The sequence below is a fragment of the Python bivittatus genome, unplaced genomic scaffold (assembly GCF_059951505.1).
Source record: "Python bivittatus isolate LINGU-HERP-01145 unplaced genomic scaffold, Pbiv_v1 ctg000810_np1212, whole genome shotgun sequence".
Taxonomy (NCBI): Eukaryota; Metazoa; Chordata; class Lepidosauria; order Squamata; family Pythonidae; genus Python; species Python bivittatus.
Window position 1 is genome coordinate 2,815,873 of NW_028277111.1, and position 69,531 is coordinate 2,885,403.

General features: G+C 50.0%; 2 protein-coding genes across 9 annotated transcripts; one reads left to right on the forward strand and one right to left on the reverse strand.

Annotated features, from left to right (window-relative positions):
* Positions 1 to 290: 290 nt before the first annotated feature.
* Positions 291 to 26,367, forward strand: LOC103048126 (major histocompatibility complex class I-related protein 1-like). 3 transcript variants are annotated; one of them, XM_088129719.1, is made up of 8 exons: positions 291 to 490; positions 8,287 to 8,562; positions 12,309 to 12,584; positions 13,518 to 13,799; positions 20,394 to 20,489; positions 21,029 to 21,061; positions 24,519 to 24,552; positions 25,525 to 26,367. In XM_088129719.1, the coding sequence occupies exons 1-6, from the start codon at positions 421 to 423 to the stop codon at positions 21,046 to 21,048; spliced, it is 1,020 nt and encodes a 339-aa protein (XP_087985845.1). In that variant the 5' UTR covers positions 291 to 420; the 3' UTR covers positions 21,049 to 21,061; positions 24,519 to 24,552; positions 25,525 to 26,367. The 3 variants fall into 3 exon arrangements, with proteins under 3 accessions (XP_087985845.1, XP_087985844.1, XP_087985846.1); XM_088129718.1 differs by lacking the exon at positions 21,029 to 21,061; XM_088129720.1 differs by lacking the exon at positions 21,029 to 21,061 and having other exon boundaries at positions 293 to 490; positions 8,405 to 8,562.
* A 2,512-nt stretch (positions 26,368 to 28,879) lies between these two features.
* On the reverse strand, positions 28,880 to 51,255 carry LOC103059798 (class I histocompatibility antigen, F10 alpha chain-like). Of its 6 annotated transcripts, none has more exons than XM_088129668.1 (7): positions 50,877 to 51,255; positions 41,636 to 41,902; positions 36,823 to 37,098; positions 35,382 to 35,663; positions 34,014 to 34,115; positions 33,412 to 33,444; positions 28,880 to 32,102 (listed from the first exon to the last, which is right to left on the reverse strand). In XM_088129668.1, the coding sequence occupies exons 1-7, from the start codon at positions 50,944 to 50,946 to the stop codon at positions 32,005 to 32,007; spliced, it is 1,128 nt and encodes a 375-aa protein (XP_087985794.1). In that variant the 5' UTR covers positions 50,947 to 51,255; the 3' UTR covers positions 28,880 to 32,004. The 6 variants fall into 6 exon arrangements, with proteins under 6 accessions (XP_087985794.1, XP_087985796.1, XP_087985795.1 ...); XM_088129670.1 differs by having other exon boundaries at positions 28,880 to 31,969; positions 50,877 to 51,254; XM_088129669.1 differs by having other exon boundaries at positions 28,880 to 31,972; positions 50,877 to 51,254.
* Between the last annotated feature and the right edge of the window lie 18,276 nt (positions 51,256 to 69,531).

Consider the following 69,531-nt stretch of genomic DNA (forward strand, 5'->3'; position numbering starts at 1 on the left):
AACACCCACCCTGCGGTTTCTCGTTAAGCGGGCGCAGGTGGCTCGTCAATCAGCCGCGGCTTTCAGTTCTTTTCCCCGGCGCGCGAGCGGGCGGTAGAACTGACTCAGCGCGGCTGGGCTGCAATAAAGCCCCGTGTGCAGAATTGCTGCGCTGTGGTGTGTCCAGTTCTTGCAAAGTAAACAACACTCACAAGCCCCCCCCAAGATGCGCAATCCCTGCAAGGGGGGTTTCCGACCGAACTTTCGCTTCCCTTTTCCAGCCTCTCTGGCAGGCGGTGCCTGGACAACCACAGACGACACCGGAGTGCTTTTTTTCTACTGGCCAATCGCTCTGAATTGCTGTGCTGTTGACCACCCGCCGCGCCTCAGGCTTTGCCTGCGACTGAAGGGGGGGAGCGCAGGTGGAGGTTTGCGGACAGGATGGCTCTGCGCTCTGTGTCCCTGTTGCTTCTGGGGTTGGTGGCGGTCGCCCTTCTGGAGAGCTGCTTCAGTGAGTTCCTTTCGGGGGCGTCGGGGTTTCCAGCCCTTTTTCTGCTCGTGGGAATTCATCCAGGGAATCTCTCTCTCTCTCTCTCTCCTCCCCCCAAAATTTGATCCCCAGAAAGAGAACCCTGAATCGGACCTCCCTCTAGTCCGCTCCCCCTCCAGCTCTTGCTACTTTCAGAGTGGGCCCCAAATCGTGGGTGGGGCTCTGCTGCCGTTCTTCCCCCCCCAGGAGAGCCACTCCGGGAATAGGTCAGGGCCCCCCCTCCAGCTGCCAGCCGAGTCTCCCTGGGCGCCCCCGAGCGCCTCCTTCCCGGCCCTCCAAGCGGAGGGGGTCGGGGGGCAGCGCTCGCCCACCCGTGGGCAGGTCCGTCCCGCAGAGCGCACGGCTGCCCCCGCACGGCCCCTCCGCTCGGGCGCCTCGCCTGCCTCTGGCAGCGGCTGGGCTGCTCCTTCGGGCTTCGGGCGCTGGGAGGACCAGCCCGTTTCTCGGATCGCTTCCGCGGATTGGGAAACGCGGAGGCTGTGCGAGGGAGCGATCGGGTTCGATGGGGTTACGGTGGCCGTGAGAATGCAGCGGGGTTAGAGTCTGCAGAGAAACGCTCCTTGAATAATCTCCCTAAAGAACCGTCCAGCTTTAATTGCACTTTGGCCTCGATCTCTCCCCCCCCCCGCCCGCGGTCCTAAACCCCAATTTCCCCCAAGCTTTTTTCTGGGATAGGCACAGATTTGCCTCTTGAGATGCTCTTTCTTCCATCCCAGAACTGTCCAATGTGGGACAGCTTACAGAATTAAAAAGATTAAAAATTTACTATTATTCCATATTATTATTTAATTCAGATTGCAGAATTAAAAATATTAAAAAGTCATTTAAATCCTGAGAAACTCAGAACAGGACTTTTTTGTCTTAATCTGCCTGAATTTCACTGGGCCAAATGGCAAAGTTGTGCTTTGCTTAAATTCTTTCCTGCAATGAAAGAGGAGAGACGTGCTAGTCCATGTGTGGTTGCAAGAAATCTGAGGGCATCTGAGGAAGGGAGCTCCGGATTTAATAAAGTTTGTTCCTGGGAAAAGGCACTGCAACTCTTCTCCTAATTTCTTGTAATGCCTTTTTAGGCTCCAGCTTTCCCGCAGAAGGACAAAAGGTGTCTCTCCTTTATGGTGGGCTTTGCATCAGGGCCAGGATGCCAGAATTGGGAGGGCGGGGGGAATTACAGAGTCAATACTGTAGGTCACCCCCCATTCCATACAAAAAGGCAAGTTCTCCCAGATTGAACTCAACTCCCATGACTTCAAGAACTTACCCATGCTGTTTTTCAATAACAGTAGAGAAGTGATTTTCCGTTGCCATCTTGTGGGATGTTTTTGTGAGTTTCTAGCCTCGCCTTCAGCCCCTGAGACTTCCTGGTGGTCTCCCAGCGAAGGACTAAACAGTTTCTTTCCATGCTGCTTTTTTTTTCAAAATCTGCCGCGATAGGACATCACCGTGGGATTCTTTGAGAATAGGACGAAAGAGAGAAAATACATTCTGTGCTCTCCTGCTTTTCAAATCATATTGTATAGTACCCTAACCCTAAACAGTCCCTTTCCTGCTTTTCCCCCCCAAAATCTGCCAAGGTTGGCTCAGTGTTGCTGTGAACATCTTGTGACTTTTTGGACACCACCATGGGATATTCTTTGAGAATAGGATGAAAGAGAGAAAATACATTTTTTACTCTCCTGGTTTTCAGACTGTATTGTATAGTGTTCTTTCAGGCTTTTTAAAATTTTCTGACTGAATTTGATATTTTTCTAACAAACAATCCTAGTCGATTGCAGGAGTTTTCAAACTTTTTCAGGCTGCAGAAGCTTTTAGTTAAAAAAAAATTAAAACCCTTGAATTTTACCATTCTTTGAGAGGTTAAAATTTAACAAAGAAGTCAGTGTTGAAGGACTGGAATGTGATTGATTTTCCTTGGATAAAAGTTGTAAGTGGAATCATCTTCTCTATTTTGCCCAATTTTATACTTCTTGTTAGTTGCTGAGTGTCAAGAGCAGGTTCTCTCAAAGGTATTTAATTGGCAATTCCAGGATTATCTTTTAAAAGTTCTGTCCACTCTCCTTGATGGACATTCTCTGCAAATATTAATAAAAGTGGGCTGAATATTTTAATGTAACCCTCATCTTCGGAGGATGGGGACCAATGTTTTCTTGGTAGCTTGGCCTGTGTCGGTGGTCTTATTTTGGGGGGGGTCGGGGGTGGGGAATACTACCTCTTTTAAATCTTGTTGCTCTCAAATTGCTTGTCCTAATGTGTCACCATTTTCCAAATCCCTGGGGCTACCCTGTGGAGGGCACCAAGTTGGGGAAGGGTGCTCTAGAGCAGCATTTCCCAACCTCAGCTGCTTTAAGACATGTGGACTTCAACTCCCAGAATTCCCCAGCCAGCATGTTAGTTGAAGTCCACACGTCTCAAAGTGGCTGGGGTCGAGAAATGCTGCTCTAGAACAGCGGATCTTGCAGTTCGTTGGAGAACAGGATGCCATTGTTACCAGAATATTTTTTTCTATCTATTTGATGATCTTTCTTGTCTTTCTGTTCATAATAATCAGTATGACCCCTGGACAAGTATCATAAAGCTATATGGGAAACGCATCCTGTCCCTTCACTTTGCACCCTGTTTCTTAATGGATTCTTTCCCCAAAGTTCCTTTTGTCATCCTGTTTTTCTCTTTCTTTCTCTGATCTCCCGTCTTCCTTTCTGCCTAAAAGGCAAGCCCATTGTGTCCACTTGCCCCACAGCCATGATGACCGTGGTGTCCGTGGGGCAGGGGGGACACGTGCCTTGTGACCCAGATGATGGGAATGAAGCCCTGTTAATCTCTTTAATGGGGGGCTAGAAATTCTGCAAAACCCTTAAAAAACAACAGGTTCAGTGGGGTCCAGTTCTCTGGAACAGCCCATGGGTGGTCAGATACGTAACAAGGCATCTTGGTTGGTGGGGCTGAATATCACTGAAGAAACTAACCCCTTCCTTTCCATCTATGTGTGACTATATGAGATAGTGGTTTTAGTTGCATTTTGTACTGTCCAGTTGGGGTCTGGAAAAATGAGGCTTTTTCAGTGAATTATGTCTCCATAGACTGTATACCAAGATTAAAAAGGGATGTGTTGAAGACTGCATGAATTTGAGGAATATTGGACCTACTCAATGGGCTTTTTTTCAAGAGTAATGTCAATGACCGTTCACATTTGCAAGTGATTTTCTTTACATAAAAACGAACTTTAGATACAAACTCCTGACTCCTTATGGTGCGTCATTTGAGATCCTGCTCTGCAGCACACCTCCAACACCTTAACAGGAGGGATGAACCGGAAAGGTCCTGCTAAGCTGTGCCATGCTTAACCATGCTCTGTAGCACAAATGTGGTCACACCATCCCATGCCTAAACAGGGTTGATAAACCAGCATGGCTGGGTCTGTGCAACACTAAACCACAAGCCAACGCTGCAATGGCTCGGTTGCATCTGAGAGCTGTGTGAGGTGGGTGACTGGAGCACGCAGCTCAGTGGGGCATAGAAGGCGATGGGGTGAATCTCTAGGAAGTAGTGCCCATTGTGTGACTTATTGCAGGATCAGTGGGGCCTATAGCACAATATAAGGGACTGTCTTGAACATGCTGCCCCTGGGGGCTCACTGGAGTGCCTGCAATGCCCAAGTGAGCAACCAAGAAGTGGGATGTCCTTTGTGATAAATGCATTGCTCCGTTTTCCCTACTGAGCCTGCACTACCCCTGGCAGCCACCAGGGGGCGATACGTCCTATACCATCAATGCATCACCCTAATTGAGCTTTGGAGCCTGCACTACCCATACTGCCCCTGTAAGGCTCATTGGGATATTCTGGGCTCAGTGGGAAAAATAGGGCAATGTATTGACGGTAGCCGATGACCTTCCCCCTGGTGGCTCCGTTCACAGACATTGCAGGCTCCAGAGAGAAAATAGGGTCATATATTTATCATGGAATAAGGGGATGCATTTCACTTATGGCACATGCTGCCCCTGGTGGCTCATGGGTGGGCTGCAGGGTCAATGGGGAATATGGGGCAAAGTTAGGGTAGCCCTAGGACACATGCTGCCCCTGGTGGCTCACTGGGTATTGCCTGATCCATAGGAGAAATACACATCGATCTTCGAGGACCAACTGCCCCCTATGAACCAGGACCTTTTTCCCCCGGGATCTCCTGGTAGTCTCCCGACCCTTCTGGGGGCGTGGCCAGGAGGAGGGAAGGGGAGGAGCTGCGCGCCCGAACTCCCAGATTCGCCGCCGCGACACCGACAGTAGCCACTATGACACTATGACACTATGAGCTCTGCCGGAGGGGCTCGGAGCGGCCGCCAAGAGGACGCGCGGGGCCGGCGCCGGGTGGGTTGGCGGGAGCTCTACGAGGAGACGCGCCTCCCCTCGTCCGCACCCTCCCTGGACCCGTCACCCCTTGCCCGGTCCTTAGCCGGAGCCCCCGGGCCCATATGCCTGCCCCTGCCCTGGGCGCTGGCAGGGTGTGCGAGGATGACAGTCCCCACCGTCCCCAGCCCCTCCTGCCCACGGTGCTCGCAGGCAGGACCCTCCCCATAGCTCTCGGCCCCCGCTCTTCCCTGCTCTCCATCGGCCAGAGCCTCTGCGCCCCCGGTTAGGTCTGCTGGGACGGCGGGGCGAGCGGGAAGAAGGACGCGAGGACTTTGCCTCGGACCGCGAAGGGAGGGAATGAGCAGCAGGACTCCGCTTTTCTTTCTCCGCGCTGCGCAGCTCCGGCCTTTCTCCGTGCAGACCCAGGTTGTGCGCAGGTCAATCCTGAAAATGGAAGAATTTCCCATCCTTTCCGAAGGGATCGCGTTTCCGACCGCGGCAGAGCAGCGCCCCCTGGTGGCCGTGCGGACTTTGCAGTTCAACCGAGTTCTCGGGAGCTCCGTATCTTCCTTTGATCCTTTCAACCGACTTACGAGCTGTTGTTTTCCTGTTAATTGGGCAGCCCTGGAGTCTGTCTCTTCCATGCTTGTCTTTTGACCTTTAAAAGTGATTTTATGTGTTCTTTTTTTATAGTTCTTCGTAAAAGTTGGTGTTGTTTCTGCCTGTGAATTTGGTGCTGGAAACTTTTTTCTCCTCCAGGGTCAGAAATTTGCATGACAGAAATTGACACAATTTTCCCTGTTTATCTTTGACTCACCAGAAGGGCAATACAGGTTACGGGACCCTCCACACACAGCCTGAGTTTAGGGAGAGGACGCCAGGTGAGCCCCCCCACAATGAGTGGTGGCAGCAGGAACTCCCAAGCAGCCTCAGCTGGGCAGGGGGTGGGGCCAGGGTGGGGACATCCCATGGGTTTCTGGGAGTGAGGGGGAATTCTGGGAGTTGAAGTGCACACTGAAGTCCAAGTGGATGAGTTTGAGAAACATCGATCTAAGCATTGACATTGACAGTCATTGATCATTTGGAGAGTTGCATAGCCCAGATCCCCATCCTCCCAAGCTGGCTGAGGGGCTTTTCTACCTTTCTTTGGGGTGACAATGCTGCGATCCTCTCTGGGATCCCCACTGGCCCTAGGAGGACATCGCAAACCCAGGGTCCATGTTGTCAAGACCCTCAGCTACTCAAACCACAAAATGATGGTGTTTGCCAGAAGGCCTAAAACTTATTACTGGCACATTGTACAATTTTCCTGGTTTAAATACCGGGGGGGGGGGGGGGAATTTCATGGCTTGGGTAGATGAAGGGCACACCCAGCTACATTGCCTTGACTGCACAAAGAGCAGCCATCTTGTGATTCCAGGGAATGGGGGTTGGGGTTGCTTATCAGGCAGTGCCTTATGGACGTGGAGCACCAAACCCATCTAGGCCAAGCCTCTAAAAGGCCAGTGGATCAGCGCATAAGCGCCTCCAGAGATCTGCCTCTCGCCTTACCCCGTTGGTTTATTCGGGGCACAGGAGAGCTCTCCCCCTGGCCAAGTGGGGGGCTCTTCCTTCGGGGGCTCAAGGGGAGGGACAGAGAAGAGCCCTCCCCGGAAGGACTGCGCCCCTGTGGGAGGGGGAGGGGGAAACAACTGAATATTACAGCCCCGTGCAAAGCCCCTTTACCTCAGCGTGGCTAGCAGACTTCCCAAGAGTTTTTATGCATCTCTCCTGGTGTCTGAAGGGAGCTCTGCTGTCACGCAGAACGTTGCCCGGTTTTTCTCCTCAGCTGGTTTAGTATATTTCAGAAAGGATAATTTTATAGTAGTTTTACCTTATTTATTTCTGGTGAGGTGTGGGTTGCCTATTATATATCTTTATAGACTTGATTCTCCTGTAATATCGGTTGTCATAGTTATTGTGCTAGACGTGATTCTATGATGTTGGTTTTGTATGTTGCCCTCTTCATCACATTACTTCCTTTTTTTGGTGGTATTATTATTATTCTGTGCTGATCTTGGCCATAACAAGGTTTCCTTTGAATTGGATTAGAAAAACCCAATCCAATAATTCATAACATGATGCATTTAAGAGAGAGGGATGCAGGTTCTGGTTGAATGTTTCAGTAAGAGCAGTTTGACTGGGGAACCCATCGTCCAGAGAGTTGGGGGCTCCCCTTCCCTGGAGAGGCTGAAGCAGAGGCTGCAGCCATCTTGGGGGGAGGAAAGAGGCTTTCATTGCGGTCCCTGCACTGGGCAGGGGTGGACTAGATGACCTCCGTGGCTCTTTTCCACTCGCGGATGCTGTGATTCTGGTGGAGGGTGATTTCCAAAGTGCTGCTGGAGAAAAGCGCAGGATCAGCCCAAAAGGAGGAGAACTTCCTGAAGATGTTCCCTGGAAAGTGAACAAAGTGTTTTAAATCTACACTAAATCTGGTGGATTGCAAGCCCCTGGGAAGAACAGTTTCAGTGCCCTAATTTGTGTTGCTGCACTTAAGAAATCTTGGGATAATCAGCAGTGAGATTTTTCTGTGGAATAACAGTGAGCCCCTTTTGGTCCTGGGTTCAAAGCCAATTCCTGCTCAGATGCCTCAACTCTGGGACCGGAGGGGGAATCTCCCAGCCGGGGCCAAGCAGGAAGATCCATGGGGGCTGCGTGGCTTCATTCCTGCCCCCTTCGCTCCCTCTTTTGACTGCCCACATCTCCCTGGCAAGCAGTTTGGCTTTGCCCCCAAGGGCCCCATGGCCTCTGGTCTCACCTGGATCCCTCCTTCCCCCCTTTCCCTCCCCCATTTTACAAAATATCCCCTAAAACCTGCACCTATTAGCAATCCATTTTGGCCCTCATGAGGTGAGAATGGGTTTTTTTCCATGAATGTAAAGTTGGGGTGACCAGGTGGGGTTTCCTGCTGCCTTTGAGCTTCTGGGATTGGAACCCCCATTCTCCTTGTGGGGCGACTGCAGCCTCCTTGGGGCAGAGTCTCCGCAATCCAGAAGAGGGTTTCAGGGAGGCCTTGCTGGAAGGGGGGAGGGAAGAATTTGGGGGGGGGAAATAGGGTTTGGAGGTACTGCTCTCCCTTTGGCCCTGCTTTCCCTTCCCTTGCTCTCTCACCCCCCAACTTCTCTCCCCTCCAACCCTTCAGGCCCTCCAGAAGCTGCTTCTTTGCCTCTCAGTCGCTCCCTCTTTGCACCCTCTGCCTCCTGTCACTCTTCCATCTTCTCCCCCTTCCTTTCCCCTTCTTCCTTGGCCCCACCAAGCCCCCTGGTTTCTTTTTCCTCCTTCTTCTTTCCCAGGCCCTCAACTCGGGGCCTGCTATGCCCCATAGCATCAGGGTCCCTCAGCTGAAGCCCCCTAACTCTGCTCCTCTGGGTCCCTTCCAGGCTCCTCCTCGCACTCCCTCAAGTATTTCCTCACCTCCATGTCAGACCCCAGTCAGGGGCTGCTCCACTTTGCCTCTCTGGGGTACGTGGACGATCAGGTCTTCGTTTACTATGACAGCAACAGCAGGATGCTGCAGCCTCGAGTCTCCTGGATGGAGGAGGTGGGGAAGAAGGACCCCCAGTTTTGGGACGCTCAGACCCAGATAGCGCATGGCAATGAGGAGTGGTTCAAAGCAGACCTGGAGGCTGTGAGGACTCGCTACAATCAGAGTGAAAGTGAGTGATGGGTCGGGTGGCTCCTCCTGCCCCATATTCCACCCCAGGAGCAGGAGGGGGGAGAAAGGGGGTCCCTCCCAGCGGAAAGGCCGCTCCCACACTTTTTAAAAAGGTTATTTTAAAGGTATTTTTATTGCTTTAAAAAAATGAATATAATTTTATCCTTGCCCCATAACTAAAGTTCTCTGCACAGATGAGAGTTACTAAAAACATTTTTAAAGTAAAAAAAAAATTATAGAGCACAGGAGTGATATACTGTAAAGGTAAAAACAGACCAAAATCTCCTCCCACCCGATTCTCCCCCAGCAAAGAAGGAGACCCTGGCTTGGTGGACATCCTGCTGTGGGGGAGGAAGGGAATAACAGGTCTACCTCCCCAGAAGGCAGGTGGATCCTAAGAAGATCCTGCTGGAAGCTGATCCTTGTTCTTCTCTCTGTTTCCACCACAGAGAAATGAAGGATCAAGTGCAGATCCAGCTGGGGAGACCAGATCCTCCCCCAGGTTTAATCCCCTCCCAAGGAGAAGCATTTCTGGCACCCCCGTTTTGGAGGGGTGAGTGGGGCCCAAAGCCAGGAGCCTCTTCTCATCCTCCAGTTGGAAGAAGCGCCCAGGGATGCCAAGTGGGGTTGGGGCTTTTGGAGGGGGCACAGGACCACTTCCAGCATTTTTCCCATCTTGGGGGGGAAGAAGAGAAAAGGAAGAGACCCCCCCCAAGCCAGTTGGAGCTGTTGTGTCTTCTTAGCCGTGGTGCACCAGGGCTGTACTCCTGCACTGCCATCTTGGTGGGGCTGCCCTTAAGGAGGGAAGCCCTCCTCGGCAGCCCCCCCTTGTGACATCTTTGAGGGCACAAGATTCAGTTTAAAGGAGTCTTATTGAGGGGAAGGCTGTATGTGTAATTGTAGACTGCTTTTTACTGATACATCTTTTCCACAAGTATAAGCCATTTTCTCTTCTTTCATCACAAGGACCTGCCGCCCCAATTCTTCTGCCCTTCTCTTGCCCCCCCCCCCCCCCCGGCAGACACTAGAGCTTTGCTAGTTCTGCCCCTGCTCCCGGGAGGGTCTCCTCAGATCCCTTCCAGGTCCCCTCTGGCTCGGAGACATGGCATCCGACCGGCTCAGGAAGGGACCCAAATGGGGGGTCTCTGCCTGTTCCCTCCTTCCCCCCCAGATGGGAAAGATGCTGGAAGTGGTCCTGTGCCCCCTCCAAGAGACCCAGAGAGCAGCCAGAGCTCCCCCTGGTGGAGGAAGGAGGAAGGAGACCAACCAGGGCGGTGGGAAGCCTGGAAGACTCGTGGCGCAGTCCTGAGTCTGTCAAAGTGGAGGACAGAAGAACCCAAGCAGTGCCCTGCTGGATCGGACCCCTGGCTCCTCTAGTCCAGCAGTCTGTTCCCCCAGTGGTCCACCAGCCGCACCAGGAAGCCCACTGGTCTCCCAGCAGATGGCCTTCAGAGCCAGACCCTCTGCCATGAACGGTAAGAGCCATGGATCCCCAGGACTTGCATGAATTGGTCCAACCTTCTTTTGGAGCAGCCCAGCTGGTATACAGTGCCAGTTCTCATGGTAGCAAATGCCAAAACTGAATAGTGCATTGTGTAAAACAATATTTCCTTTTTTCTGTCCTGGTTCTTCCAGGATTCAATTTAATTTGGTGACCTCTGGTTCTAGTCTCTGGGGAAGGGGGAAACAGCTTCTCCTTTTCTACTTGATCCACACCATGCGTGGTTTTGTACACCTCACTCAGGTCCCCTCGTTTGCCTCCTTTCGAGGCTAAAGAGCCCCAAATGCCACAACCTTTCCTCACAGGGAAGCTGCTTCAGCCCTTTCATCCTCTGAGTCACTCTCCTCCGACCCTTCTCTGGCTCCCTTGGATCCTCTCTGAGGTGTGGCGACAATATTCCAGATGTGGTCTCACCCTTGATTTCTGTAAGGGCATTATGATATTAGCCTCTCTGTTTTCAATGCCTTTTTTATTATCCCTGGCACACTGTTGGCCTTTTTTACTGTGGATGCACACTGTGTTGACATCTTCATTGAACTGTTTCCCTTTACTCCAAGTTCTCTTTCCTCGTTTGTCACAGCTAGCTCTGATCCCATTAGCTTCTATCAGGAGTTAGGATTTTTGGCCCCAGTGTGCGTCACATGGGCTGACCTCTACCGTTTTGATGCCCACCCCCCTAATGGGCAGAGAACCTTTGGAGCTCTTCGAGGTCCCTTAGGGTTTTTACCACTCTGAACGGTTTAGTGCCATTAGTGTATTCCTCTACTTACGCCCAATTCAGGATTATTTAGAAATCTGTTAAAAAGAAGCAGTCCTAGGAGAAAACCCTGGGAAACCCACAAGAGGACCTGCCCTTTTATTCCACAGGTGCTAAGCTTACTGAGAAGTCTTTGATAACGGACTTTATCAGACGTTTTGAAAATCAGAGTAGGTGATGTCTACTGGATCAGCCTTATCCACATGTTTGTTACCACCCTCAAAAACTCTAGCAGATTAGTTAGACAGGACCTTCCTTTAGGGGAGCCATGTTGGGTATCGTTGAGCAAGGCCTGGGTCTCCAGATGTCTGGTCATTCTATCTTTAATAGCAGTTTCCACTCTCTTCCCCAGAACAGATGTTAAGCACACAGGTCTGTAAAGTCCTGGATCTCCCCGTGAGCCCTTCTTAAAAACTGGAGTTTCCTCGGCCACCTTCCAGTCCTCAACTCTAGAGGCTGAGCATAGAGACAGGTTGCCTATTTTGATGAGAAGGTCCACAATTTCAGCTCTAAGCTCCTTCCTAACCCTCCAAACCTGCTAGAGGGCAGGGCTCCATCCAGGGGGAGATGCAGGGACCCAGGCTGACATCGAGGGAGGGGAGAAAGGGGGCAATTGGGGGGACTTTCTTTCCCTTGAACACTAGTGAGGAAATGGGGGTGTTGGTTCTCCCTCTTGGAGGATTTGGGGGCAACCATGCAGACATGCATGACTCCTGAGAGAGCAACAGGGGCCATCTTTGGGGGCCAAGCACTCACGGGCCCTGGACCCTTTTCCTTCTGAGCCAGGAAGTTTCCCCCTTTTGGGGGGCAGTGGGGGAGGGGCAGAGGCTGGGGGACCCCTTGCCATCCCCCTTTCCTTTGGGGATCAGAAGAAGTGGGGAAGGGCTGCTCAGTAGGCGTTTCTCTGAGGAAAAGGAGGTTGTGGGAACTGGACTCTGTATACTTTTTGGAGGGGGAACTGGAGCCCCCATCATCGTGATGTGTGAATGCAAAAATCTCAATGGGGGTCTGATCAGGGGACCCCAAGGTAGATGTGGGGGAGGAGTGGGGCTTTTCCTGAGGAAAAAGCTTCTGAGGAGTCTCTCTTCGGGGGCTTGACATGGGGGTTGGGGGTCCCCTCTGCCCCTCGCCCTCTTCTGGCCTTTTGTCTCTGTGTTGAGCCTCCAGATGGAGGAGTTTGGGCTCTGCAGATCCAAGCCAAAGATGGCTCTGCTTGTTCTGCCTTTTGCCCAGAAGGAAACTTTGGGGGAGGGAGAAGATGGAGGGAAACCAGGGAGGATTTCAAGTGGGGAGCAGCTGGGTCTGGAGACCCTCAAGGTCCAATTTGGGGGCAGGATGAGGAGCTTCATGGGGGAAAATGTATTTCTTTCATTTTCCAACCATTATTTATCCCTTTTCTCACTGCCTCTGTCCTGCATCAAAGTCCCTGCAGGGAGCGGGTCTCTGTCTCTCCTGAGGCCTCCCCAAACCATCTTCCTGTCCCTTTCAGGCCTTCATACCTGGCAGTGCATGTGCAGCTGTGAGCTCCGGGGAGACTTGAGCAAAGGAGGGGTTTTGCGCTTTGGATATGAGGGGAAGACTTTCATCACCTTCGACAAGGAGACCCTCACCTGGGTTGTTTCTGAGCCCCAGGCCCAGATTACCAAGAGGGAATGGGATGCTGATTCAGGACGAAATCGGAGAAGGAAGGCATTCCTGGAACAAATCTGCATTGAGTGGCTGGAGAAGTTCCTGTCCTATGGGAAGGAGACGCTGCTGAGGACAGGTGAGCATCTGGGCCCAGGCTGGACTTCTCTCCTTTATGCCTGGACTTCTTGCACACATTCGGCCCCCTTTGGGTCCCTGGTCTGCAGCCTGGATGCCCGGGAGGGAATCCCCCTCCTCCCCTTCCTGCCTCTCCAGGACGCGGGAAGCCCTGCTTAGTTCCCATTGCCAGGCAGCCATTACATGGACCAGGAACCGCAGCCTCTGCCCTCCCAAGCCGTAGGTGTGGCTGGCCAGAATCGAGGGCTTGGCAGGTGTCTGTGTGGGTCAGGCAGCCAAAGCACTGAGGGGTGTCCCATGCACATCCCACAAGGAGGCAACAGGGCCACTTGGGGTTCTTCAGGGAAGCCACCATTAGCCAAAACATGGCCAAGTGTGATGCGCGGCCTTGACTTCCTCCCAGCAACTGTCCTTCCCTCCCCATCCCACAGGGGGCTCCCTCCCTCCCTCCCTGCCTTGCACCCCCCACCCCTGGCTCTCCCCCTCTGGAGGTTTTGGTGTCCCTTGAAAGGGGCCTGGAGGAGCCCAAGATTTGGGGGAGCGGAAGAGGAGCCAAAAAGTAGGGAGAAACTTCTGTGTTGTTCTTTTGAAAGGGAACTTAAAAGAGCAGCTCCGGTACCCTCCCCTGAAGGGAACAGCCCAAGATCAGTCAGTTCAAAGCAGCCCGTGTGGACTTTCCTCGGACCCTCAATTTGCCGGCAGAGATTTTTCAGACTGAGTCACTGGGAAGGACTCAAAATCAGGAGTCCTTGTGGCTGAGTGTTTTCCAGATTTGGAGCATTTCCTAAAACTGTTGGAGACGCTGCAGGTGCGGAGTGTTAATTTCCTGCGTTAAGACTAAGTAGTGGGAGCCTTTCCTGCCCGTCAAGTTTCTCGTCCCCCTTCCGGGCTCTGGAGGGGCTCAGAGTTAATTCCGGGGGTGCCGTTTCTGCAGAGGCCCCAGTGGTGACGGTGAGCAGCAGGACGGAGGCCGACGATGGGATGGAAACTCACGTCTGCCGCGTGGATGGCTTCTACCCCAAGGAGATCGATGCCTCCTGGAGGAGGGACGGGGAGGAACAGCTGCAGGACACCTTCCGTGGGTCTGTGGCCCCCAATGCAGATGGGACCTACCACTACTGGCTCAGCATCCGGATTGATCCCCAAGAGAGGGACCACTATCGGTGCCACGTGGAGCATGACGGCCTGCAGGAGCCTGTGGACATGGCCGTGAAGGGTGAGAGGCTGCAGGGAGGGAGAGGCTGGGCTCTTTTTCAGGCTGGAGGATTGTGGGAGAGCAATTTGACCCCAGCTGTGTCCAGATGTGAGCATCTTTCAGCTTTAATCTGGTGGTTTTTCCCATGTTTGAGGTTTGTGACATGCAGGGAACAGTCCGTCGAATCGGCTTCCGGTTCTTGAAAGGAAGCAGCGGAGTCCCACCCCAGTGGTTGTCCCATCCTAAGGAAATGCTCCCAGATCCTCCCTTGGCCTCCCTCCCGCCCTGTTTGCTGCCTCCAGCAGAGCAGGAGGAGTTATGCTGAGTCCCAGAAATAGGTTTCCTTTTGTTTAGAATTCCTCCAGTGCAAAGATCAGGAGGAGTCGGGTAGTCAACCCTAACCCTTTTCTAAGTACCAAATTGTATTAAAATTTGTGAACTGCTGCTCCCTTCAGGAAATGCATCAAGTGGCTGGACTGATGCATCAGTCATCAGAAAAGGGGCTGCTGGGTTGATATTTTGCCATGATAGACAAACAGCTTCCCTCCTGTAAAGAACAAAACATCACTGTGCATTGCTGCTCTAAGAAAGAAATGTACACATTATTTTATGATCAGTGATCAGTTGGGACTTCTGAGGCTCAGCCTAAAACCAAACGAAAAAGCTTTGTGTCAAACAACTCTCTGTATGCTGATAACTTCCATTAACATTTTTTACCCTGGATTTCCAAAACTGCAGAATACCAGTCTTTTATTGATGTATTATAGCATCACAATTATACAAAAAATGCTCAAATTTTATTGTTATGCTGATATCCGAAGCACAATAAAATATGACTTTGGTTTCTTTACCAAGCATCAAATCACAAGCACCATGGCTCCTATTCCGTGAGGGTCAGGAGTTTTGTGCAAGAGGAATTTAAGGATCTTCTCCTCAAACCTGCCCCCCTGAAACATCCTCCAAGTCTGTTTCAGCCTTTTGAGGGACCCTCTGGAAGTTGGCCCCTTCATGGATCACTGCCTTGTCGTGGCGAAGGGGCTTGTGTAACTCAGTGAAGTCATGAGCTATGTCATGCAGGGCCACCCAAGATGGACAGGTCATGACAGAGAGTTCTGACAAAATGGGGTCCACTGGAGAAGGAAATGGCAACCCACTCTGGTATCCTTGCCAAGAAAACCCCATGGACAATGTCTAAAGGCTAAAAGATATGACACCGGAAGATAAGCCCCTCAGGTCAGAAGGTGTCCAAAATGCTACTGGGGAAGAGGAGAGGGCAATTCCAAGTAGCTCCAGAAAGAGTGAAGTGGCTGGGCCAAAGCCGAAAGGATGTTCAGCTGTGGATGTATCTGGAAGTGAAAAGAAGGTCCAATGCTGTAAAGAACAATATTGTATAGGTACCTGGAATGTAAGATCTATGAACCAAGGCAAGCTGGATGTGGTCAAACATGAGATGACAAGATTGAACATCGACATCTTGGGAATCAGCAAATTAAAACGGACGGGAATGGGTGAATTTAATTCAGGTGACCATTATATCTACTACTGTGGGCAAGAAACCCTTAGAAGAAATGGAGTAGCACTCATAGTCAGTAAGGGAGTGGGAAAGGCAGTAATGCCTTTGACGTACAGCCTCAAAAACGACAGAGTGATCTCAGTGTGAATCCAAGGCAAACCATTCAACATCACAGTAACCCAAGTCTATGCCCCAACCACTGATGCCGAAGAAACTGAAGTTGACCGGCTCTATGAAGACTTACAACACTTTCTAGAACTAGCACCAAAAAAAGAAGTTCTTTTCATCATGGGGGATTGGAATGCTAAAGTAGGAAGTCAAGGAATAATCGGAATAACAGGCAAGTTTGGCCTTGGAGTACAAAATGAAGCAGGGCAAAGGCTAATAGAGTTCTGTCAAGAGAACAAGCTGGTCATAGCAAACACTCTTTTTCAACAACACAAGAGCCGACGCTACACATGGACATCTTTAGATAGATGGTCAATACCGAAACCAGATTGATTATGTACTTTGCAGCCAAAGATGGAGAAGCTCTATACAGACAGCAAAAACAAGACCAGGAGCTGAATGTGGCTCAGATCATGAGCTTCTTACTGCAAAATTTAGGCTTAAACTGAAGAATATAGGGAAAACCATTAGACCAGTCAGGTATGACTTAGATTATATTCCTTGTGTGTACACAGTGAAGGTGATGAATAGATTTAGGGGATTAGATTTGGTAGACAGAGTGCCTGAAGAACTATGGACAGAGGTCCGTAACATTGTACAGGAGGCAGCAACTAAAACCATCCCAAAGAAAAAGAAATGCAAGAAAGCAAAATGGCTGTCTGATGAGGCTTTACAAATAGCTGTGGAAAGAAGGAATGCGAAAAGCAAGGGTGAAAAGGAAAGATATAAGCAGCTGAATGCAGATTTCCAGAGAATAGCAAGGAGAGAAAGAAGGCCTTCCTAAATGAACAATGAAAAGAAATTGAGGAAAACAATAGAATGGGGAAGATTAGAGATCTCTTCAAGAAAATTGGAGATATCAAAGGAATATTTAGTGCAAAGTTGGGCATGATAAAGGTGGCAAGAATACACAGAAGAACTATACAAGTAAGATCTTAATGTCCCTGATGTCCACGCTGGTGTGATCACTGACCTTGACCCGGACATCCATGAGAGTGAAGTCAAGTGGGCCTTAGGAAGCATTGCTAACAACAAAGCTAGTGGAGATGACAGTATTCCAGCTGAGTTATTTAAAATACTAAAAGATGATGCTGTTAAAGTGCTGCACTAAATATCCCAACAAGTTTGGAAAACACAACAGTGGCCACGGGATTGGAAAAGGTCAGTTTACGTTCCAATTCCAAAGAAGAGCAATGCCAAAGAATGCTCAAACTATCACACAATTGCACTCATTTCACATGCTAGCAAGGTTATGCTCAAAATCCTACAAGCTAGGCTTCAGCAGTACGTGAACCGAGAACTACCGGATGTACAAGCTGGGTTTCGAAGAGGCAGAGGAACTAGAGATCAAATTGCCAACATTCGCTGGATCATGGAGAAAGCACGAGAGTTCCAGAAAAACATCTACTTCTGCTTCATTGGCTATGCAAAAGCCTTCGATTGTGTGGATCACAACAAACTGTGGCAAATTCTTAAAGAGATGGGGGTACCAGACCATCTTGCCTGTCTCCTGAGAAATCTGTATGTGGGCCGAGAAGCAACAGTTAGAACCGGTCATGGAACAACCGATTGGTTCAAAATAGGGAAAGGTGTACGACAAGGCTGTATACTGTCACCCTGCTTATTTAACCTATATGCAGAGTACATCATGAGAAATGCCGGGCTGGAAGAATCATAAGCCGGAATTAAGATTGCAGGGAGAAACATCAACAACCTCAGATATGCAGACGGTACCACCCTAATGGCAGAAAGTGAAGAAGAACTAAAGAGCCTCTTGATGAGGGTGAAAGAGGAGAGTGCGAAAGCTGGCTTGAAACTCAACATTAAAAAAACTAAGATCATGGCATCTGGACCCATCAGTTCCTGGCAAATAGAAGGGGCAGAAATGGAAGCAGACAGACTTCATTTATTTGGGCTCCAAGATCACCGCAGACGGAGACTCAGCCATGAAATTAAAAGACGCTTTCTCCTTGGGAGGAAAGCTATGGCAAACCTAGACAGCATATTAAAAAGCAGAGACATCACTTTGCCAACAAAGATCTGCATTGTCAGAGCTATGGTTTTTCCAGTAGCAACATATGGCTGTGAAAGCTGGGTCATAAGGAAGGCTGCGCACTGAAGAACTGATGCCTTTGAACTGTGGTGCTGGAGAAGACCCTTAAGAGTCCCCTGGACTGCTGGGAGGTCAAACCAGCCAATCTTAAAGGAAATCAACCCTGACTGCTCATTGGAAGGATTGATAATGAAGCTCAAGCTCAGATACTTTGGTCACCTAATGCGAACAGAGATCTCTTTGGAGAAGACCCTGATGCTGGGAAAGATTGAAGGCAAAAGGAGAAGGGGACAGCAGAGGATGAGATGGTTAGCTAGCATCACTGAAGCAATGAGCATGAAACTGAGCAAACTCCGGGAGGCGGTGAAGGACAGGAAGGCCTGGCGCGATGTGGTTCATTGGGTCACAAAGAGTCGGTCACAAAGGGTCGGACACAACAACTGAACAACAACTGGAAGTTGGACGTCACCATATTCCATTTTTTCTTCCAGAAATTCTGGAAGCACAAAATACAATTTTTTGCCATTTCTGGACTGGCAAGAACTCCCCACCCCCTTCCAGAAATAGGCGGGGGGGGGGGACACAAACATATACTCACACCCCAAATGCTACAGTGAAACATCCAGTTCACCAAAATGTTGTATTTTTCATTTGTTGTTGATCAGAATGAAATAGAAAACAGATCAAGTGATCTCTAAAAGAGGACAGGATCATCTGGATGTTACACAAGATTAACTTGTTATTGTAAATCAGGCATTTTGTCTGGTAAAAGCTCTATCTGGAGGCAGCCGGGGGCGTTTTCTACAAATTAAAGGAGGTCGTACGGCCTGACAATTAAGGGGATCCACAGCTGGCTTGAACATCTTCCTCAAGGAGTGCCCATTGATGGTTCCTCATCAGGTTGAAGGTATCAGGTGGGATGCCAGAAGAATCAGCCCTGCGTCCTCTGTTCTTCAATATTCCATTTAATGGCTTGGAAGTATAGGTAGAACAAAGAGTTATCAGATTGGCAGAGGATCTGAAACTGGCTGAGTGAGGTGATATCGTCAAAGAAAGAAGTAAAATTCAGAATGGGCTGAGCGCCACAGAATGAAATGGAAGAGAGACTTGAAACAAAACAGTGCCAGGAAGGATTGGAAATCTCAAATGAGATCATAAGGGCACAGTTCCATTGGTCTGAATGGATCCTGCACTAAGCAGGTGGTTAGACTAGTTGACCTCTTAGGTTCCTTCCAATGTATGATTCTAAGTACAATGTTCTTCACTTGGGAAGCAAAAATCAAAGGTGCAAGTATTGGGTGGGGGGTACTTGGCTTGCTAAAAAGATTTTGTAATAGGGATTGATTGGAGACTGAATATGAGCCAGAAGCACGAAGTACCTTCAAAGAAGCCATGTGCAAGTTCAGGCTACATCAAATCAATTATAACTTCCAAATTCTGAGGGTAATTTCCTCACATGTGTTCTGGGCAACACCCATCAATACAGATTCCGAGCAATTGGAAAAGGTTCCCAGTAGAGCAACAAGGCTGATCGGGGATAGAAACCGAATCCTCTGTAGATGAAGAGAAGGAGCTCAGCATGTTTAGTCTTGAGAAGAGGGTGCTGGGGTGTGTGACAGCATTTTTCGAACAAGCGGAAGGCTGTCACAGAGACGGAGGACAAGATCTCTCGTCCCTCATTCCTGAATGCAGGGCATGGATTTAAATTACAGAAAGGCCTTCCCGGGGTCCTCCCCCCCAACCCCGGGGTGTGTGTGAGGCAAGAGGATTCCCACCTCCTGGGCTGCCTTCCTGGCAGTTGGAAGCTCCAAACGCAAAGGCGGAAACAGTTTCTGTCCTGCCACTCCCTGGCCAGATGACAGAGCGTAGAAGTGAGGATTCACTCCTTTCTTCTCCTTTGGAGGAGAGACCAATCTTACGAGAGAGGAACAAAATGAAACTGTATACTCAAAAAAAGAGATAGGTGATATGAACCCTTTTACTTTAAATGATTACATGCAAATATTCAAGCTTAAGAAAAAAGACAGCTGCCCAATTACAGCCAGAGTCATGACAAATTGGGACACCCTATAAAAAAAGAGAACAAAAACGATTTTATGGTTTCATTAATTTAGTTTATACAGTGGTACCTTGGGTCACGAACGCTTCTGTTCACGACCAATGCAGGTCACGAACAGCTCCATTCGCAAAACTTTGCTTCCGTTTGCGAACGCCGGATCGGGTGACCGACAGGATCCGCGGCCATTTTCCCTCCCGTGACACGTGGTTGTGGCTTCCTGTAGGGAGGGGGAGTCTCCCTCCAAACAATAACCGCCTCCCCACCCGCCTTCCTGTCCTCCACGCCAGAAGTCGCCTCGAGCAAGATTAGCATTCTCTCTCTTCGTACTGTACTTTGTGTCATATTTTTGTGGTTTAAAAAAAAAATGCATATGGTTCAGAACGGATTAACCGTAATTACATTGAGCCTTATGGGAAAATTTGATTCGGGTCACGACCAATTCGGCTCACGACCAGAATCGCGGAACGAATTAAGTTTGTGAACCGAGGTACCACTGTATTATTGTATTGTTGATGCTTTATTTCTGTAAACTGCTGAGAGTCACAAGACTGAAAACTGCTGCTTTTGACCCGAACAGCTAAAGATGCACGTCAGCCGCCTTCGTGCTGGGCTGGTGTGAGACGAAGGCAGCGTCATGAGGACATGTCCTCTAACCATGGTTAGCAAGGCGTCTTCATGCCACAATTAGAGGGAAGTGAGGATGAGCCCTCAGTCTTTTTAATTTGGGGAATTTCCAGTCTTTCGGCTCCGTTAGGTCTCTCCCCTTCTTGGAATGATGGTTTGGGGTTTTCCTTTGATTATCTGCTCTTTCTCCCAATTCAGTTCCAGAATCCAACCTGAGGCTGATCATCATTGGCTGTGCTGTGGCTGCTGTTGTCCTGGTGATTGCTGGGATTGTTGGGATCTTGGTATTTCCCAGTAAGTATCCTGTAACTACCTTTGCCGGATGGTTGTGGAGGAAGGTGGGGAGATTCCTCCCAAGTCTCTCCCTTTGGGAGCTCCTTCTGGGCTTCCTTCTTCCCAGTTTCCCAGCCCTCTTTGGGAGCATCTGAAATGTCGGACTCTTGCTGGACTCCAGTCTTGACTCAGCAGAGTCTGAGGTCCGGACAGTCCAGTCTTCTTCTTGGCTGGGAGGAGGCATTGCGGTTCTGTCCCTTCCAAAGGCTTTGGTCAAAGACCAGCAGAGGAGGATTTCAGTGAAAATCTTCCTGCTCTTGCAGCTGCTGCTGCTTTCCCCATTTCCCTCCATCCATCTCAGAGGCAGAAAGTCTCTCTTGGAGCAAAACTGGTGGTATCTTTGCAGTCTGAAGACCTTCCTGTGTCTCTTAAATAGTACTTGCCAGGAGAGGTTGTGACTAAACAACTGTGAAAACATCTCCTGGGGCTCTTCCTCCTACAGAGGGAGAGATTGGATGATCTCTGATCTTTTTAGCTTTGACAGATTTTTGTCCTTGCAGAGAAATGTCAAGAAGGCTAAGAGGCAGCATCAAGTGAGTGATCTGTCCTCTTTACATGTTTGTTTGTTTGTTTGTTTGTTTGTTTATTTATTTGATAGACTTGTCCCCGCCCATCTCCCCACAATGGGAGTTAATGTTAGCTCCAATTCAGAGCGGGGATCAGGAATAGCATCAGTTGAAGGGTGTGTGTGTTTGTGTGTGTCCAGACAGAAAAGCAGCTCATGAAGTTTCAGAGTTCTGCTATCTTCCTCTTCTTTCCAAGAATTAAGCTGGGGGAGATGGGTCCCCTTTTCATTACAGCAAGGTTGTCCCTGGGAGTGGAGACAACAAGGAGAAACATCTGGTACAAGGAACCCTCAAGAAGGTGAGGAGACCCTGCTGGGTGGAAGATCCATCTGCTGGAGAAGCTGTTCTCTTTTCCAAGCACGTGGAAAGGAAAGGCTTGGCCATAATCTGGTCAGGAAGCTCCATAAAAGGAGTGAACAAGGAAGGGATTTAGGAGAAAAGGAACTTTGGTAGATGCCAGCTAGATCTCCTCTTGTTCTGCCACCATGAGGCTCTCAAAGTATGAAGTGGCTGGAAAAAGAAACTTTGGAGCCATCTGTATCCTCACCTCAGCTCTCTGTGGAGATATGTGTATATATACAGGGCATTCCGAAAGTATTCAGACACCCTTCACTTTTTTCAATTTTGTTATATTGCAGCCTGATACTACAATCATTCAAATTCATTTTTTTCTCATTAATCTACATTCAGTACCCCATAATGACAAAGTGAAAACAGAATTTTAGAAATGTTTGCAAATGTATGAAAAAGGAAAAACTGAAACATCACATTGGCATAAGTATTCAGACCCTTTGCAACAACACTTGAAATTTAGCTCAGGTGCCTCCCACTTCTCTTGATCATTGCTGAGCTGTTTCTACACCTTGACTGGAGTCCACGTGTGGTAAGTTAAATTGATTGGACATGACTTGGAAAGGCACACACCTCTCTATAGAAGGCCTCACAGCTGACAATGCATCCTGCATCAGAGCAAAAGCCATGAGGTCAAAGGGACTGCCTGCAGAGCTCAGAGACAGGATTATTGCAAGGCACAGATCTGGGGAAGGCTACAAAAACATTTCTGCTGCACTGAAGGTCCCCAAGAGCACAATGGCCTCCATCATTCTCAAATGGAAGAAGAAGTTTGGCACAACTAGGACTCTTCCAAGAGCTGGTCGCCTGGCCAAACTGAGCAATTGGGGGAGAAGAGCCTCAGTAAGAGAGGTGACCAAGAACCCGATGGTCACTCTGACTGAGCTCCAGAGATCCTGTGTGGAGACGGGACAAAGTTCCAGAAGGACAACCATCACTGCAGCCCTCCACCAATCTGGGCTTCGTGGCAGAGTGGCTAGACGGAAGCCTCTCCTCAATGCAAAACACGTGAAAGCCCACTTGGAGTTTGCAAAAAAGCACCTGAAGGACTCTCAGACTGTGAGGAACACGATTCTCTGGTCTGATGAAACCAAGATTGAACTGTTTGGCCTCGATTCTAAACGTTATGTCTGGAGGAAACCAGGCACCACTCATCACCTGCCCAATACCATCCCAGCAGTGAGGCATGGTGGTGGCAGCATCATGCTGTGGGGGTGTTTTTCAGCAGCAGGGACTGGGAGACTGGTCAGGGTTGAGGGAAAGCTGAATGGAGCAGAGGACAGAGATCTCTCCAATAAAAACCTGTTCCACAGCGCTCAGGACCTCAGACTGGGCCAAAGGTTCACCTAACATGACAACGATCCTAAGCACACAGCCAAGACACAGCCAAGAATGGCTTAGGGACAATGTCCTAGAGTGGCCCAGCCAGAGCCCTGACTTGAACCCTATTGAACATCTCTGGAGAGACCTGGACATGGCTGTCCACCGACGGTCCCCATCCAACCTGCTTGAGCTTGAGAGGATTTGCAAAGAAGAATGGCAGAAGATCCCCCAATCCAGGTGTGCAAAGCTTGTCGCGTCATACCGAAAAAGACTCGAGGCTGCCATTGCTGCCAAAGGTGCTTCAACCAAGTACTGAGTAAAGGGTCTGAATACCTAAGTACATGTGATATTTCAGTTTTTTCTTTTTAATAAATTTACAGACATTTCTAAAATTCTGTTTTCACTTTGTCATTATGGGGTACTGAGTGTAGATTAGTGAGAAAAAAAATGAATGTGAACGATTGTAGTACCAGGGTGCAGCATAACAAAATTGAAAAAAGTGAAGGGGGTCTGAATACTTTCCAAATGCACTGTATATACTGCATAAATGTAAAGAATTCTTTCCTATGTCCCTTAGCTAAAGCAGTTTGGTCGAAACTCTGTGGATGTATTTGTGTGTCTGTGTGTGTTTGTGCATCTGTGTTTGAGAGAGGGAAGGAGCTGGGGTCAGGAAGAGCAGAGTCTCCCCACCTCTTCCCATCCAGCCAAGAAACTGACCTCCCCGCCTTCTTTTCTTTCTTTTCCAGCAAGTGACAAAAGATCTGATAGTAGCCTTGATTATTCTGCATTTGTGTCCTGCATTTTGATTCCACAGTAGGAGCACCTCCTGGATGAGGAAGAGCAATTCTGCCTCTTAGCAAGAGTGCTGGAGGTTGGGGGGGGTGGAAAGAGGGAGAGCCCCCACCCCCTGTTTTTAAAGGGCTCCCTAATGCACACCCCATGTGTTCCCTCTGCGTCTGGCTCTGGTGAAACCAGGATTTATTGGGACAGAACTGCAACAAAGGATAGATAAATCTATTGAGATTTAAATCAATATTGTTGCCTTTTCTATGGACACATTTTTGCATACTGGAACACCTTAAATGTGGGTGGGAGAATTATGGTTTTTCTCCTCTTTACTTAGATGGCAAGTTGTTCACAAAGAACTAAAATTATTTTACATCAGTATATGAACAGAAAATATCAGACTGGAAAAGTGGTTTCTCATTAAAGTGGGACTTTACAAGTAAAGTGAAGTTACTTATTTTTGGTTTGTCCCAAGGAGCTCCCAAAGTCTCTTTTTTCCTTCAATTTTAATAATTTTGTTCTCCCTTTCCCTTGTTCCTACTTTTACTCTGTCCAAAATCAAGTGCTTCACTTTTCTCCCATTTCCTCTCTTTTCCTAGATTTCTAACAGTTACAAAATTAACTTTTCTCCCACTGCTTTGTTCCTGCAGAGGAGAAAGGGAAATTCTCTCCCTGTTGGATTTCCAGCCTCATTCATTCAGGCAGGGAAGGCAGCTCCAGAGCCTGCATGGCGGAGCCTGGCCCCCTTTGGAGCAAAGAGCTCCTCAGCTCTGGGGTGGGAAATAGAGAAACCACCCAAAATGTCATGAGCCCCGGTGGTTAGTGACTGTTCTGGTTGCACAGCCTGGTCTCCTCTGAGAGGTTCATGGAGCTGAAGAGGTTTAATGGTGAAGAGAGAGATGCCTCCTCCTCAGAGGATCTGGACAAGGGAGAGACTCACTCTTTGTCTTTCTTCCCAATGTAGGGAGCAACAAGGCCATTTAGCAGCCCCCTGGCAGGTGAGTGTCCCCGGTGGGGGCTGTGGGGGGAGAAGGAAGGGAGGTGAGGGCTTTCAGGTCAAAGGACCCATTGATGGTGAAGATCCTTTGGGGAAACCCTCCTCTCTCTGGCTCATCTCAAGCACTGAAGGGCGAGGAGTTTGGGGGAGAGGTGGTGGGGTTGTGGGGAGGGGTCTGCCTCTCCCCCTCCTCCTTGGGTTTCTTCTGGTGGAGGAGGCTGGGCTGCTTCCACTTTCCCTCCTGCCTTCAGAGGAAATGACAGGTGACTGCAGCTAGGAACAGAAGGGCCCTGACCACTCCCTGTTGCTGAGCGAGGAAGGCACCCTGTCCTCCTCCTCCTCCTCCTCCTCATCTCCAGGAAGGCCCCTTCCCAAAGCAGGAAGTGGGGTTGGCCATTCTGCAGGGCTCAGACCCTGGCATCTCTCGGAAGACTGGCACTTCCCGGGATCTGATTGTCTTGCATTCACAAGGCTCAGAGACCTGCAGAGATCAGTGTCCCCAGTGCAAGGGGGAGGGGAGGGAGGGGGCAGCAGGGGGTCTTCCTGAATGTCCTACAGTCATGGATGGAGAGGAGGCTTCTCTCCCCTCCTTGCATCCATCTGGGAATCAAACTCTCCAGATGCTGAAGAAAGACCTGAACTCTGTAGGCCATGAAACCTGTTGCACTTGGTTCCAGGGGCAAGATTGGGCAAGAATTGAATTTGTATATTTGAACGGGGAGGACATCTATACTTTTTATAAGTTGTGACGGAGGTTCCCCACCCCACTCCAGCAGCCATTCACAGCTCTGCCCTTCCTCTCTTGTAACTCGGAAGTCCCACCCAGCTGGTTCCTCTCCATCTCCCTCTCTTGAGACTGCTGATTCTGTTCCTTCCTTGATGATCAGCACTGGTCCTCCAGCCTGGACCCTGGGCTTCCTCATCTGGGCTTCCTCTCCAACTAACCCTCCTGTTTTTTCCACCCTCTTTATAGCACAACTTTGGGGCTGCAGACTCTCCATGCGGAAAGAGAGGAAAAAGAGCGATCAACCTTCTGCTGAATTACGCTGTTCTCTTAGGAGGACCTCTTCAGGACCTTCCAGCCGGCTGTCACTAGGATGTATTTTGGGTCTTTCGTGGTTGCCCTTGTGCAGATTTTTGTCTGGGAAGATCAGGGTTTTTTTCATCTGCAGGAGTAATTCTAGGACCTCCCCTGAAGAGGAAATGTGGGTGGTTCATCTGGAGAATGAAAGAAGGGATGGGAAGGGGAAATGCCTCTTTCAGCTGGTATTTCGAAAGTGTGCTTTGAGATTTCTTCCATAAAAAATAGCTAATTTTTAAAAAATTAATCTTTTGCCCAGTTAATTCAATTATATATTTGATTATCCAAAAGTTTAACAAATAACCAATATACCAACTGAGGGCAGCTTTCAGATGCAGAAAATGGTACACCTTTTCTAGAACTCAGTTAATGGATTTAATAATTTAGAAAAATGGAAGATGAGATCAGCTGTGCAACCAGTCTGCTCCCTTCCTAAGCTCTGCAGTTTCTTTGAGATTTGGGGGATGATTTTGATTCATCAAATTAATTGTTCAGTTTTGCCCAGTCAAGAAAGCAAATAACGTCTCTTTGAAATTGGGGTTTCCTGTAGAAAAACATTAATATGCATTCAAGTATTTCTTACCCTCTTTTAATAACTCTGGTGGCTAAGTCATTTGGAGTTTTGCTTTATATAATATTTCTTTACACACATTTTGTAAGATTGCCAAAATTGCTCGCTGAAAATAAATGATCTTGTTTTCCTCTCACGTCAGTTGCTGCCTGTTTTGGGAGGTTGGAAATAGGAGGGATTTGACCCACCTTGTTGATCAGAGACCCCGATTTCACTTTGAGCAGTAGGAAGGGGAGAGCCAAGGTGAACTTGGAAGGAGCAAGAACTGGGGTGGCTCCTGCCTGCTCCTTTGGGGAGGAGGAAGACATTTTGCTCCTGTGTCCAGGTGTTTCTGTAGCATCACCAACTGATCTTCTACAAAATGGCTATTTGGTTTTGGCTTGGTGGTTGCGGCAACAGAGGCTGCGTTTCCCTCAGATCCACCTTTTCCTCAGGCTGTTGACCAAGTGACTGGTCCTTGAGCCTCATCAACTTCCATGCTGGGGAAGTGGAGTGCAATGACCGGCCCAGCCATCCCGGTCTCCTTGTGAAAGGGCAGATTCTCCTGCTCTCCTGTTTCTGAGAGATCCCACTCTGTGCTCTTCAAATGCCCAAGATGACGCTGTGGCCCAAAAGTGGGGAGACCCTTGATTTATGGGAAAGACGTCCCTCCTACTACAGTGGAAGCTGTTTGGGCAAGGAGGCGTGATAAGGGTGGGGTCTTTCACACCCATTCTCTTGGGCTTCCCAGATGCCCTCAAGAGCTGGCCATCTTTGACAGCCTAAAAAGCAGACTTCAAAGCATTTTGTGGGAATTCAGTAGGTATTTGAGCCTCTTCTACTAATGCAAACTTTTAGAAATATATTTATTTATTAGAACATGTGACTGCCCAGCTCACAGAAATGGCTCTAGGCAGCCAACACAATAAAAACATCAGAACAAGAACAGGAGACTAAATACAACACAAAAATAAAAATGGGCACCGAGGATAAACCAGTCAGCCCCAATTTCATACAACTCACAGGCTGAACTATCTCCCGACTCCCGTGCCGGAAAGGAAAGCTGCATCTTTACAAAGGCCAGCAGGGCTCAGTCTAATTTCGGGGGGAACGGTGTTTTGGAGGGCAGGCGGTGTTACAGAAAAGGCACCCTTCCTAGGTCCCCCAGATGACACTCGAATCAACAGGACGCAGAGCATGGCCCTTCTGATGGGTGGAGACCATAGGGGAGAGGTGGTCCCCCAAATAGCCTGGCCCCATGCCCTGAAGGCCTTTGTAGCTGACAACCAGCACCTTGAGTTGCACCCAGAAGCCTGCTGGGAGCCAGTGCAGCTCAGGAACCCAAAGAAACATGGGCGTACCAGACAGGCCCAGAATTGCTGGTGCTGCTGCATTCTGGACCAATCGCAGCTTCCGGATGTTCTCCAAGGGCAACCCCATGTAGAGCGCTTTGCAGTAGTCCAGTTGGGAGGTGACCAAAGCATGAATGACTGTGCAGTGCTGCTTGATCCAGGAAAGGGCACAATTGGTGCACAACATGGAGCTGTGCAAGAGCCATCTTGGCCGTGGCTGCAACCTGGTCCTCAAACAGGAGTTGGGAGTCCAGGAGGACTCCCCAAATTGCTCACTGTTTCCCTCTGTGGCAGCGTGACCCCATCTAGAAGTAAAGATGGAAAATCACTGGATGCAGCAAGCCCTAAAACCCAGAGCCACTCAGACTGAAGTGAAGCCAGTTCTTCTCCATCCAGACTCCCATGGCCTCCAGACACCAAGACAGAACCTCCACAGCCTCCCTTGGCCAGGCTGGGACGGAGATGTTACAACTGGGGATCATCAGCACACAGATGGTGCCTCACCCTGTGCCATCGCATGGCCTCACCCAGCAGCTCCTCAATCAATGCCGCCTGGAACTGGCCCCAGAGGAAGGAGGAGAACCAGGGCAAGACGGTTCCCCCAACTCTTAATTCCCGGAGCTAGTCCTGAAGGACACCAAGATTGATGGCATTGAAGAGATCAAGAAGAGAAGATATTGGATTAAAATTCACACATGGTTGGAAAAAATGACAAAACAACACATAGACTTTAAACCAGAGACATTTTTACTGAGAATTATACCGGAAACATACAGTAAAGAATTGAAATATCTGATTGTAAATGTCTTGACAGTGGCTAGAATTGTATTTGCTAAGAATTGGAAGAATGAAAAAGTACCTATGCAGGAGGAGGTTATTAAGAAAATTATGGAATGTGCTGAGATGAGTAAATTGACATTTGAAATTAGAGAGCAAGAAGACAAACAATTTTATATGATATGGGATTTGTTTTATCAATGGTTGGATGAAAAGATACAGTAATGTAATAGATTAGGAAATTTTACAATAGAAACTCGATAAGCTGATATAAATTATATATATATATAAAATCAATGGACAAAAATGATACAAATCTTATAATGAAAGCTATAATTTCTCATAATAAATGGTGTTATAGATTAGTCATAAATGATTAATAATTGATAACTGATAAATATACAAATATACATTGGATAGATAACATGAGAATCTATATAAATGGTGAGTGAAGACTATGAAAGGATGGCACAAGTGATTGGTAACTGGCTGACACACGGTATAAGATGGAAGATGGTTTTTATGTTTTTTATGTTTTTGTTTGTTTATGTATGTTTGTGTTTGCTGTAAAAAAAAAAACTCTAAAAAAAAAGAGATCAAGAAGAGCCAGGATGGATGCGGTATTCCCACCCACTCCCTCCAGAGGTGGCCCACAGGTGTGATCAATGCAAGAGAATATCTAAAGAAGAGGCATCGTGAAACCCCTGAAACAACTAGTGATGACTGTGGTGAGATGTGACTAATCAGGGCAGGGAGGAGTGAGGAAGAAGCTCCAGATCTGAGTGAGGCCTCAAGGCTAAAATTCTTTTGGACAAGGATTGCAGGGAAGGGGAGACCAGGGAGTTAATCCAAGCATGTGCTTAACCAAGGAAGACTCTAAAGATTTGTCTTTTCATGATGAAAGATGGAGAGAATGAATGAGGAATACAAGGATAATGAGAAAGTCTGAATGTGGAGATACAATTTTGACAGTGCCAAGAATGGATCTAGGGAAAAAGTGGATAAGGAAAAAAAAGGAATGAAGTTAATAGAAAGCACTCTGTGTGTGTGTGTGTGTGTGTGTGTGTGTGTTGCCTTTGAGTCAGTCCTGACTCCTGGTGACTGCCTGGACTAACTGCTCCTGCCAAGAGTTTCCAGAAGAGGGTTGTCCTACCTCCTCCTTCCTAAGGCTGAGAGAGAGACTGGCCCAAGGTCCCCCAGCATTCAAGAGTTGGGACTTGAACTCGTCAGATTCGGCCGGCACGGCGCTTCGAGGAAAGCTTGCCGCCGCGCCGTGCTAACTCCGCTTCCTGCAAGCCGAGGAAAAGAGGAACTGAAAGCGCGGTTGATTAATGGGCCACCTGCGTCTAGCCAAACGGGAAAACCGCAGCGGAAGCTTTGACTTTACACTGATAAGCGGCGCGAGCTAACAATGAGCGGGGCCGCGGGCAGCGAAGCGAGATCACCGCGCAATCCAGAAGCCTCGGTTTTGCACGTAACTGGAGGACCCCAAGGGAACCAACCCACGCCGGAGGGGACTAGCAATCAAGGACAATGGGACCCGGGCCGAACCTGCCATTCTGGACACTTAAGGGGGATTATTGGGGGGCTGATAATCCGCAGCGGTAATGCGATTGCGGGGCGAAAAACGCAAGAAGGGGAGAAGTATAAATGAGCAATGTAAATGTAGCAAGCCAGTTCTGGCTTTGTTTGTAACTGTTACGTTACGCATGAGTAAACCTCTTTTGTGAACCACACGTGTCACGGGAGTTTCTCTTGTCGAACGGGGGCAAATCTTACACTCCTGGCCTCCTGGTTTCTTGCATGGGGCCTTAACAACTAGACCAAACTGGCTCCCATCACATCAATAGTATCAGAAGAAGATCAATTCATCTTCCCAGAGAATGAACAAAGAAACAGATTTAGGGACAGAGGGAAGCTGCCTGGAAGGGAGTGCAAAGCACTGTATGGCGTGCTGCAGAGGTGCATGGAGGTGTAAATGGGAAGTGTAGAAAAGGAGGCTTGGTGGAATGAGGAGGTGAAAGAGTGTGGGTGAGAAATAATAGGTACAGTATCAGAGAATGAGTCCTGCAAAAACTGAGAAAGATATATCTATGGTACACATAGAAAATGGGGACCCAGGAAAGCTCCAGTGATGATAAATTGGAATTTAAGGTGCCCCAGATACTGTGTCGTGTCCACACTTGGGAAAAAGCTCGGCTAAATCCACGGGATTAACTCCAGAGTAGACTCCCCTGTGGGGCTGGTGAGCAGCGATGACAGAATTCCGTGTCTCCTATGCAGATTTCCAGGTATGGAGTCTTTGCTTCCTAAAAAGCCTGGAAGAGGATATTTCCTTCAGCCAAACCCCCAGGAGAGGCCAGTGTCCGTCCTTCTGTCCAGCACAGGGAGCAGCCGAGCCTTCTGGCAGCCCCATTGCAGGACCCTGGCAGTAGGGGGGCAGGCCTGTTGGGTGAGGCAGCCCCTCTTTTTCTCACTGCCCCCCAGTACGTTCATAGCACCAGGAGTGGGACGTGAGAGGCCTGAAATGGGTTTCCAGCTTTCAGTGCCGGCAGCAAGTCTGCACCCCGGATGTTCTCCTCCGTTCCTACTTTGGACGGCTTCAGTTCTGGCTCCTTGGCCGGACCGTTCTTCTGCCAGCAGCCGGGAGAGGCAGCCGGGAGAGCTGGGCGGCCTGGAGAAGCAGGGCCTGCAGGGGAAGGAGGAGAGCAAGGAAGCCCTGGGCTTCTTTCTCAGCCTGCTCTCCTCCGCCTCTTGCTGGGAGAAAGGAGAGCTTCCTGCAGCCAGCACAACCTATCTTGCTCCTGTCTCAGAGAAGCAGATGGTCCAGAGCAGATGGGTGGCAGAAAGGGTGGAATTGTGGCACTCAGCATTGCTGGGTGCCCTGGTAGGCTGCAGGCACACGGCCATGTGAAACGCAGGCCATGGTGCTTTGATAGCACCTGGAGGGTGGGGGGGCTTCCTGGACCCCCGCACTGAATCTCTGGACAGAGAGGGCTCTTTCCTTCCCTCTCTGGAAATCTCACAATGTGGGTTCTTCTTCTGGGGGCGGGGGGACAGCAATAGATGTCTTGGGTCTGCGGACAAAGTTTAGGTGGGAAGGTTCTTTCCCCTTTTCTTCTTTTTAGTGCTGTTTTATTTTTAATAGTTCAAAAATAAAACTATATATAATGGTTTTGTACTTGTATTATCTGTGTTGTTTAAGAGCCCCATAAAAATAAAAAGTTAAAGCATCCTTATTTTTCTTTAAATAAAATTCAGTGGTTTTTTTTGGCTCCTGCAGGGAAGAGTAGAAAGAGAGAAACATGTTGAACCTGGAGGATATTGAAGGAAGGCCGTGAATTCCTGACCTCAAGCACCCAAATGTTCGTCCGTGTGCAAGAGGAGGGCGGAAGTGGGTGGAGCTGGCAGGAGGGGAAACGTCTCTTGGCAGTCGAGGTTCCACAGCAGAGGGTCTACCTTGCAGGGAGGTTGTCAAAAGCAAAGGCTGCAGAATCATTTGAGGGGGAAATGGGGGCCATCCCCCACTGCGCATTTTGCCTTAAGGATGACGTTGGGCCGAGTGCCGCTCTCTGGTTAGGTAAAAAAGGAATCGGATGGAAGTGGAGATCTCACGATCGTTGATCCATCTGGCACCAGCCTTCCTCTCTATCTTTGGCTGCTTTTTCCAGGAAAAAAAAGACACGGTATTTTTTAGGTTGTGCGAAGGAGATTCCCAGGCAGCCTGCGGAGAAAGCACTGCGGGCCCTGCGCGGCCTCCCTCCCCTCCCAGCTGAGGCCCCTCTCCAGCGCTGGAACAGAAAGAAAAGAAGATGGGGATGTCAATCCCTTCACTGGATGGGAAGAGATGGAGAAACTCCGCTCTTTCTAACTCCATCTCCCTCTCTCCTTCACACACAAACGCACAAATACACCCACAGAGTTTCAACCAAACTACTTTAACTAAGAAACAGAGGAAAGAATTCTTAACATTTATATCTTTCAACACAGAGCAACATTCCAGCAATTCTACAGCCACAGGGTGCAGCTGAGGTGAGGATACAGATGGCTCCAGAGTTTATTTTTCCAGTCACTTCATACTTTGAGGGCCTTGTGGTGGCAGAACAAGAGGAGATCCAGCTGGCATCTACCAAAGCTCCTTTTCTCCTAAATTCCTTCTTTGTTCACTACTTTTATGGAGCTTCCTGACCAGATTATGGCCAAGCCTTTCCTTTCCACATACTTGGAAAAGAGAACAGCTTCTCCATCAGATGGATCTTCCACCCAGCCAGGTCTTCTCACCTTCCTGAGACTTCCTTGTACCAGAAGTTTCTCCTTGTGGTCTCCACTCCCAGGGACAGCCTGGCTGTAATGAAAGGGGACCCACCTCCCCCAACTTGGTTCTAGGGAGGAAGAGGAAGATAGCACAACTCTGCAGCTTCATGAGCTGCTTTTGCGTTTGGACTGTATGGCACCTTTTATTTCCCAAGTTCCAATAAAGCCAAATAAAGAGACTTGAGAGGAGGCTTCTTTAAGATAACAGATGTATATTGATCAAGACACAGCTGGGTGACTCCAATCAACACCCATTAGAAAGGAATGTTGAAGGAATCACACCTCACAAAGCAAACATCAGAGTTTTATAGACATCCATTAATGTATGCAGGTGATACATTCCCCTATATCCATACATGGGGTTTTGGGGATGGTCTAAGGAGGGGTTGAGGTGGACCCTGAAAGTTGAATCTAAGTTTAACTTTTTTTCCTTCTTATCTATCCTTTGGAATCCCAAACCTTTCTCTCCGGACATCGGCCTAACACCAGCCTGGTACGGAATTAATTTATGGCTACAGGCCTCTGGTTAATTGCTTTTAAGGGAGATGGGATAGGAGAATGGTGTGCTCTTTATAAAGTAAGTTAACCCTTTAGAATAGAGTGCACTCTTACAGGTATAATTATACATTATGTGAAACATATCTATATCTCTATAAAATATATATAGAATATAAAATTGTGTACTAAAATAATGCCCTTCAGGACGAACACCCCCCCTTCAACTGATGCTACCTCTGATCCCTGCTCTGAATTGGAGCTAACATGTAAAGGGGACAAATCACTCACTTGATGCTGCCTTGTAGCCTTCTTGACATTTCTCTGCAAGGACAAAAACCAGTCAAAGCTAAAAAGATCAGAGATCATCCAATCTCTCCCCCTGTAGGAGGAAGAGCCCCAGGAGGTCTTTTCACAGTTGCTTAGTCACAACCTCTTCTGGCAACTACTATTTAAGGTAGTTAAGGTATCTTAACTACCTTAAGAGACACAGGAAGACCTTCAGACTGCAAAGACACCACCAGATTTGCTCCAAGAGAGACCTTCTGCCTCTGAGATGGATGGAGGGAAATGGGGAAAGCAGCAGCAGCTGCGAGAGGAGGAAGATTTTCATTGAAATCCTCCTCTGCTGGTCTTTGACCAAAGCCTTTGGAAGGGACAGAACCACGATGCCTCCTCCCAGCTAAGAAGAAGACGGGACTGTCCGGACCTCAGACTCTGCTGAGTCAAGACTGGAGTCCCAGCAAGAGGCCGAGTTTTCAGATGCTCCCAAAGAGGGCTGAGAAAACCGGGAAGAAGGAAGCCCAGAAGGAGCTCCCAAAGGGAGAGGCTTGGTAGGAATCTCCCCACCTTCCTTCACAACCACCCAGCAAAGGTAGTTATAGGACACTTACTGTGATATACCAAGATCCCAGCAGTCACAGCAATCACAGCAATCACAAGGACAACAGCACCCACAACGCAGCCAATGATGAGCCCCAGGTTGGATTCTGGAACTGAATTGGGAGAAAGAGCAGATAACTGAAGAGAAACCATACCTATTGAGAGAAAATCATGGCAGCCAACAGAATGGAAAATATTAAAATGTATTTGGCAACAGCACTCACTTCTTTGTTTACATGTATTGAGTGCAAAGCAATGATTGGGGTTTTGCCCTAATAGTCTCCATTTATTAAAAAAAGGCCCTTGGAATCCTCCAGCTAATTCCTGACCCATCAACCCCTCAGCCTCACCAGCGAGATACACACTAAGCATTTTGCTGTTAGGCTCCTGGACTGGCTGGATTCAGAGAACAACATACTGGAACAAACTGGATTTAAAACTGGCCACTCCCTCTTTGATTGTGCTCCAGTTCCACAACATCTGGCCAAAAAGCAGTTCCAAACCACAGGCTTCGCTCTGTGCAGCCGTTATAGACTTTAGAGCAGCGTTTGACCTACTTCCCAGCCCTCATCTGTGGCACAAATCCAAAACTCCTCTACAGACAAAAGGCTGCTACTGCTTATCAATGAACGTTACAAGAAAACTGCCCCAAAGCTTAGATGGTCACTATGACACCCTCCTTAATAGAACCCAAGAAGTCTGTATTCTTTCCCTGCTGTTGTTCAATTATTGCATGAATGCACTAGTTGCCATGACGAATTACCTTTCCCATCATCTCTCACCCCCCGAAATTAGCAGTGAAAGCAGTGCAGTCCTACGACTGTATACGTGATGACGTCATTTTACTTTCCCCAACTCTGGCTGGCCTAAGAAGGGCCCATTGAACTCTGTCCTTCCTCTTCCTCCTCAGGGTGAAAATTCACCTTCAACCATCCTTTCCTTCTGTTACTCTCTCTCACCAGGCTGCAGTTCACAAATTTTAATGCAATTTGGTACTCAGAAAAGGGGCTACACGACTCCTCCTGATTTTTGCATTGGAGGAATTCTAAACAAAAGGAAACCTGTTTCTGGGGCTCAGCATAACTCCTCCTGCTCTGTTGGAGGCAACAAACAGGGTGAGAGAGAGGCTAAGGGAGGATCTGGGTGCATTTCCTCAGGATGGGCCAACCATTGGGGTGGGACTCCGCTGCTTCCTTTCAAGAACCAGAAGCCGATTCTACGGACTTTTCCCTGCAGGTCCACAAACCTCAAACATGGGAAAAACCACTGGATTAAAGCTCAAGGATGCTCACATCTGGACACAGCTGGGGTCAAATTTCTCTCCCACAATCCTCCACCCTGAGAAAGAGCCCAGCCTCTCCCTCCCTGCAGCCTCTCACCTTTCACGGACATGTCCACAGGTTCCTGCAGGCTGTCATGCTCCACGTGGCACCGATAGTGGTCCCTCTCTTTGGGAATGATCCGGATGCTGAGCCAGTAGTGGTAGGTCCCATCTGCATTGGGGGCCACAGACCCACGGAAGTTGTCCTGCAGCCAGACCTCCCCGTCCCTCCTCCAGGAGGCATCAATCTCCTTGGGGTAGAAGCCATCCACGCGGCAGACGTGAGTTTCCGTCCCATCGTCGGCCTCCGTCCTGCTGCTCACCGTCACCACTGGGCCCTCTGCAGAAACGGCACCCCCGGAATTAACTCTGAGCCCCTCCAGAGCCCGGAAGGGGGACGAGAAACTTGACGGGCAGGAAAGTCTCCCAATACTTAGTTTTAACGCAGGGATTTAACACTCCACACCTGCAGCATCTCCAATAATTTTGGGAAATGCTCCAAATCTGGAAAAGGCTCAACCACAAGGACTCCTGATTTTGAGTCCTTCCCAGTGACTCAGTCTGAAAAATCTCTGCCGGCAAATTGAGGGTCCAAGGAAAGTCCACACGGGCTGCTTTGAACTGACTGATCTTGGGCTGCTCCCTTCAGGGGAGGGTACCGGAGCTGCTCTTTTAAGTTCCCTTTCAAAAAAATGTGAGGAAAATGAGGAAAAGATATCTTTGGGTGAATCTTTGGGTAAAAGAAGCACGTTTCTAGAGGCCTCAGATGAATGGGATCGCCTTAATAAAATTGACACATAAAGGAATGTGCAGCACCCTTGAAGTTGGTATGACTGGGCTGATTGTGAACCCCTTATCACAAACATCCCCATAGCAACTGGAGCTGCTCTTATAAGTTCCCTTTCAAAAAAACCACACAGAGGTTTCTCCCTACTTTTTGGGTCCTCTTCCGCTCCCCCAAATCTTGGGCTGCTCCAGGCCCCTTTCAAGGGACACCAAAACCTCCAGAGGGGGAGAGCCGGGGGGTGGGGGGTGCAAGGCAGGGAGGGAGGGAGGGAGGGAGCCCCATGTGGGATGGGGAGGGAAGGCCAGTTGCCGGGAGGAAGTCAAGGCCGCGCATCACACTTGGCCACACTTTGGCTAATGGTGGCTTCACTGAAGAAGCCCAAGTGGCCCTGCTGCCTTCTTGTGGGGTGTGCCCAGGACACCCCTAAGTGCATTTGCTGCCTGACCCACACAGACACCCTCCAGGCCCTCGATTCTGGCCAGCCACACCTACGGCTTGGGCGGGCAGAGGCTGCGGTTCCTGGACAACTTAATGGCTGCCTGGCAATGGGAATTAAGCAGGGCTTCCCGCATCCTGGAGAAGTGCTGGAAAGGCAGGAGAGGGATCCCCTCCCGGGCATCCAGGCTGCAGAGCAGGGACCCAAAGGGGGCCGAATGTGTGCAAGAAATCCGGCCATGAAGGAGGAAAGTCCAGCCTGGGCCTAGATGTTCACCTGTCCTCAGCAGCATCTCCTTTCCGTAGGACAGATACTTCTCCAGCCACTCAATGCATTCCTCCTCCAGGTAGGCCTTCGTTCCCTGATTTCGTCCTGAATCAGCATCCCATTTCCTCTGGGCAATCTGGGCCTGGGGGTTGTGAGCCACCCAGGTGAGGGTCTCCTTGTTGAAACTGATGACGTCCTTCCCATCATATCCAAAGCGCAAAAACCCTCCTTTGCTCCCGTCTCCCTGGAGCTCACAGGCACCTATCCACTGCCAGGTTTGAAGGCCTGAAAGAGGGACAAGAAGATGGTTTGGGGAGTCCTCAGGAGAGACAGAGACCCCCTCCCTGCAGGGGCTTTGATGCAGGACAGAGGCAGTGAGAAAAGGGATAAATAATGGTTGGAAAATGAAAGAAATACATTTTTCCCCATGAAGCTCCTCATCCTGCCCCCAAATTGGACCTTGAGGGTCTCCAGACCCAGCTGCCCCCACTTGAAATCCTCCTATGTTTCCCTCCATCTTCTCCCTCCCCCAAAGTCTCCTTCTGGGCAATATGTTGATGAAGATTCTCAGTCATCCAGGTGGAACTGTCTGGAGGTCAGACAGAGTTGGTCAGGGGGGACCTTCCTGAGTGGCTGCGTTTCTCACTAACATGATGGGCTCCTTGAAGGGACAATAGGAGAGTGAGTAGTAGAGTCTTTGGGCTGTGGATATCTTACTCCTAATGGAGTAAGGATGCCTCACTCATCCCCAAGTGGGTTGTTAAGTGCTGCCTCCTTGGTGAGCTTGTGAAGTGGTCTTAATCTTCCTGAGGACTGATGAAAGAGCAGCATGAAAAATGGGAGACAAGTTGTGTCTGAGGCCTCCACCGCTATTGAGGGAAGGATTTTCCACTTTGGCATAAAGGGATTCCTTCACTCCTCTCTCAAACCACCTATCTTCTCTGTCCAAAATGTGAACATTATTGTCCTCAAATGAGTTTCCAAGGAAAACGAGCCCATCTTGTTAGTGAGAAACGCAACCACCCAGGAAGACATATATGGGGTCCCACCTAACCAACTTTCTAGGCTGAAGAAGCTGCTTGGACAAGCCGCGAAACGTATCAAACCAAAAGGAAAGAAGTCCAGTTGCCATGACTCAGCCTCCAGATCTCCTTCTGGGTAAAAGGCAGAACAAGCAGCGCCATCTTGGCCTTGGATCCGCAGAGCCCGAAGTCCTCCGTCTGGAGGCTAAATGCAGAGATAAATGACCAGAAGGGGGGCGAGGGGCACAGGGGGCCCTCCAACCCTCATGTCAAGTCCCCCAAGAGAAGCTCCTCATAAGCTTTTTCCTCAGGAAAAGCCCCACTCCTCCTCCCCCACATCTGCCTTGGAGTCCCATGATCAGACCCCCATTGAGATTTCTGCATTCACGCATCACAGTGATGGGGGGTCTGGTTCCCCCTCCAAAAAGTATAGAGAGTCCAGTTCCCACAACCTCCTTTTCCTTGAGAGAAGCCAACTGAGGGGCCCTTCCCCAGTTCTTCTTCTCCCCAAAGGAATGGGGGATGGCAAGGGGTTCCCCAGCCTCTGCCCCTCCACCCACTGCCCCCCAAAAGGGAGAACCTCCTGGCTCAGAAGGAAAAGGGTTCAGGGCCCCTGAGGGCTTGGCCCCCTGAAAAGGGCCCCTGTTGCTCTCTCAGGAGTCCTCCATGTCTGCATAGTTGCCCCCAAATCCTCCAAGAAAGAGCAATTGGAGTGACTCCGCTTCCTTGGCCGGGAGACCAGCTGCAGTAGGAGCTTCAGACCAAAAATGGCTGGATGGAGCCCAGACTCCGTGAGACATAAATCATGGAAACATTCAATGCAGGGGAAAATTTCTTAAATCAATAAAAGTTTTGGTGTTATGTTGAAATGTTTGATATCTGCCTATTTTATAGTCTTATAACTCTCTTATAGAATTATTCCTTATTTCTAGGTTTCTATAGCCAGGCTCTCCCTTTCTTTGTTTGATTGCTATAGGTCTCATCCTATTTCTGAATCTGTCTGTTATTTTAAAGGCCGCCCTTCCTTCAGGTGCTCAGGGCACCACATACAGCGTGCCCTCCTCCCATCTCCCCACCACAACAACCCTGTGAGGTAGGTTGGGATCAAAAGGTGGGACTGGTCCAAAACCTCCTGGGGGGCTCACACTACTTTTCCTTCCAGGCTTCTACTGCAGGCCCGCCTTGAATTTCTGGATCTCCACCCTCTGCATCTCTCCTCGGCTGAGTCTTCTTTGCCTCCATCTTCACCGGAAGCAAAGTGGGGGAATCCTTGAGCCTTTGCTCCTGTTCTCGGGAGGGGAACCAGCTGAGCTGAGCCCCAGAGCGGTGACAGGAGAAGCAGCCCTGGGCCTTATGGACAAAGTGAGCCTCAGCAAATCACCAGGCCCCCATGAGATCCACCCAGGGGTTAGGAAGGAGCTCAGAGCTGCGATTATGGAGTTAAAATAGGCAACCTTTCTCTATGCTCAGCCTCTAGAGTCAAGGACTGGAAGGTGGCCAGCGTAACTCTAGTTTTTAAGAAGGGCTCACGGGGAGATCCAGGACTTTACAGACCTGTGTGCTTAACATCTGTTCTGGGGAAGTGGAGACTGCTATTAAAGATAGAATTACCAAACATCTGGAGATCCAGGCCTTGCTCAAGGATACCCAACATGGCTCCACTCAAGGAAGGGCCTGTCTAACTAATCTGCTAGAGTTTTTGAGGGGGGTAATAAACATGTGGATAAGGCTGAGCCAGTAGACATCACTTACTCCAATTTTCAAAACGTCTTTGATAAAGTCCCTTAGCAAAGACTTCTCAGTAAGCTTACCAGCCGTGGAATAAAAGGGCAGGTCCTCTTGTGAATTTCCCAGGGTTCTCTCCTAGGACTGCTTCTTTTTAATATATTTCTAAATGATCTGGAACAGGGCATGACTTGTGGAATTTGCTGATGGCACTAAAGGGTTCAGAGTGGTAAAAACACTAAGGGACCACAAAGAGCCAAAGCTTCTCTGCACCTTAGGGGAGTGGGCATCAAAATGGTAGAGGTCAGCCCATGTGACATACGGTGGGCCAAAAATTCTAACTCCTGATAGAAGCTAACGGGATCAGAGCTAGCTGGGACAAGTGAAGAAACAGAACTTGGACTAATGGTAAACAGCTCAGTGAAGGTGTCGACACACTGGGAATACACTCTAAAAAAGACCAACAATATGCCAGGGATAATAAAAAAGGCATCGAAAACAGAGAAGGTAATATCATAATGCCCTTATAGAAATCAAGAACATGACCACATCTGGAATATTGTCTGCCGTTCTGGTTCCACACCTCAGAAAGAATACAAGGGAGCTAGAGAAGGTTCAGAAGAGGGCAACTTTTTTACACAACCCATAATTCAGTTTTGGCATTCGCTACCATGAGGACAGGCGCTGGATACCAGCTGGGCTGCTCCAAAAGAAGGTTGGACCAATTCATGGAAGTCCTGGGATCCATGGCTCTTAGCCATTGTGGCAGTGGGTCTGGCTCTGAAGGCCATCTGCTGGGAGACCAGTGGGCTTCCTGGTGCGGCTGGTGGGCCACTGGGGGAACAGACTGCTGGACTAGAGGAGCCAGGGGTCCGATCCAGCAGGGCACTGCTTAGGTTTTTCTGTCCTCCACTTTGACAGAAGGACTGAGCCAGGAGTCTTCTGGGCTTCCCACCGCCCTGGTTGGTCTCCTTCCTCCTTCCTCCACCAGGGGGAGCTCTGGCTGCTCTCTGGGTCTCAGAGGCTGGAGGGGACCTGGAAGGGATTTGGGGAGACCCTCCTGGGAGCAGGGGCAGAACTAGCAAAGCTCTCTTGTCTGCCTGGGGGATGGGGGTAAGAAAAGGGCAGAAGTGGGGCAGCAGGTCCTTGTAAGGAAAGAAGGAAAAATGGCTTGCAGCCCTCCCCTAAATAATGCTCCTTTAAAGTGAATCTTGTGGCCCCAAAGTTGTCAGAAGTGGGGGCTGCCAATGAAGGGCTTCCCCCCTTAAGGGCAGCCCCACCAAGAGGGCAGTGCAGGAGTTCAGCCCTGGTGGACCATGGCTGGGAAGACACGGCAATCCGACCAGCTCAGGAAGGGTCCCAAATGGGGGGGGGGGGCTCTTCCTTTTCTCTCTTACCTCCCCAAGATGGGAAGGATGCTGGAGGTGGTCCTGTGCCCCCTCCAAGAGCCCCAACCCCACTTGGCATCCCTGGCCTCTTCCTCCAACTGGAGGAAGAGAAGAGGCTCCTGGCCTTTGGGCCCCACTCCCCCTCCAAAAAGGGGGTGCCAGAAATGCTTGTCCTTGGACAGGATGAGCCTGGGGGGGATCCGGTCTCCCCAGCTGGATCTATACTTGATCCCTCATTTCTCTGGGGTGGAAACAGACAGAAGGACAAGGACCATCTTCCACCGGTATCTTCTTAGGATCCACCTGCCTTCTGGGGGGCAGACCTATTCTTCCCTTCCTCCCCCACAGAGAGTGGGGGGCTCCAACAAGGCCAGGCTCTCCGTCTTTCCTGGGGGAGAGCTGGGGGAGGGGAGATTTTGGTCTGTTCTTTATCTCATTTTATATCACTCCTGTGATATACTGTATTTTTCTTTACCTTAAAAATATTTTTAGTAACTGTCATCTGCACAGAGAACGTCACTTATAGGGCAAGGATAACTTTATATTAATTAATTAAGCAACAAAAATATTTTTAAGTATTTTAAAAAGTGTGGAAGTGGCCTTTCCCCTGGGAGGGACCCCCCTTCTCCCCCTCCTGCTCCTGGGGAGGAATATGGGGCAGGAGGAGCCACCTGACCCATCACTCACCTTCGCTCTCATTAAAGCACATCCTCAGATCCTCCACGTAGGCTCTCAGCGCCTCCTCATTGACCCGCGCCACCTTGGTCTGAGTGTCCCAAAACTGGGGGTCCTCCTTCTCCATCCAGGAGACTCGAGGCTGCACCTTCCTGCTGCTGCTGTTGTAATAACTGAAGAGTTGATCGTCCACGTACCCCGGAATGATGAAAGGGGGCAGCCCCTGACTGGGGTCTGACACGGCAGTGAGGGAATACTTGAGGGAGTGCGAGGAGGAGCCTGGAAGGGACCCAGAGGGCAGAGTTAGGGGACTTCAGCTGAGAGACCCTGATCCTATGGGGCACAGCAGGCCCTGAGTTGAAGATCTGGGGAGGAAGGAGGAGGAGGAAGAGACCTCGAGGAGGTTGGAGGGCAGAGGAAAAAGTCGGGAAGGAAGGGGGAGAAGATGGAAGAGTGACAGGAGGCAGAGGGTGCAAAGAGGGAGCGACTGAGAGGCAAAGAAGCAGCTTCTGGAGGGCCTGAAGGGTTGGAGGGGAGAGAAGTTGGGGGGTGAGAGAGCAAGGGAAGGGAAAGCAGGGCCAAAGGGACAGCAGGACCCCCAAACCCTATTTTCCCCCCAAATTGTTCCCTCCCCCCTTCCAGCAAGGCCTCCCTGAAACACTCTTCTGGATTGCAGACTCTGCCTCAAGGAGGCTGCATTTGCCCCACCGGGAGAAGGTGGGGCTCTACCCCCAGAAGCTCAAAAGCAGCAGGAGATCCCACCTGTTCACCCCAACTTTCCATTCACAGAAAAAACCCATTCTCATCTCACGAGAGCCAAAATGGATTGCTAATAGGTGCGAATTTTAGGGGAGATTTTATAAAATGGGGGAGGGAAAGGGGGGAAGGAGGGATCTGGATGAGGCCAGAGGCCATGGGACCCTTGGGGGCAAAGCCAAAGTGCCTGCCAGGGAGATGTGGGCAGTCAAAGGGGGGAGCGAAGGGGGCAGGAATGACGCCACGCAGCCCCCATGGATCTTCCTGCTCGGCCCCTGGCTGGGAGATTCCCCCTCTGGTCCCAGATTTGAGGCATCTGAGCAGGAATTGGCTTTGAACCCAGGACCAAATGGGGCTCACCATCATTCCACAGAAATTCTCACTGCTGATTATCCCAAGATTTCTTAAGTTCAGCAGCACAATTAGGGCACCGAAACCGTTCTTCCCAGGTGCTTGCAACATACCAGATTTACTCTAGATCTAAAACACTTTGTTCACTTTCTACAGAACATCTTCAGGAAGTTCTCCTCCTTTTGGACTGATCCTGCACTTTTCTCCAGCAGCACTTTGGAAATCACCCTCCACGAGCAGAATCACAGCATCCGCGAGTGGAAAAGAGCCACGGAGGTCATCTAGTCCACCCCTGCCCAGTGCAGGGACCCCAATGAAAGCCTCTTTCCTCCCAAGATGGCTCCAGCCTCTGCTCCAGCCTCTCCAGGGAAGGGGAGCCCCCAACTCTCCGGACGATGGGTTCCCCAGTCAAACTGCTCTTAGTGAAACATTCAACCAGAACCTGCATCCCTCTCTCTTAAATGAATTATGAATTATTGGATTGGATTTTTCTAATCCAATTCAAAGGAAACCTTGTTATGGCCAAGATCAGCACAGAATAATAATACCACCAAAAAAAGGAAGTAATGTGATGAAGGGCAACATACAAAACCAACATCATAGAATCAGGTCTACCACAATACATACAATAACCCAATGATTCTCAACCTTTTTGAAGCTGCCGCCCCCCCTAAGGAGCGGAAAATTTTTCAACGCCACCCTTTGTGAAAATCCTGTAATTTAGGGTATGGGGAGGGAAGGGGGGAGTTACTGAATTATAAAAGGCAAAAATTTTAAGTAATTTTTTTCAGTAGACTTACACACCAAATTTGTTCGATTTAACTGTATACTTTTGCCCTGGAAGGTAATTGCATTCCTTTTATTAAAATTAAAATGACTAATGCAAAAAAAATGCTTAAATGCTCTTTTATGTAAATACGTTTATTTCAAAATGCTGTAAATACGTTTATTTTTTTGATGCTCGTTTTTTAAATTTTTTAAATTTTTAATTTTTTAATTTTTATTTTTTTTGCAAATGCTTTTTTAATGTTTAAAAATTCTTTATTCTTAATTAGATAATTAAAAAAACAGCAGAAAATACGCTAAAAGAGTAATATCAATGAAACCTGCTTGATTATGTCAGTGGGACGGTTGTGCTTGATGGTTCAGAGCCAGCTTCTGAATGTTCGGTTCAATATTGTTAGAGAGATGAAGGCGCAAGTCCCCTCTTTCCACGATTTGGAGTGGACTTCTCTTTTTTGTAATTAGATCAGTCACAGCACTGAATCCTCGCTCGGCAAGGTAGGAGGAAGGGAAGGGAAGGGAAGGGAAGGGAAGGGAAGGGAAGGGAAGGGAAGGGAAGGGAATTAAAAACAGAAATGAAGCGAACGAAAAGCAACTTAAGAAACACGGGTCAAATCAAACATTCATATTGAAAGGACGCTCAACGCTTAATCGCGCGGGAAAACAGCTGACGCATGCGCTGTGCTGGTTGGCATCGGAGAAGAACCATAGTGTCGAGTTCTTCAAGGTCAGCCTACCTAGAATACAAATTCGTCTCACCATTCTTAGAGGTGCGTGAGGGCAGCCGTCGCGTAAGCTCGTTTTATTGCTGGTACAAATGGTGTAAACCGGATAATCGATTTAATAAATTTTGGGGGGAGTTTTAAAATTAAGTTCGAATGCCAAAACAAGTTCACCGCCCCTCAGCATCCTCCCACCGCCCCCCGGGGGACGGTTCCGCCCCCGTTGAGAACCAATGCAAGAACCAATAGAACAGAAGAATCAAGTCTATAAAGATGTAATAGGAAGAGAATTATAAGAGGTTGTTATTTCGGGTTTTATTTGGAGAAGAGACTGAAGACTGAGCTTTTCAAAAAGAAGAGAAAGGAATTCAAAGTGGATTTATCAGATCAAGGTTAAATTATCCATGCTTTGATCTTGGATTGTTAATATTGAATTTTCTTTTTCTGACCATGACTGTAAGACGATGATCTATACCCATAAAAGTGATTTATTTGGTTTAGTTTAAAGCACATATGTGATTATTATTGGTCTTTTGTATGTTCAAGGGGAGAGATCTTTTAGGTTTCACTTCTCAGAAAAACCTTAGAAGCTAAAATGTAAAATAGACCTATTTGTTTAAGCTTAAAATATATAGTTTATTATTGTTGGCACTCTTAATGCTTTGGGTGGTTAGATTGATTGCTGAATATTTTTTATGATTTAGTTATTACTTAGGGATGAGAAAGAGGATGAAGAGGGTTTTTTTTAAAGTAATATTTTAGTAATATTTAGTAATTTTAGTAATATTAGAGAAGGTGTTAAATTACTGTTAATACATATACTTGTTTGGACAGAAGGGGAAGTCATCTTTCTTTCTTTCTTTCTTTCTTTCTTTCTTTCTTTCTTTCTTTCTTTTCTTTTCTTTTCTTTTCTTTCTTTTCTTTTCTTTTCATTTCATTTGTAGGCTTTTTAGTTCTGTATTCGTTTTTATATATATAAAAACTTTAATAAAATATATTTTTAAAAAGTTTTATAATAGGCAAACCAAACCTTAGCAGAAATAAATAAGTTATGGACAACTCTAAAACTACTATAAAATTATCCTTTCTGAAATATACTAAACCAGCCAAGGAGAAAAATTGTGCAGTGTTCTATGTGACAGTCTGCTAGCCATGGAGAGATAAAGGGGCTTTGCACGTGGCTGTAATATTCACAAGTGAGTTATTTCCCCCTCCCCCTCCCACAGGGGCGCAGTCCTTCCGGGGAGGGGTCTTCTCTGTCCCTCCCCTTGAGCCCCCGAAGGAAGAGCCCCCCACTTGGCCAGGGGGAGAGCTCTTCTGTGCCCCAAATAAACCAACGGGGTAAGGCGAGAGGCAGATCTCTGGAGGCGCTTATGCGCTGATCCACTGGCATTTTAGAGGCTTGGCCTAGATGGGTTTGGTGCTCCATGTCCATAAGGCACTGCCTGAGAAGCAATGTTGCCTGATCATAGCCCTTATCAAGTACCTCAGAAAAATAGGGATCTGGGGTAGAACAATCTGACAGAATCCAGGGGCCAAGGCCTCTCCCCACAGGAAAAGAGGTTTCAGCTAACAGGCAAAAATTAGGAGCCAGAATCTGCCCTCGACCTTCATCAGCCCCGACTCCAGGCACAGAGACCTTGAGAAGCAGAACAAGGCGCCTGAAACATCACCTGGAGGAATCAGGGCTGGACACACTCCAAAGAGCCAAAGCTGGAAAATGGTCCAAGCTGCGCCCCATAAGTGAGCCGGGCCAAAGAATTAGCTGGGAATAATTTCAGAGCCACTGAAAGGCATCATCCGCCCTCCAACCCCCATTCCCTGGAATCACAAGATGGCTGCTGAACCTCTTTGTGCAGTCAAGGCAACGTAGCTGGGTGTGCCCTTCATCTACCCGAGGCATGAAATACTCCCCCTTCAGGTATTTTCATGCTTTAAATACTTCAGGTATTTAAAGCATTCATTGTACAATGCAAATGTTACTCATGGGCCGGAAACAGGTTTTGGGCCTTCTGGCAAACACCATCATTTTGTGGTTTGAGTATTTCATCTCCAGCTGAGGGTCTTGACAATACTGACCCTGGGTTCGCGATGCCTCCTAAGGCCAGTGGGGATCCCAGAGAGGATCGCAGCGTTGTCAGCACAAAGAAAGGTAGAAAAGCCCCTCAGCCAGCTTGGGAGGACAGGGATCCGGTCTATGCAACTCTGCAAATGATCAACAACTATCGATGGAAATGCTTACATCAATGTTTCTCAAACTCAGCCACTTGGACTTCAGTGTGGACTTCAATTCCCAGAATTCCCCGTCACTCCCAGAAACTCATGGGGTCTCCCCATCCTGGCCCCACCCCCTGCCCAGCTGAGTAGTTCCCGCTGCCACCACCACCCTTCCTTGGGAGACAGACCAAACTCACAAGACGTAAACAACACCAACTTTTCCTAATAACTAAAAAAAAAGAACACATAAAATCACTTTTAAAGGTCAAAAGACAAACATGGAAGAGACAGACTCCAGGGCTGCCCAATTAACAGGAAAACAGCCGCTTCTAAGTTGGTCGGAAGGATCAAAGGAAAATACGGAGCTCCCGGGAAATCGGTGAAATTGCAAAATCCGCACGGCCACCAGGTGGCGCTGCTCTACCGAAATCGGATACGCGATCCCTTCTGAACGCGCTTCGAATCAGAAATCTGAGTCTGCACGAAAAAAGGCAGGAGCTGCACAGCACAGAGAAATAAATATCAAAGTCCTAATGCACATTCCCTCCTGAATTGTTTTCCATTCCTACACAGTCCCGAGGCAAAGGCCTTGGGGTCCTTCTTCCGGCTCTTCCCCCCAGTTGCAGCGGCTTATCAGAGCTGTTGGGGAGATGGAGGCCCAGATCCACTTCCTGCTCTCTGGAGTTTTCAGAATCCAAAAGGACCAGAGTTTCTCTCTAACAGAAGGAGAGAAATTGGGTGTGTGTGTGGGGGGCGGGGGGGCACAGGATCTGATTCTGTACATGACCCAGAATGGTTTCTTTCCCTTGCAGGGTTGAGTATTGAGAAGGTCTGAAATCTGCTTGAGAGGAGAGAATCCTGTGGCTGCAAGGCAGGTTGGCCGTCCTCACAAAGGTGAATCTGCCTCAAGTCAGAACCGGCTCATCAGCTGGGGACTGTCTGTGTCCAAGCAAGTGGTTCTTTTCATGTCACCACCCAGAGGTCCTTCTCTTCTGCCACCACCAACCCGGTCTATTTAACCATTAAGATACTTCCAACATTTTTGGATGCCTTTAGCTGCATCAATATTTTCTCTGAGCAAACAACTAGGAACAGCCCAGGATCCCTTTCCTGACTACTCACTGGTAACTCAGACCCGGAAGCCAACACTGGCCCTGAATCTCCAACCCTGGACGCAAACATGCTGAGCCCAAGCCAGAAGTTCCCATTTCCCCCCTCCAATGATAGCTGGGGGGGAGGGGGGCTTTCCCTTTGCACAACTTGACTCCTACATGTTACAATTTCATAGTTATAAATTCTTTTCATCTTTATGTTCAAAATGGTTTGAGCCACACAACTTTAACACCAAAATTATTGCACAACATAAGTAAAAGACACTAATCCAGTTTCTCCCAAAGTTGTATCAGGCTGTTGCTTTCCAACCCAAATTTTTATTATCATCATCATTAAAAACATCTTATCTTGCTTTACTCAAGAGCAAGTCATAAAAACTACTATGAACACCAATGAAAGTTACAATTTAAAAACACCAATGAGGAGACATGAAAAAGAATTAGGCCAACATCAGAAGCAAAATATTTCTGGTTTTGGGGAAGCCCAGGCTATCCTGTTGTTTTAGCTGTATTTTTCAAACTTAATATATTGGATATGCTGTAAGTCACCCAGTCTTTTTCGAGTTGGGCAGCCTTAACAAATCAAATAAACAAATAAATAAACCAAATCGGTGGTGGAAATTCACAGCTGTCACCGCAGACCTCCAAATGTTTTCCAACTTCCTCGGAGATATTAACATTTACAGAGGCCACTCAAACTGAAAAAATGCTAAAGACAGAAAAAAAGGGGGTGGGACAGAGAATAAAGGAAAGAGAATTCCAGTTTTCTAAAGGGGGGGTTAGGATAGACAATTGTAGCTGGACAACTGGGACAACCACGATGGAGTCCAAAATGCCACAATGTGGAACAGCAAGACCACATCTGGAGTTTTCAGCAACTTGTTCTGGGAGGTTCTGAACACGCAGAAAACCACTAACAAGTAAGTTAAATTCACTCGGCAGAGGGGCCCAGGGCTGCCTGGAACCAGGAGAGGGGCCAAGGGGTCCTGGACGCCGGTGAAGACGGGGCCCAGTGAAACTCTGCGGCTGTAGGGAGGTCCACAGACAGGGAATCCCCCCAAGGAAAGTCCGGCCCTCCCCAGGTGGGGCATCCGCAGTCCAGCTGAAGAGACCTGGGCTTGAATCGATCGGTTGACAAGCAGGACCGGCCTGGCGCTGAGGCACAGCTGGAGTGACGCAGCAGCTTGGCCAGCAGACCCGGGTTTGCTCTCCCTCGGCCAGCTCGTGAAAAGGGGGGAAAGAAGAGGAGATTTTATTTCTGATTTTATTTTAGTTTTGTTTTTTTAATTAGGCCTAAGAAATATGTAATGTGAACATTTTTCCAGATACGGATCATTGGCTACAAATGGGTGTAATGGCAGATAGTACACAATAGATAAAAACCAAAGAAGTGAAACCATTCCAGTGCTGTTGCTGCTAATTCTTATGGCACAAGGTTTGAGAAATTCAAGTTGAATTTGACTGAATTCACACTGCAAACAACATTTCCTCCTGTAGAACTCTACAAAGAATATCTTGGAATTGCGAATTGAGCCCTGAAATACCTTTCAGAGACGCAGCAACTAAAAATAAGTATAAAATTGGGCTAAATATAGAAGATGATTCCGCTTATGACTTTTATCCAAGGAAAATCAATCACATTCCAGTCCTTCAACACTGACTTCTTTGTTAAAATGTCGACCACCCAAATAATTGTCAAATTCAAGGATTTTTATTGTTTTATCTAAAAGCTTCCGTGGCCTGAAAAAGTTTGAAAATCCCTGCAGTAGGCTATGATTATTTGTTAGAAAAATAACAACTAGACATTCAGTCAGAATATTTTAAAACCCTGAAATGACGCTATACATTACTATTTGAAAAGCAGGAGAGTCCAAAATGTATTTTCTCTCTTTCATGCTGTTCTCAAAGAATATCCCACAGTGGTGTCCATAAAGTCACAACGAGGTGTTCACAGCAACACTGAGCCAACCTTGGCAGATTTTGAAAAAAGAAGCAGGAAAGGAACTGTTTAGTCCTTGGCTGGGAGACAACCAGGAAATCTCAGGGGCTGAAGGAGAGGCTAGAAACTCACAAAAACATCCCACAAGATGGCAACAGAAAATCGCTTCTCTGTTGTTACGCTGAGTTCAATCTGAGGGAGAGGTTCCCTTTTTTTCTGGAATGGGGGGTGACCTACAGTAGTAGAGATTCTGTCGTCCCCCCCTCCCAATTCTGGCATCCTGGCCCTGATGCAAAGCCCGCCATAAAGGAGAGACACCTTTTGTCCTTCTGCGGGAAAGCTGGAGCCTAAGAAGTCACTGCAAGAAATGAGGAGGAGTGTGGCAGTGTCTTTTCCCAGGAACAAACTTTATTAAATCTGGAGCTCCCTCCCTCAGATGCCCACGTGGACTAACAGGACTCTCCTGTTGCAGGAAAGCAAAGCACAATATTGGCCATTGGCAATCCTCTGTTCTGAGTTTCTCAGGATTTAAATGACTTTTTAATATTTTTAATTCTGCAAGCTGAATTATATAATAATATGGAATAATAGTATTTTTTAAATCTTTTTAATTCTGTAAGCTGTCCCACATTGGGGGGGTTCTGGGATGGAAGAAGGAGCATCTCAGGAGGCATATCCCTGCCTATCCAAAAAAAGCCCTGGGGATATTGGGGTTTACGACGGGGAGGGGATGGAGAGATCGAGGCCAAGGTGAAAATCAAGCTGGACCGTTCTTTATGGAGATTATTTAAGGAGCGTTTTTCTGCAGACTCTCACCCCGCTGCATTCACACGGCCACCTTAATCCGATCGCTCCCTCGCACAGCCTCTGCGTTTCCCAATCCGCGGAACCGATCCGAGAAACGGGCTGGTCCTCCCAGCGCCCGAAGCCCGAAGGAGCAGCCCAGCCGCTGCCAGAGGCAGGCGAGGCGGCCGAGCGGAGGGGCCGTGCGGGGGCAGCCGGGCGCTCTGCGGGACGGACCTGCCCACGGGTGGGCGAGCGCTGCCCCCCGACCCCCTCCGCTTGCAGGGACGGGAAGGAGGCGCCCGGGGGCGCCCAGGGAGACTCGGCTGGCAGCTGGAGGGGACCCCTGACCTGTCCCCGGAGTGGCTCTCCTGGGGGGGGTAAGAGCGGCAGCAGAGCCCCACCCACGCTTTGGGGCCCGTTCTGACAGTGGCAAGACCTGGAGGGGGAGCGGACTAGAGAGAGGACCGAATCAGGGTTCTCTTTCTGGGGATCATCTTTTGGGGAGAGGGGAGAGAGAGAGAGAGATTCCCTGAATTCCCACCAGCAGAAAAAGGGTCTGGAACCCCGACGCCCCCGAAAGGACTCACCGAAGCAGCTCTCCGGAAGGGCGACCGCCACCAGCGCCAGAAGCAACAGGGGCGCAGAGCGCAGAGCCATCCTGTCCGCAAACCTCCACCTGCGCTCCCCCCCCTTTCAGTCGCGGGCAAAGAAGGAGACGCAGCGGGGGAGCAACACCACAATAATCTAGAGCGAGCAGGCGATTGGCCAGGACTAACCAGCAGGAAAAAAGCATTCCCGTGTCGTGTCTGGTAGCTAGGCAGACGTCCAGGCACAGCGTGCAAGAGAGGCGAAAAAGGAAAGCGAAAGTTCCTTTCGGAAAATCGAAAATCGCCTTCCAGGGATTCCGCGTCTTGGGGGAGGGGCGGCACTGCGGGGCTCCAAAAGCGCGAGGCTGATCCGGGCCGGGCAGAGGGGGAGGGGCGCAGGCAGGAGGTTGCGTCCCTTTGGACCGCGCAGGCGGGGAAGGAAACCCCGAGTGAACTTGGCTCTGCTCCAAACGCCCAGCGGCTCTCGCGGCCTCTTAAAAGCAAAGACGCATCTCTCCTCTGGGAAAAGGCCGGGGGTGCAAAGAACCCCAATAATCCCCCATTTCTTGTCATTCTCCGGCCCAGACATGAATCTTCACGAAGCTTCAGCGCTCCTCGGGTCTCCCGCAATAAACTAAGCTGGCAGTTCCCTCCTTCGGCGGTTATGATCGTAGTTAGTATGCACCATCTCCTGCTCCCTTGTGCTGTCAGCCTTCCACTGAGCATATACAGAGTGGAAATTAGGCCGTGCCTGTGGGGAAGAGGAGTGAGATTCTGCCTCCCTTTCACAGGTCTCTATTTATAAGGTCCTTAGAGGGACCTTCCAATTGCTGGGTGAGTCTCTGGAAACTGCCTTTCTGCCGCCTTAGCGGCTCCCTCAGATATTCTCTTTCCTGTCTGGGTTCACAACAGGCTTAACCTTGTTTGTTTTCAGAGACTGGTTAGATTATGGTTCAGCATCTTGTGCAAACAGGGGGATTCACACACAAAACACTTGAGTCCTAGAAGGGAAAATTCACCAAGGTTGCCACTAACCTGGTGTGAGAAGGTTGTGCAAAGGCACCTCCCAGGTGTACCACTGGCCCGGTTAAATCTGCTGTGTGAACCCGGCCTCCGTGGGCCTGGAGAATCCCTGGCAAACGAAATGGCGGCTGCTTCCAGAACCGGGAGGTTGGAAGGAGCCAAATGCAAGACAGGCTGAAGCCTCTCAGGGCTCTGCCCAAGCACTGGGGGCCTCTTTCTCCAGGCACAGCCCCCCACATGAAGCCGCCTCATCTGGGGAGGCCCTTGGCCCCTCCAGACCCCCCCACCTCTCCAAGTGCCTTCCCAAGGATGCCCAGAGTTTCCAGCTTGAGCCTGAAATAAATTTCACCAGCCTTTCTCTCCAGCAGTTGATGACTTAAACTCCCATCATCCTAGGAAGGGCCATGCTAGCTAGGGATGATGGGATATCCAGTCCCACCCATCTGGAGGGCACCCGTGTGGGGAGGGTTGGTCTATCTGGAGAGGCTGGGCTTTGAGCCGGTCCTCCCATCCGGAGGCTGGTGATCCTCTGTTTTGGGGGGCAGTTAGCCTCCCTTCCATGCGGGACCAGTTTCCATGGGGGGAGGGAGCCCCAGCGGCAAAATGGGCCCTGAGGAGAAAGACATTGTTGTCTGCCCCTTGCACACATGCGTGAACACAGAAACACACACACATATGCACAAGCCAAGTTTGGCAAGGTGTCCGCTGAACATATTCATGTCCTTAAAGGTTACAGGATCATGTTTATTAAAGCATCTCCTCTGACACTGTGGTTGCTGGTAACAACCAGGTCTATCTTTCTGCAAACCAGCAGGCCTTGGTTGAGTTCCATCTCTGCAGGGCAGAGGGCCAAATATTCTCATTCCATTCTTCACAACAACCCTCTAAGGTAGGCCAGCCAGGTGACAGCAGCTAAAGCCTTCTCCTGGACAAAAGAGCCAAGAAAGAGTTTGCTTGGAAGTTCCTCAAAGGCAGCCCCCCAATTCACGACCTGCACAACTGTTGTGTGTTGGGGAGCCCCAGAGGGCCGATCCTCACCGCCCCCAGAGGGGCGTAGCATAGCTTTCACCTTTTCTCCAGCTACATGCTTGGATCACCCACCAGAGAGAGAGAGAGAAAATGTGAGCGAGAGAGGGAGTGAGTGAGGGAGCAAACCTCTCCCAGGGCTGCTTCCTCTCGACTTCCTGCAATGACCGAAAGACTATTTCAACACTGCAAAACTCTCAACATGTTTGCAAGACTGCAGTTCCTGGCTTAATCTGCCAAAAGTGCCCCAGCACAGCCTTTTTTTGGGAAATTGTACGTTTAGTTTACTGAAGCCGGGGGAATTGCTGGGCTCTTTTGGACACACCTAAACAGGCTGCCTTCTTTTTCCTCCCCACCTCCCAGTCGAAGATTTTGCCATCTTGGTTCAGTTTCTGCAGGGTCAGCTTCCAGACCTGTTGGCACTACAAAACTCCCAGAATTCCCAGCAGGCCTGGCCTTTGGCTATGCTAACTGGGAATTCTGGGAGCCCCAGTCCCAACCCTCCTGACCAAGTCTGATTTGGATTTAGGCAGGAAAGACACCAAACACCATTTTCTGTATTCACTGCTTGGAGTTTTATTGCACCACAATGATATGCAGGTTTGAGGAAGACTCCAGTGCAGAGAGGGGGGAGGTTGGGACTCTGATAGCAGCAGCTCCTGGCCAACCTCATGGGGTTGGACCTGATTGGGACTTGGATGGGAGGCCACTAGGAGAAGCCAGGCTGGAGGCCGGACCAGGAAGTGGAAGCAACACTCTCGAAAAAGACTGGGTCAAACTATTTCTCTCCCCCAAAATTACACAGATGTGTCCATGAAGTTGCAGAAGTTGACCTCAACCCCAAAGATATTTGTCCCTAAGATCCAGAATTAACCAGCCACTATGGTATACATGTTTAATCAACCGTCATCATCATTATTATTATTCCTAAATTCTATAGTAAATACGTGTCTAAAAATCTCCAATTCCCAATATTTTAATGGCAGCTAGACAGGATGATTTCCACAAAGAAGGGAACGCCTTTGTTTTCTGCTCGGCCAAAGGCAGCTCCTGTCGCCAGAGCAAGGAAGGGGAAGGGAGGACTTCAAAACCGGGGAGAACATCCTGGAATTGAAGAGCAGCTTCTTCGGAAGGATCAGGCGGAGGAGGCCGGCCAGAAGCTTTTCTGCTCCCAAACTGGGTCTGTTGGGGTGGGTCTTTTCCTTCTCGGCCTGGAGGGCTTTCCTCGCTGCCCCTCCCAGCTGGGGGCTTCCAGGGCGTGGAGAGGTCGGGGTTCTCCCCGCCCTCCTCAGACGCGATTGCTCCCCCGACAGATCCCCGGTCTTGCCCGCTTTACTTGGGCCATCGCGCCCATTCACCCGGGCCCAAAAGCACCGGATCAGCCCGGGTCTTCCATCAGAACGACTCGGGGGTCCCGGCGGGGAAAGGCCAGGGCAAGCCGGGAAACTTTGACCCGGGCGCTTCAGGGGCCCGTCTTGAAATGGAAGTCCCAGGGCGGGAGACAGTGTGTCTCAGCGAGGCTCCCAAGCCTCAAAAGGCGTTGCAGCTTCCTCTTTTCTCCGGACAAAGGCTGGGCGGTTTGCCAGAGTTTCGGGCAAGGATCCCGGGCACTGACCACGCCTCCGCCCCGCCTGCCTGTGGGTCGTGCTGCAGCGCCCCCTGCTGCCCCCAGAGGGCGAAGCCGCTTCGCTCCTCTGGCCTGACTTCCCCGAACGGGGGCGCCTCGCTGTCCGGACGCCCCGATTCACGTTCCTGCTGTAAGAAGCTGCTGCACTCAGCTCCCAACAAAAAGCAACTCCCCTTGAAACCAATGTAGGTTCAAAGAAAAGTTCATTTATTGAGAAGTAGTGTACAGTTCAAAAGTCGTTGCTGAAAGTAAAAGCCCGCGCGCACCAAACTCAATTTTACCCCCTTCCTCCTTTCAGCTCCCCCCTTCTATCCCATAGTCCCTCTCACGCATGCCACTGGGTCTCTTCTGGTCTCACGGTGGTACGAACTTGGGCATTCCTGAGAACCAGATAACAGTCCATCTGCCTTAATGGTTCACCTTCTGATTCTCCCTCCTCACCTTTTCTTGTAATGGCGGAAACGAAGCAAGCAAACTAGTAGGGCGGATGATTGATTGCGAGGCTTCTGACATGCCGCCCCTCTGGAAAAAAGGATCCGGTTCGCCCCCTGGAGCTGAAGACCTGTTAAAGATCAAAGAGAGACAGAAGGCATATACAGGGCATTCGGAAAGTATTCAGACCCCCTTCACTTTTTTCAATGTTGTTATGTTGCAGCCTGATACTGCAATCGTTCACATTCATTTTTTTTCTCATTAATCTATACTCAGTACCCCATAATGACAAAGGGAAACAGGATTTTAGAAATGTCTGTAAATTTATTAAAAAGGAAAAACTGAAACATCAGATTGGCAGAAGTATTCATACCCTTTACTCAGTACTTGGTTGAAGCACCTTTGGCAGCAATGACAGCCTCGAGTCTTTTTCGGTATGACGTGACAAGCTTTGCACACCTGGATTGGGGGATCTTCTGCCATTCTTCTTTGCAAATCCTCTCAAGCTCAATCAGGTTGGATGCGGACTGTCGGCGGACAGCCATGTCCAGGTCTCTCCAGAGATGTTCAGTAGGGTTCAAGTCAGGCTCTGGCTGGGCCATTCTAGGACATTGTCCCTAAGCCATTCCTGTACTGTCTTGGCTGTGTGCTTAGGATCATTGTCATGTTAGGTGAACCTTCAGCCCAATCTGAGGTCCTGAGCGCTGTGGAACAGGTTTTCATTGAGGAGATCTCTGTCCTTTGCTCCATTCAGCTTTCCCTCAACCCCGACTGGTCTCCCGGTCCCTGCTGCTGAAAAACAGCCCCACAGCATGATGCTGCCACCACCATGCCTCACTGCTCGGATGGTATTGGACAGGTGATGAGCGGTGCCTGGTTTCCTCCAGACGTAACGTTTAGAATTGAGGCCAGACAGTTCAATCTTGGTTTCATCAGACCAGAGAATCTTGTTCCTCACAGTCTGAGAGTCCTCCAGTGCTTTTTTGCAAACTCCAAGCGGGCTTTTGTGTGTTTTGCACTGAGGAGAGGCTTCCGTCTAGCCACTCTACCATGAAGCCCAGATCGGTGGAGAGCTGCGATGATGGTTGTCCTTCTGGAACTTTGTCCCATCTCCACACAGGATCTCTGGAGCTCAGTCAGAGTGACCATCGGGTTCTTGGTCACTTCTCTTACTGAGGCTCTTCTCCCTCGACTGCTCAATTTGGCCAGGTGACCAGCTCTTGGAAGAGTCCTGGTTGTGCCAAACTTCTTCCATTTGAGAATGATGGAGGCCACTGTGCTCTTGGGGACCTTCAGTGCAGCAGAAATGTTTTTGTAGCCTTCCCCAGATCTGTGCCTTGCAATAATCCTGTCTCTGAGCTCTGCAGGCAGTCCCTTTCACCTCATGGCTTTTGCTCTGATACAGGATGCATTGTCAGCTGTGAGGCCTTCTATAGAGAGGTGTGTGCCTTTCCAAGTCATGTCCAATCAATTTAATTTACCACAGGTAGACTCCAATCAAGGTGTAGAAACAGCTCAGCAACTATCAAGAGAAGTGGGAGGCACCTGAGCTAAATTTCAAGTGTTGTTGCAAAGGGTCTGAATAGTTATGGCAATGTGATGTTTCAGTTTTTCTTTTTAATAAATCTACAGACATTTCTAAAATTCTGTTTTCACTTTCGCTTGGGCCTGGGTCTATGATTAAGAAGGGGAGAATCCAGAACTCAGGTTGCGGCCTGTAGGCTGGTTTCTTAGCAAGGTCCAACTGAGGCAGCTTGTGAGATCAAGTCAAACCAAACCCACATCATACAAATATAAAACCAGGTTTGTTTCCACAGTCAGAAAACAAGAGAATATCACATTCTTCACTTTAATTAAAAGCAATCTGAATTAATACAAGGATAGATACTGAGAGGATCCACCTTTTGATCTGACTGGGTGGGGAGGGATGTAAGAAAGGGTTCCAAGGAAATTCAGTTGCATGCAGGTGGCCCTTCAAAGAACTGGTCTTCAAACAGTCACCAGCTACAGTCTGAACTAGAGACAGATGCACATAACAAATTGGGCACAAAGAAAACGGGTACAGAACCATAAATCAAAGGCAACATCTTTAGAAAACTGATCAGAACAAACCTCTCCCGTGTCAGGTTCGGTCAGCACGAGGCTTCAGGGAAGCACGGGGTTGCAGGGAAGCTCGCAACCAGACCACGCGGAATCCACCGGCGGTAGCTAGCGGGGAAAAGAGGAACCGAAAGCGCCGCTAATTAACGAGCCACCTGCGGCCAGCTAAACAGGAAAACCGCAGCGGAAGCTTTTAACTATGAACTGATAACGGCGCGAGCAAGCAAGGAACGGGGCCGCAGGGCAGCGAAACAAGATCGCAACGCAGCACAGAACCCGCGGGTCTGCACGTAGCAGGGAGGGACCAACCCAGCCGGAGGGGGACTGGCAATCAAGGACAATGGACTCTGACCGACCCTGCCATCATGAACGATCAGGGGGGACATTGGGGGGCCTAATAGCCCACAGCCGCAACGCGATCACGAGGCGGGAAAAAGCGCGGGAAGGGGGGAATATAACAAGTGATACAATTGTACCAAGCCAGTCCTGGCTTTGCTTGTGACTACTACGTTACGCATGAGTAAACCTTCTTTGTGAACCACACGTGTCACGAGAGTTTCTCTGTCGAACGGGGCAAATCTCACATAAAGCCAGGACTCACCGTCAGCGCTACCCGGTACCACCGAGGAGCGTTTTCTTTCTCAATACAGGCATGACCAGCGACGAGGAATCCGTGGGTCAGCTGGAGTGCGAGGGATCCAGGCTCGCGGAAGGGCGGTCGGAGCCGCCCGGGAGCGACGGGGCAGCGGCCAGGGCCGGGCGCACTCCATCCGAGCGGTGGTCGATGGGCGTGAACCAAGGACCAGACGATTCAGGCGTTACGATGACCCGGGGTTCGGGGTTCCGGAACCGTGAGTGGAGCGAGAAATTCGCCCGACTAGAGGAGAGAGTCGAGCGACGCCTAGACGCCGTGGAGGCGATGCTCCAGACCCTACTACAGAGAGTGGGGCCACCGGCGGTGAACGAGGAGGCGAGCGACAGGGGGGCGGTCCGACACCCCCGCCGGCACCACCCACGGCGCCCCGGTCGGAGGACCAACGGGCGGCAGACGCCCTGAGACTTCGAGGTATCACTGGGAAGTTCTCAGGGGACCCCGAACAGCTGCCGCACTTTCTGACGCACGTCAGGGGGTTCATGCAGAGGGGTGGTCACCTATTCGCTAGAGACGAGGACAGGGTATCCTACGTGGCCGAGCTGCTAGATGGCCAAGCAGCCAGCTGGGTGATCGGGCTGTACGATGCCAACGCGGCGGAACTACGGAGTTTCCCGGACTTCATGCAGGCGCTCCGGGACAGATTCGAGGACACATTGAGCGCCAAGCGGGCGGAGGACGACATCCTACAGTTCAGACAGCGGGGCAAATCGGTATCGGAATATGCCCTGGAGTTCCGGAGGTTGGCCGAGAAGCTCGCGGACTGGCCGGAGTCCCTGAAGGTGAAGTATTTTAAGAGGGGACTCAACCCAGAGATCCTGGAACGGGCACTGGGGCGGGACGACCCGCCCCCAGTGAAGGATTGGATCTGGCTGGCCGGAACGGCGAAATCGGCGTGGCGGCAGATCCAACAGAGCACAAGACGACGGGACCAGATGAGGGACCGGCCGAGGGAGAGGACCCCCGAGGAGAGACGGAGCGGTCGACGGCAGTCCACCGGGAGGCGAGAGGCGACCAGAGCCCCGAATCTGTGCTTCCGATGCGGAGGCAGAGGCCACCGAGCGGCGCAGTGCCCGACGGAGCGGGAAGGCGCCCCACCACGGCCCGAAGTCAAAACCCCGCGTGCGAACGGGAAAAGGACCGGTGACCGACCGCGGAAGGGGGCAGTGACGGCGGTGACCGAGAAAGGACGCGGGGGGTGGTCGACCCCGGAGACAGCATCCTCCGGAGAGGACTCGGAGCCGGCGGGAAACGAGGCGCGCTCGCACTGAACGGCGTCCCAGTGCGAGCAGGGGAGTCGAGGCGCGCGGACCCAATAGGAGACGAGGACTGCCCACCGTTCTGGGTGAGGATACACGTCCGGGGGGTGAGATCCGGAGGGGAGGCGCAGCTACGGGCGTTACTGGACTCGGGCTGCACCCACTGCTTGATGCACCCAGCGGTGGTCTCGGGGCTCGGGCTACAGCTGAGGCACCTCCGGGAGCCCATTTCATTCAGCCAGTTAGATGGCACGCTGGCAGGGGGGGGGCCAGCTCAGTATTACACCGAGCCGGTCCAGATGACGATCGGGAGTCACCGGGAAGAACTGAGGTTCGTGGTGGTCCCGGTGGCCGACTACGCGGTGGTACTCGGCTTGGCGTGGCTGCGGCGGCGGAACCCACGGGTCGACTGGACGGCGGAGGCAGTGCGGTTCGGGGTCGACAGACCGGCGAGGGGCGAGAGCAGAGGGGACCGAGCCGTGGAGACGGAGGCAGCCGCAACCACCGGCGGACAAGCGGAGGGTCCGGGACACCGGGAGACGGGGCGAGAGCAGATGGGGCCCGAGACCCGGGCGGCAACAGCAGCAGCAGCAGCGCCGGGACCCCGGAGACCCGCCACGATCCCGAGGCGAGGGAGGCAGCGGCGACTGGCGAGGCGACCGCAAAGCGAGGGGCCGGACCCGGGGAACCCCCGACGGGCGGCGGAATCCCGAGGCAGTATCGAGACCTGGCGGCAGCGTTCGGGGAGAAGGAGTCCGACCAGCTCCCACCACACCGGCCCAGTGATTGCGCCATCGAGCTAGAGCCAGGAGCGACCCTGCCTAAGCCGAAAATGTACTCCCTGTCGAGGAGGGAGATGGGGGCCCTGCGCGAGTTCATAGACAAGAACCTAGCGCGGGGATTCATCCAACCCGCGAAGTCACCATTAGCGGCCCCGGTGTTATTCCGGGAGAAGAAGGACGGCTCGCTCCGTATGTGCGTAGACTACCGGGGGCTGAACGCAATCAGCACGGAGTACAAATACCCCCTCCCCCTGATGAAGGACTTGATGTCGCATCTGTCGAAGGGGAGGGTGTTCACAAAACTGGACTTGCGCGAAGCCTACTTCAGAGTTAGGATCCGCGCAAAAGATGAGTGGAAGACGGCGTTCAACACCCCGCTCGGAAGCTACCAGTTTTCCGTGATGCCGTTCGGATTAAAAGGGGCCCCGGGGGTATTTATGCAGCTAATAAATGAGGTGCTGCACGACCTACTCTACCGGGGCGTCCTGGTCTACCTGGACGACATCCTCATCTACACCGAGACCCTGGCGGAGCACGTGAGCCTGGTGCGCACGGTGCTCCAGAGACTGCTGAAGGCACAGCTGTACGCAAAGCTCTCGAAATGCGAGTTCCATCGAGAGCAACTAGACTACCTCGGCTACCGAATATCCAGCCGGGGAATTGAGATGGACCCGGCGAAAGTAAGGGATGTCCTGGGCTGGGAAGCGCCGCGAACCCGGAGGCAACTTCAAAGCTTCCTAGGGTTTGCGAACTTCTATCGTCAGTTCATCCCGAACTTCGCCCAAATCGCCCTTCCCCTAACCGACCTGCTAAAAACCAAGGGCACTGGGAAATCCCCCAAGCCCAGCATGGCACTCGCGTGGACTGCAGAATGCCAGGGGGCGTTTGAGGAACTAAAACAGCGGTTCACCGCGGAGCCGATCCTGCGCCATCCCGACCCAGACCGGCGGTTTATAATCCAAGTGGATGCATCAGACGTGGCAACGGGAGCAGTCCTGCTCCAACCCAGCCCGGAGGGGGCCATCCACCCGTGCGCCTACGCCTCCCGCAAATTCACCGAGACGGAGAGGAGGTGGATGGTGTGGGAGAAAGAGGCGTACGCGGTCAAGTGGGCGCTGGCCACGTGGAGGCATCTACTGGAGGGGGCAACTGAACCGTTCGAGGTGTGGACGGACCATAAGAACCTCGAGGCCCTGAAGACCCCGCGTAAGCTATCCCCCAAACAGGCACGGTGGTCCCAATACTTCGGGAGGTTCAGGTTCACACTGAAACACATCCCCGGGAAGCGCAACTTCTTAGCGGATGGACTGTCTCGCATGCCCCAACACGCCAGCCTACGGGAGGAGATCGTGGACTCCGTCATCCCCGCCAGCAGGCTGGCTGCAAAGGCGGTGACCCGAAGCCAGACCAAGGGGGAGCGACGGGACGCGGCGTCTGAAGTAAGGCAAGGGTTCGCGGAGGCGGCGGAGCGGGACGATTGGCTCAAGCAGAACCGAGAGGCGCTAACCGGCCAAGAGGGGTTGTGGTGGCACGAAGGAAAGCTGTACGTGCCCGAGGGTTGCCGACGGGAGGTCATGGAGAGAGCCCACGACAGCCGGAGCGCGGGGCATTACGGCTTCGTAAAGACACTCCACTTAATCCGGCGGCAGTTTTGGTGGCCCACGCTCTGGAAGGACGTGGAGGCGTACTCGGGGGGTTGCCCGGTGTGCGCAACAGCGAAAGGAGCCAAAGGCAAACCTAGAGGCCTACTCCAGCCGGTAGCGGAACCCGACGGCCCTTGGCAAGAGGTCGCCATGGACTTCATAGTGGAGCTCCCGGAGAGTAAGGGGAAGACCGCCATTTGGGTGGTCACGGACTTATTCTCCAAACAAGCGCACTTTGTAGCGTGCCGGCGAGTCCCCACGGCCGAGGGGCTGGCGAGACTGTTCGTGCAACATGTCTACCGACTCCACGGCGCACCTCGACGTATCGTCAGCGATCGGGGCGGCAACTTCATCGCGCGGTTCTGGCGGGAGTTCCTGAAGCGGGTGGGGACGAAACAAGCCCTATCCTCCGCGGCGCACCCGCAGACGGACGGAGCCACAGAACGCCTGAACGGCGGGCTCGAACAGTACCTGCGCTGCTACGTGGGGCACCAACAGGACGATTGGGCGGAGCTACTACCATTCGCGGAGGTGGCATACAACAACGCCGTCCACAAGAGCACCGGGTTCTCTCCGTTCAAAGTAGCCACCGGGAGAGATTTCGTCCCCATGCCGGAGCTGCCTCAGCCGGAATCCCAGATCAACTCCCTGGACGCCTGGTTCGCCCAAATCGACGAGACCCGGCGAGCGGCGCACGCGGCATTGCAAAGAGCCAAAGCCGACTACAAGAAGCACGCGGACCGCAAGAGGCTCCCCGAGGAAAAGTGGAAAGTGGGGGACCAGGTGTATCTGTCAACCAAAAACCTAAAGACGCACCAGGCATCGAAAAAACTCAGCCCGAGGTTTGTGGGGCCGTTCCCCATTTCGGAGGTCATCAATCCGGTGACCGTCAGGCTGACGCTCCCGAAAAGCCTCGGGAAGATCCACCCGGTGTTCCATTGCAGCCTGCTAAAGTTGCACCAGCCGGGGAACGCCTGGCACAAGGCGGAGGGAGTACCACCACCCATCATGGTCGGGGGGGAGCAGCATTTCGAAATCAACCGGATACTGGACGCCCGGAGGCACAAGGGGCAGACCCAGCTCCTAGTGCAATGGAAACATTTCCCCAAGTCCCACAGCGAATGGGTGAGTAAAACCCACATAAGGGCGCCGGACCTAGTGCGGGACTTTTACAGTAAATACCCCGGGAAGCCGAAATAGGACCGAGGGGGGGGAGTTGTCGTCAGGGGGGCGGCATGTCAGGTTCGGTCAGCACGAGGCTTCAGGGAAGCACGGGGTTGCAGGGAAGCTCGCAACCAGACCACGCGGAATCCACCGGCGGTAGCTAGCGGGGAAAAGAGGAACCGAAAGCGCCGCTAATTAACGAGCCACCTGCGGCCAGCTAAACAGGAAAACCGCAGCAGAAGCTTTTAACTATGAACTGATAACGGCGCGAGCAAGCAAGGAACAGGGCCGCAGGGCAGCGAAACAAGATCGCAACGCAGCACAGAACCCGCGGGTCTGCACGTAGCAGGGAGGGACCAACCCAGCCGGAGGGGGACTGGCAATCAAGGACAATGGACTCTGACCGACCCTGCCATCATGAACGATCAGGGGGGACATTGGGGGGCCTAATAGCCCACAGCCGCAACGCGATCACGAGGCGGGAAAAAGCGCGGGAAGGGGGGAATATAACAAGTGATGCAATTGTACCAAGCCAGTCCTGGCTTTGCTTGTGACTACTACGTTACGCATGAGTAAACCTTCTTTGTGAACCACACGTGTCACGAGAGTTTCTCTGTCGAACGGGGCAAATCTCACATCCCGGACAACAGGCAAACTCTGACTCCCTTACCTGGAATGGGCACCTTCGACTATGCCATATTAAACTCCTTTGAGATTGAAAGTAAAGCCTTCTCACCTACCTTGTGGCTCCTGCTGGGCAGGACTTTCTCATCCCAGGAGTCCAACTCTCAATTCCACTGCGCCTGGTGCCCCCCAGCCCATCCTGAGCTGGATGCCTTGGACGGAACTGCAAGAAAATTGAATGGCGCCTTTATGAAAGAATCCCCTACCTGGCCGAGCACAAAGTAATTTAGATTTTGTTTTTACCCACGTGCCTTTCTACCCACCTGATCTGGTAATTTGGAAGAAAGACGCTCTTCCCTTTCAGAAGGACCCGCAGATGGTCATTAGGACCCCGCAGGCCATTCTTGAAAGCCGTAACCCATCTTGGGGAGTCTTGATGCAGCTGTTGGAGATCTTCCTTAACAGAGACGAGAATTTTTCTTTCAAAAAAACTGTTGAGAAAACGGCTGCAAGTAGTCTCAGCCTGTTTTGCCTGGCCAACAAACAGCCCCATCTAGGAATACAGCAACTGTAATCACTGGGACAAATATCTGCAACCCAGGCTTGTGAGATCAGCGAAAGTGGAGCTAATGAATAAAAATTGGAATTAAACTGAGGTCATAAATTGTTGGAGCTACACTCCTCACTTTGACATGCAGACTTGCATTCCACAACAGAGCGGTCCTCACTTGGACATGCAATAAACTATTAGACTCACATTCCACAACAGCATGGGTCATTAATCTCTGTTTTAAGTCTGCTGATTGACCAGACGGGGAAGATGTTGATTAGATAGGTAAATAGCCGTAAATAGCTGTCCAGCCCAGGGGGAATCCGGAGGAGGAAAAGACAGAAGAAAAGAAGCAGATGTGAAGCTAGATAAGACTTGAAGAAACATTATCACGGACACAGGCACCTATAGCTTGGAAAGGTGTGACGGTATTTTGGGATAAATGCACATGCTCAGGTGTGTAACCAATCATGTACTCTCTGGTGGTGATGCTGTCTTTGAAAAGTATAAAAGATTCATATTTTCTATTTTCGGGGCTCTCTTCTTGGGAAGGAGTCCTCAATTACTAAGGTGCCTTAATAAATGAGTGACTGAGTTTCTCGAGTCCAGTCTTTCATCGGGTTAAAGGGCTGGGCTGAAACCACGGTTTTGTGGACAACACTTCTGAGAACTGAGAATTGCCAGTAGTTTTGTCTCGTTTTGTGTTTCAGTCAAGCGTATCTGTGTGTGCACGTGTGTTCTGTCTGTCTGTCTGTCTGAACCATGAATTTCTTGGGGGTAATTAGATAAGTTCTTGTGTGTGCCTCCTGCTCGTTTCCACTCTCAGCTTTGTGTGTTTGTGCACGTGCGTGTGTGTTCCCCTTTCCTTCAGCAATCAGGAATGTAAGGCTGCTCCTTTTTCCTTGATCTTGCCCTGCTGATTTATGTCTTCCTCTCTGCCCCCGGTTGCTCCACAATTCCTGCTGAACCAAGTTAGGGAGAAAAAAGGAAAGGAAAGGGCACCACCAAGTATAGCAATGGGCAATACAATCTGAATAATGACTGGAATTCTGTACTTGTTGATGTGCATTCCTGACATGCCACGTACTTAATCTTTTTTTAAAGTTATTATTATTATTTGAATACTTCTGTAGAGACCTCCTCTTATACTTTGATTTCTGTGTATTTCTCTTTTGGAACTGACCTTTTCTCTTTTTCATGTCTTCTTGAGGCATGTGTGCTGGTGTACGGTTTGGTATCTATACTTAAAGCCAGTTCAGAACGTTACTGGGTGAAACAAAGCCACGCATACTTGAGCCATTGGAGCTGTGTGGGGGTAGGAAACCTAACCGTGTTCCTACCCTCCAACAGATCTGGGATTCTGGGGCTTTTAACAGAGTGCTGGCTCAGAGGAGAGGAAGTCTCCTCTCTGTGGAAAGGCACAGGAGAGCTCCATGGTCAGGAAGTGGCAGTCTTGAGTAGAAGAAGACTGAAGTCTGTTTAAACTCCTTTGAACTGCTGGGAGTGGGTCTCCGTGAAGGTAGAAGGGCTGGGTATGGTTGCAGAAGATGGAGTACAAAGGGACAAGGTGGTCTTTTGAAAGATGCACGCGGAAGGAAAGCAAAGAAAAGTACATTGTATGTTGTAAGAGGGTTTGTGAGGGGTTAGTGTGGTGGGAATGGGGAAGATAAAGGTGGACGTCTGTTTACCGGCAATTCTGTTTAAGGGCCTGATCTCAAGGTGGGAAGGCAGTTGATCTAAATACAGAGTTGCAAAAAGCAGCTATAAGCTATTGGAACAGCCCACCGGAAACGCTACCAAGAATTGGCCCAGGAAGAAGCGAAGGAGTGCGTGTTCTTCTGTTTTCTTTTTTCTTTTTTTCCTTTCTGGTGCAGGAAAACATCTGGCCAGAAGTGAGGGTAGGAGTAAAAGTCTGAAGGGTCAAATACTATTGTAAACACATCTTTGCAAATACGCTCCAGTATTTTGTAGTTTATACATGCTATTACAAAATAGCTCCAGCTCCATGGCATATGTTTTATTTGAGAAATAAATCAGGGGAGAAACCTGACGTTTTTCAGGAAAAACCTGATGTCTCTCAGGAAAATGTTATGAAAAGTTTCCTACCCTTGTTATGGTTTTGGAGCATTAGTTCCCTGAAAACAAAAGCCCTGAAGCAATCTTTTCTTTCCAGTCTATCAGACTTGAAGTGGTGGGGGGAGCTTGCTTCCCCCTCTAATGTAAAAAAAAAAAAAAGTGACTGCGGTAAATGGGCAGGACTGTTTTCTTTTTTAGAATAAAGATCTGCATTTCAAATGTTTTCTTTTGCAAGTTTTCCTTCCAGCTGCTACCGGTAGGAAAAAGTGGTCACTTCTCTCAAGAAGACCTACCCAACCTCAGAGAAGGAATAGCTCAGAGAAGGGGGGAGGGAGGTACATTTCCCCCCCTATTGCTTATCTGAAAACAAAAATAAATGAATAAATAAATAAATAAATAAATTTTAACAACTTTTGGCTCTGGAAGCAATCCGGGTACTCTATAAGTTCCTATGTCAATGTAGATTCCTTCTCTCCAACTTTTCAAGTTCTCATTTAGGAAATTGTTAGGAACGAGAAGGTATTAGAGTCCTTAGCGGTTGAAGTATATAATAGCGATTTCATTTAAGTAGAAATGTGATGATCAGTCCAAGTTTTGCCTGAGGGCTGCTGGCATTCACCCACACCCTTTCACAGCATAAGGGACTGCTACCTGGGGATGCATTTCTACAATTACGCTGACTTCTCATGATTTGTCTTCCCTGTGGAAGTAAGAATCAGCCTAGCAGCCTCATCTTACACTGCAAGATCAGGGAATCAGAGCTGGGACTTCTGTCAGGGATCCTGCTGCTGCGTTCAGTTCAGAATGAAAGCGTTCCTGCGCCTTTTCAAAATGGGGAATAGCATCAGCCGGAGATAATGTAATCTCACGTGGCTGGGATAGACCTGTCCTGGGTGAATATTTTGCACCCCCGTCAAATCCAGTACATGCTCATACATGGAGCTGTGACTCCATTTTCATCTGAGGAGCAGGACCCAACTCCTCTGCCGTTTCCCTTCTAGCTCCACATTTGCCAGCTGCCGCGGGGGGCTCTTCCTGTTCACCGTCTCTCGGATGGTCATCCGGACTCGCAACTTGCTCTTCTCTTCTCTTCTCTGGTGTGGCAGGACCGGGCCTTCTTCCAGAAGGTGAAGGCAGGTGAGGCCCCAAACAGGCAGCTGCTCTGTCTGTAATTGTGCAAAGGAAAAGATTCTCTCAAATGAAGTTTGACTCCAGTGACTACACAGACCATTCATCTAACATTCTTGGGAAAGTGATGGAAGTATGCATGTGGGGAAGGAGTCCCAACTTCGCCGAAGGAAGGGATGGGGCAGCCCAGGGCGAGGAAAGGAAAGACAGGCTGGCGAGGGGAAGAAGAAAGAAGCCGCATGAGAGCTGAGCAGCAGTGAACACGGTGGGATCTCCAGAGGTCAGAAAAGGCAAGAGGGCAGCCATGTGATCAAAACCCACTCCTCCGTCTATGTGGCTTGTACAAAAGGGTGGGTTGTTGATCGCGTGGCCTGGCCTCCGTTTTCCTGAGCGGAAGAGAAGGGGTTGCGCTTGTGTGTCCGTGTCCCCGTCCTCAGGTGAAAAGAGGAAGAGGAGGGCGAGAGCGCCCCCTGCTGGCAGCTGCAAGGAGAGGCAGAGAAGGAGCTGGGGAAAAAGGAGAAGCGCTGGGCTCTGCTGTGGGTTTCCCACCCCCAGTCAGATGGCTGGTCCAAGGCCGCCTCCAGAAGGCTCACTTTGCCGCTTCCTTTGCGGTCCATCCAGGCTTTGCTGAAGGCGATCCGGGACTCGGTGGCACGCTCAGAGGAGGTGGTGCGTGAGGCATCCTTGGAGGAGACCCACCAGCTGAAGAGCCAGAGGGACTTGGAAAGAGACGTTTATTTGATTGTCCTACGGGTAGGTTCTCTGGGTCCTCTAAATGAGCGGTTCCCAACCTGTTGCAGATGTCAAACTAAAAAATAAGTTCACAAGATGGCAGCTCAAATTTCAGGAGATTGCCGAATCTTGCAAGATTGTCACACCCTTGCTGCAAAGGTTGTGAGAATTTGGTGTATCCCCAATCTTGCAAGATTTCATGTACTCCATGTCATAGTAACAAAAGTTCTTACCACTAACTAACTGATCAAGAATGTTTTCCAGTTGAAATGTCTAACTGCCAAAAGACAAATGGGAAGTGGATCTCCAACCCAATGAAATCCCATTTTTGGAGAGTCTCTCATGGATTTTTTTCTTTGAACCACCAATAACCAAATTGATTGATTACGTGCCATGAAGTTGTTTTCGACTCCTAGAGACCACACAGGTTTTCTCCAGGACAATCTACCCCTAACCTGTTCTTTCAAGTCTCCCAAGGGTGCACTCATCGCCTCTGTAACAGTCCTCCCACTTTGCTGCTGGTCGTCCACTTCTCTTGCCTTCCACCTTTCCCAGCATTAGAGCCTTTTCCGGAGAGCTGGGTCTTCGCATAATGGGTCCAAAGTAGGGCCATTTGAGCCTGGTCATTTGGGCCTCAAGGGAGAACTCTGGGTTGGCTTGTTCTATGATCCATCTGTTTGTTTTCTTGGCTGTCCATGGCATTCTCAGGGCTCTTCTCCAACATCAGAGTTCAAAAATGTCAATGCTCTTCTTATCCTGCTTCTTTAACTCTAACCTTTGCTTCCATAGAGTGTCACAGGGAATTCAATGGCTTGTATGATTCTGATCTTTGTAGGTGTAGACCCATCATGGCATTTGAATATCTTTTCCAAGGCCTTCATGGCTGCTCTACCAAGTGCTAGTCTGTGGCGTATTTCTCGACTGCTTCTTCCTTTACTGTTGATGGTCGATCCTAAAAGGCAGAATCTCTCCACCACTTCGGGATCTTCATTGTCAATTCTATGGCTGGTTGTTCTACCTATCAGGGTAGTGTCATCAGCATAGCACACACTATTGATGTTTTTTCCTCCAATTTTACCAAATTGACCCAGACAATAGACACAAAGCACTGGACGCTTGACAGCTGATTGGCTTTTTGTATCTCCCTTCAGTGGCTGGGGGGAGACTTTTATTTTACAAAAGGAAATCTTACAAATAAAGAAGGAATTGTAAATTATAAACGCTTCCAACTAGTGCAGAAATTAATCTTAATAATAAAAGTATTTTCCATTTTGTAAAAATAAACTCTTTATCTACACTATATATACACTCATGCCCTTGTGACCTCCCATCTGGACCACTGCAAGGCGCTCTGCATGGGGCTGCCCTTGAAGAGCATTCGGACATTTCAACTGGTGCAGAATGCAGTGGCACGAGCAGTCAATGGCGCCGGTTACTCAGCGCATGTAACACCACTACTTCGTGAGCTGCATTGGTTTCCAGTGTGCTTCCGGGTGCAATTCAGAGTGCCGGTTGTCACCTTTAAAGCCCTTCACGGCTTGGGACCCTCTTACTTGAGGGACCGTCTCCCTCCAGGTGTTTCTTCCCATCCAATCCAGTCCAGCAGGAGGGGCATCCAATCTTGGGGGGGACCTTGTTCCAGAGGGCAGCTGCTGCTACAGAGAAGGTCCACTTCCGGGGTCCCAATAGATGACATAGGAACCCAGAGCACATCAGCCCTGCAAGGTCAGGCTGGCCGGGTAGACGCTATAGGAGACAGACGGTCCCTCAGGTAACCAGGCCCATGCCATATATGGCACCCAGAAGCAAACTGGCGACAAGTGCAGCTGGCAAAACA

What these genes read in the sequence shown, in the direction of transcription:
- LOC103048126 (XM_088129719.1), top strand. Translation starts at nt 421, where the DNA reads ATGGCTCTGCGCTCTGTGTCCCTGTTGCTTCTGGGGTTGGTGGCGGTC. An exon ending in GGAGACGCTGCTGAGGACAG is followed by an intron (nt 12,585 to 13,517) that starts GTGAGCATCTGG and finishes CCGTTTCTGCAG; the next exon opens with AGGCCCCAGTGGTGACGGTG. An exon ending in TGGGATCTTGGTATTTCCCA is followed by an intron (nt 20,490 to 21,028) that starts GTAAGTATCCTG and finishes TTGTCCTTGCAG; the next exon opens with AGAAATGTCAAGAAGGCTAA.
- LOC103059798 (XM_088129668.1), bottom strand. Translation starts at nt 50,946, where the DNA reads ATGGCTCTGCGCTCTGCGCCCCTGTTGCTTCTGGCGCTGGTGGCGGTC. An exon ending in GTGCTTTAATGAGAGCGAAG is followed by an intron (nt 37,099 to 41,635) that starts GTGAGTGATGGG and finishes TCCCTCTTTCAG; the next exon opens with GCCTTCAAACCTGGCAGTGG. An exon ending in AGGCTACAAGGCAGCATCAA is followed by an intron (nt 32,103 to 33,411) that starts GTGAGTGATTTG and finishes TTTCTGTTCCAG; the next exon opens with CGCTGGAGAGGGGCCTCAGC.